Source organism: Salmo salar, chromosome ssa01 (assembly GCF_905237065.1).
Source record: "Salmo salar chromosome ssa01, Ssal_v3.1, whole genome shotgun sequence".
Taxonomy (NCBI): Eukaryota; Metazoa; Chordata; class Actinopteri; order Salmoniformes; family Salmonidae; genus Salmo; species Salmo salar.
Genome location: NC_059442.1, coordinates 148,547,754 through 148,619,842, shown reverse-complemented (window position 1 = coordinate 148,619,842; position 72,089 = coordinate 148,547,754). Strand labels below are relative to the sequence as shown.

Here is a 72,089-nt window from a genome sequence, read left to right as displayed (position 1 = left end):
TTCAGTGGCTACAGCCCTACAATCGATAAAAACATAGCTAAATAGCAGTGAATAGAAAATGTGTCCCATCTATCTTTCTGTGCTAATTAGGCTAATTGACGGAAACTGTATAGTTTATCCTCCCATCACCAGAGTAACTCATCAACACCAAAAATAACATTATAATGTAACCCAACTCAGGTGTAGGCCTACCTTTTAAGCAAACTATGCTATCAGACTAGTACCCTTCTATGTTACAGTTCAGACTTAGTGAGAGGTGTGTGTCTGTGTTAGCCTAACACAGACACACATAGCCTATGTGTGGTGTGTGGGTGCTGTGTGAGCACTTTAAATTATTAGACTTAAATTAATGTAATTATGTATTCTGTACTGACTAATTCGCATATTAAAGTATTCTGTGTTCCTGAGAAGCCTCTCTATAACATGGAATACAAAGTATAACACCAGAAACAAAGTTTAATTTTGTCCCCTAACCCCCTACTCAAGGTGTGCTAATGGGCGCTATTCTTCCTCATCTAGCAGACATTGGGGCTAGGTACGCATGTGAATCTCTATAGCTGTGGGTTAGAAGAAGGAATGTACTAATTAACTGCAACAGTGCATTCATAATTGTCTATTTCCTGTAGCTAAATTAGCACCACACCCTGTTTCTCTTCCGCTCTAGGCTCTAGTGTAGCTATGATTAGAGTTTTGTTATAGTTAGACTTCAGACTAGTGTAACCAAAAAAATTGGTTTCACAGCATTACACTTCTACATTAATGTGGATGCTACCATGATTACTGTAACACAGGGTGAGACCCAGATGCAGATTGTTCGAGCCTCTGATATTTATTAAAATACAAGGGGCAGGCTAAAGGCAGGTCGAGGACAGGCAGAAGTTCATTAACCAGGTCAGAATCCGAAAGGTACAGGGCGACAGGCAGACTCGAAGTCAGGGCAGGCTAAATGGTCAGGCAGGCTAAATGGTCAGGCAGGCTAAATGGTCAGGCAGGCTAAATGGTCAGGCAGGCGGGCTCAGTGTCAGGGCAGGCAGAAAATGTCAGAACCGGGAGGGCTAGAAAACAGAGACTAGAAAAAAACAGGATCACTGAAAGAAACACGCTGGTAAGCTTGACAAGGTGAACTGGCAACAGACAAACAGAGAACAAAGGTATAAATGCACTGGGGATAATGAGGAAGATGGGCGACACCTGGAGGGGGTGGAGATAAGCACAAAGACAGGTGAAACAGAACAGGGTGTGCCAGATTACGTGATTACATGATTACGCATTACACGTCTACATTAATGTGGGTGCTACCATGATTACAGATAACACTGAGTGAATCGTGACTAATGACAACTGAGAAGGTTACAGAGGCACAGTCATACCCCCTCCCAAAAAATGCTAACCTCTCCTGTTAAAGTAATGGTGAGAAGTTAGCATGTCTTGGGGGTATGATTTTGTGTGTCTGTAACTTTCTCACTCATCATTATTGACGATTGATTCAGCATTATCCGTAATCATGGTACCATTCACATTAAAGCCAAAGTGTTTAGAAACATATTCTATTCTTATTTACAATAAAAGTGACTCCAAAATGACACAATACATTATTTATCATTCATTTCTATTGGGCACAAAATAAACTGAAACACAACCAAAACAAACAGCAAATGCATCCAAGTTTGTAGTCACAAGCTTGATGTAGTGATTGCATGCTAGGAATATTGGAGCAAATACTACTTATAACTAATTTAATAGACATATAAGTGAATTTGTCCCAATACTTTCGGTCCCCTAAAATGGGGGGACTATGTACAAAAAGTGCGGTAGTTTCTAAATGAATGAAAATACCCTCAAATTAAAGCTGACAGTCTGCACTTAACATCATAGTCATTGTATATTTTCAAATCCAAAGTGGTGGAGTACAGAGCCAAAACAACAAAAAATGTGTCACTGTCCCAATACTTTTGGAGCTCACTCTATATACTGTACCTCTTAACATTAAATACATACAACTATTGAGTAGGCCATGTCTAGAGGAAATATTTAAACTTTTCACCCAACTGGAGTTCATCCTCTTATACGTCTGACCTTGACACTATCATTTCTTTCAATCAAAAATATGAAAATATAATAGGCTAAGATGACTGTGGGCAATCTCCTTGAATATATTCAAGGACCTTCACAGTAAAGGTGAAGTTAGGATCTCTGTCTGTGTTCAGCATACATGTAATAATGTTTTTTTTAACAGTTTTTTTTAGCATATTTTTTCTTTGCTTATCATTCTTCCCAGTGAAATTTTAACTGAGAGGTCGTACTGGTCCTGTTAATGCCTTGGCGGGGAATGATGTAATTTTGCCGTGTAACCTCAAACCCAGCATCAGTGCTGTGGGCACAAAGGTGGAGTGGCTCAGACTGGACAAGTCCCTCACTACTGTCCGTATTTATGAAAACCAGAGCGACAGAGAAGAGGAGCAGAATGACTTCTACAGAGGAAGAACAGCACTGTTCAAAGAACTTCAGAAAGGCAACACTTAATTAAAACTGACCGAAGGGAAACTCTCTGACGCAGGGCACTATAAATGCGTTGTAATTTAAATGCACAGCATGAATGTATTTTCCTTTGTCATATTGACATTCCTGCTTAATGGTTTCTTTGTGCTGGAAATCCATTACACCTGCATAAATATTACATTGTTTGTCTGGCTCATTACTACATTTTAACTAATGCTGGCTGTCCCCAAAACTGTGCTGTCCCCAAAACATAAAGTTAATCTTTATCACTAAGATCATCTTAAATCCATTCTTGGGAAATGGATGAACCATGATCTTAATGCCAAAGATGACCTGTATGTTTTTTGGGGGAAACTATTAAGTAGTTTAGGTGAAACAAATTCCTGTTGATGTTAAAGGCCTAGTGCAGTCAAAATTATGTTTTTCCTGTGCTTTATTACATTTACATTTTACATTTAAGTCATTTAGCAGATGCTCTTATCCAGAGCGACTTACAAATTGGTGCATTCACCTTATGATATCCAGTGGAACAACCACTTTACAATAGTGCATCTAAATCTTTTAAGGGGGGGGTTAGAAGGATTACTTTATCCTATCCTAGGTATTCCTTAAAGAGGTGGGGTTTCAGGTGTCTCCGGAAGGTGGTGATTGACTCCGCTGTCCTGGTGTCGTGAGGGAGCTTGTTCCACCATTGGGGTGCCAGAGCAGCGAACAGTTTTGACTGGGCTGAGCGGGAACTGTATATCTTTATATAGAACTTTATATCATCAGTGGTGTAAAGTACTGAAGTAAAAAATATTTTTAAGTACTACTTAAGTAGTTTTTATGGGTATCTGTACTTTACTATTTATACTGCTCAAAAAAATAAAGGGAACACTTAAACAACACATCCTAGATCTGAATGAAAGAAATAATCTTATTAAATACTTTTTTCTTTACATAGTTGAATGTGCTGACAACAAAATCACACAAAAATAATCAATGGAAATCCAATTTATCAACCCATGGAGGTCTGGATTTGGAGTCACACTCAAAATTAAAGTGGAAAACCACACTACAGGCTGATCCAACTTTGATGTAATGTCCTTAAAACAAGTCAAAATGAGGCTCAGTAGTGTGTGTGGCCTCCATGTGCCTGTATGACCTCCCTACAACGCCTGGGCATGCTCCTGATGAGGTGGCGGATGGTCTCCTGAGGGATCTCCTCCCAGACCTGGACTAAAGCATCCGTCAACTCCTGGACAGTCTGTGGTACAACGTGGCGTTGGTGGATGGAGCGAGACATGATGTCCCAGATGTGCTCAATTGGATTCAGGTCTGGGGAACGGGCGGGCCAGTCCATAGCATCAATGCCTTCCTCTTGCAGGAACTGCTGACACACTCCAGCCACATGAGGTCTAGCATTGTCTTGCATTAGGAGGAACCCAGGGCCAACCGCACCAGCATATGGTCTCACAAGGGGTCTGAGGATCTCATCTCGGTACCTAATGGCAGTCAGGCTACCTCTGGCGAGCACATGGAGGGCTGTGCGGCCCCCCAAAGGAATGCCACCCCACACCATGACTGACCCACCGCCAAACCGGTCATGCTGGAGGATGTTGCAGGCAGCAGAACGTTCTCCACGGCGTCTCCAGACTCTGTCACGTCTGTCACGTGTTCAGTGTGAACCTGCTTTCATCTGTGAAGAGCACAGGGCGCCAGTGGCGAATTTGCCAATCTTGGTGTTCTCTGGCAAATGCCAAACGTCCTGCACGGTGTTGGCCTGTAAGCACAACCCCCACCTGTGGACTTCGGGCCCTCATACCACCCTCATGGAGTCTGTTTCTGACCGTTTGAGCAGACACATGCACATTTGTGGCCTGCTGGAGGTCATTTTGTAGGGCTCTGGCAGTGCTTCTCCTGCTCCTCCTTGCACAAAGGCGGAGGTAGCGGTCCTGCTGCTGGGTTATTTCCCTCCTACGGCCTCCTCCACGTCTCCTGATGTACTGGCCTGTCTCCTGGTAGCGCCTCCATGCTCTGGACACTACGCTGACAGACACAGCAAACCTTCTTGCCACAGCTCGCATTGATGTGCCATCCTGGATGAGCTGCACTACCTGAGCCACTTGTGTGGGTTGTAGACTCCGTCTCATGCTACCACTAGAGTGAAAGCACCGGCAGCATTCAAAAGTGACCAAAACATCAGCCAGGAAGCATAGGAACTGAGAAGTGGTCTGTGGTCCCCACCTGCAGAACCACTCCTTTATTGGGGGTGTCTTGCTAATTGCCTATAATTTCCACCTGTTGTCTATTCCATTTGCACAACAGCATGTGACATTTATTGTCAATCAGTGTTGCTTCCTAAGTGGACAGTTTGATTTCACAGAAGTGTGATTGACTTGGAGTTATATTGTGTTGTTTAAGTGTTCCCTTTATTTTTTGGAGCAGTGTATATTTTTTACTACTTTTACTTCACTACATTCCTTAAAAAAATATGATACTTTTTACTCCATACATTTTCCTTGACACCCAAAAGAACTCATTACATTTTGAATACTTAGCAGGACATGAAAATAGTCAAATTCACGCACTTATCAACTGAACATCCCTGTTCATCCCGACTGCCTCTGATCTGGCGGACTCACTAAACACACATTCTTCGTTTGTAAATTATGTCTGAATGTTGGAGTGTGCCCGTGGCTTTCCGTAAATTTCAAAAAACAAGAAAATGGTGCCATCTGGCTTGCTTAATATAAGGAATATGAAATGATTTATACTTTTACTTTTAATACTTAAGTATATTTTAAACCAAATGCATTTAGACTTTTACTCAAGTAGAATTTTACTGGGTGACTTTTACTTTTACTTAAATAATTTTCTATTATGGTATCTTTACTTTTACTCAAGTATGACAGTTGGGTACTTTTTCCACCACTGTATATCATATTGTAGAACAGTTGAGGAAATTGTGAAAAAGTTTGATCAGGGCTTTTTGCTGATAGTTGCTGGTTCAAAATACAGTCTAAAAAAGGACCTTCTAACAAGCAGGTTTGCGTGGGTGGGAGTTTTGGCTTTCCATGGTAACATCACTATGTAGTAAAAGCTAGTTTTCAGTTTCCCCTCCCATCTCAGACTACTCCCAGACAGTCTTAGCAAAATTCTTCCTTGAGAAGAGTAAGGTACTTAATTGTTACCCAGAAATGATTTGATATTGATTAAAAAATTGTTGCATTGGGCCTTTAATTAATAATTTGCAGTTTAAGATGTACAGTTGAAGTCGGAAGTTTACATACACTTAGGTTGGAGTCATTAAAACTAATTTTTCAACCACTCCACACATTTCTTTTTAACAAATTATAGTTTTGGCAAGTCGGTTAGGACATCTACTTTGTGCATGACCCAAGTAATTTTTCCAACAACTGTTTACAGAGAGATTATTTCACATATAATTCACTGTATCACAATTCCAGTGGGTCAGAAGTTTACATACACTAAGTTGACTGTGCCTTTAAACAGCTTGGAAAATTCAAGAAAATTATGTAATGGCTTTAGAAGCTTCTGATAGGCTAATTGACATAATTTGTGTCAATTGGAGGTGTACCTGTGGATGTATTTCAAGGCCTACCTTCAAACTCAGTGCCTCTTTGCTTGACATCATGGGAAAATCAAAAGAAATCAGCCAAGACCTCATAAAATATATTGTAGACCTCCACAAGTCTGGTTCATTTTTGGGAGCAATTTCCAAATGCCTGAAGGTACCATGTTCATCTGTACAAACAATAGTACGCAAGTATAAACACCATGGGACCAAGCAGCCGTCATACCGCTCAGGAAGGAGACGCGTTCTGTGTCCTAGAGATGAACGTACTTTGCTGCAAAAAGTGCAAATCAATCCCAGAACAACAGCAAAAGACCTCGTGAAGATGCTGGAGGAAACAGGTACAAAAGTATCTATATCCACAGTAAAACGAGTCCTATATCGTCATAACCTGAAAGGCCGCGCAGCAAGGAAGAAGCCACTGCTCCAAAACCGCCTTAAACAAGCCAGACTACGGTTTGCAACTGCACATGGGGACAAAGATCGTACTTTTTGGAGAAATGTCCTCTGGTCTGATGAAAAAAAATAGAACTGTTTGGCCATAATGACCATCGTTATGTTTGGAGGGAAAAGGGTGAGGCTTGCAAACCGAAGAACACCATCCCAACCGTGAAGCACGGGGGTGGCAGCATCATGCTGTGGGTGTGCTTTGCTGCAGGAGGGACTGGTGCACTTCACAAAATAGATGGCATCATGAGGGAGGAAAATTATGTGGATATATTGAAGCAACATCTCAAAACATCAGTCAGGAAGTTAAAGCTTAGTCGCAAATGGGTCTTCCAAATGGACAATGACCCCAAGCATACTTCCAAAGTTGTGGCAAAATTGCTTAAGGACAACAAAGTCAAGGTATTGGAGTGGCAATCACAAAACCCTGACCTCAAACCTATAGAAAATTTGTGGGCAGAACTGAAAAAGCACATGTGAGCAAGGAGGCCTACAAACCTGACTCAGTTACACCATCTCTGTCAGGAGGAATGGGCCAAAATCCACCCAACTTATTGTGGGAAGCTTGTGGAAGGCTACCGGAAATGTTTGACCCAAGTTAAACAATTTAAAGGCAATGCTACCAAATACTGTCATGATTATATTTAGGAGAAGTAGAGGAGTCAGGCGCAGGACACAGGGATCAATGTAAACAAACGTGTTTACTTAAATAATCAATAAGTCCTCTCCGAGGACAATACATATCGCGGAGAAAACACCTCCGTTCACACACAACAGGAAACAATTACCGACAAGACAAACAGGAAATGCAAAGGTTTAAATAATAAACATAATTAGGGAAAATCAAAACAGGTGTACACAATAAAGACAAAACCAAACGAACAGTGAAACATCGATCGGTGGCAACTAGTAAGCCGGTGACGTCGACCGCCGAACGCCGCCCGAACAAGGAGAGGGGTCGACTTCGGCGGAAGTCGTGACAAATACTAATTGAGTGTATGTAAACTTCTGACCCACTGGGAATGTGATGAAAGAAATAAAAGCTTAAATAAATAATTCTCTCTACTATTATTCTGACATTTCACATTCTTAAAATAAAGTGGTGATCCTAACTGACCTAAGACAGGGAACTTTTACTAGAATGAAATGTCAGGAATTGAGAAAAAACGGAGTTTAAATGTATTTGGCTAAGGTGTATGTAAACTTCCAACTTCAACTGTATCTAAATGTCGTCATTTTCGCGATGTTAAAAATGAATTGAATACATTGCAAATGGACAAGGCTGTTTCTCGACCTGAGAACCTTCTAGAGCCACATAACTCACCGTGCACTACCGACTTAAGCTCTAGAACAGGTTTATAAACTTTCAGAGCCTGGGTCTGATGGTTCTTTGATTGTGCGAATGCCGGTAACTATTGCAGGCCCTGCTGTCTGTAAGCCCCACACTGTGTCACTCCATCTTGGCTGTGTGTGTGTGTGAGTACAGAAAATCACAGAAATCACAAAGAGCTCCAAAACCCGCCTCAACGGATTCGCATTAACACGCCTAAACTGGATCTATAACTTAAAAAAAAACATTTCCTTTAGCATCATGAAATGGATGTTGTACGATTTCTTGTAAACTACGATAGATAAATGGCTGGTTCTATTTTTCCTTACACCGTAGATTTATGTACTTTGACGTGAATAGGTCAAATTAGTACTGTATTACAGTTTTCTACCTTTAATCCCACAAAATGTGCATTAATTCAAAGAGCGTTGTGGCCTCGACGCCATCTTGTTTCTGGGCTAAAAGTACATTTGGCCATCCCTGAGCTCACAGAGTTTCGTCTTTGAAGTGTGTTCCATTTATGAGAAACGGCCATGTCCATTTGGTTATGAAATGTCCATTTGCCATATACAGTCAGTCATCATCTGGTGTAATTTTCCGGTACAGCAGAAAAATGTAAAAAATATAAATTATATTATATCTTGGAAACCGAGTGTTCCATGTCCGTTGGTCTTGTGAGTACCTGTGCTCTGTTGAATCGGCTTGCGTTTTAGTGTGCTCTTGTTGTTACGGGTCTCGTCCCATGTATTGTTATTATGGGTCTCGTCCCTTGTATTTATTAGAGGTTACACCTCGCTCTTTGTTTGGGTTACAGCCCTGTGTTATATATATTACGTGTTTGTTTGGGCTTCGTCCCCGTCATGTTCATGACATACACTATTTTGTGTAGAGAAATAAAAGCCCCTATTTCATATTCCTGCGCCTGTCTCCTTTCATTATACAACGTGACAGAGTAATCAACCCATCTAATGGAGACAGCAGGAAAGACCAAGCTGGCGACCATCGTAGGGACAGTCCAGCATCAAGAGGACTGTCTCTCCAGACTCGGCAGCGCCACGGACAGCGTACTGGCAACCATCCTGCGTTTGGAGGGGAATGTGCAGTCCCTCTAGTCTCCAGCACCGGTTCCGGCACTAGCTCCCACCCCACCACTACCTGCCTCCTTCCCATCTGAGCCAGTCTGCAGAAAATACCCCTGTCCCTCCCGGACCGCTTTGATGATGCGCCAGCGAGATGCAAGGGATTCCTTCTGCAATGCGACCTGTACCTCGCTCGCTATGCCAAGGATGTCTCCGGGAGAGACAGGGTTTCCACCGTCATCTCGGCACTGACCGGACGGGCCCTGGCCTGGGGTGCCGCGGTCTGGTAAACAGGTGACCCGAAGTCGAGTCCTACGAGCGCTTCAACCTCCTCTTCCGCTCGGTGTTTGATCATCCTGTGGAGTGCTGAGAGGGGGGTGAGGGCCTACTCCAACTGTGCCAGGGATCTAGGACCGCCTCGGAGTTCGTCCTGGAGTTCCGGACCATCGCGGCCTCCACCCTATGGAATGAGCCGGCTTTGGTTTTCCGCAGCGGACTGCGGGAGGAGGTACAGATGGAGTTAGCCTGCCGTCATGTCAACATGTCACGTGACCAGCTCATCAGCATGTCGATCCGTTTGGACAATCTCCTGCGGTCCCGACCAAGACCTGTGCGGAATCCGGAGCCCATGGCTACACCTGCGCCGTGGCCAGAACCGATGGAGGTGGGCTCTGCATGTTTGCCCGAGAAGGAGGAATCTGGGCCTCTGCTCCTATTGTGGAGAAAAGGGTAATTTCTCACCGACCTGCCCTCTATCCACTAATAGGCGAGGAGGTGACAATCCAGGGAATTCTCCTGCTCCAACCCAGGGAGGATGCAAGATCTCCTCTCCTTTTCTGTCAACTCAACCAGTGTGTTTTCCCATTAAATTCCTTGAATATCATCGCCCCTCACTCCCGTTAGCTCTGATTGATACCGGCTACCCATTCCGGGTTCGAGCCTTGGATAATCGTCCAATAGGGACAGGGCTCGTACATCACATCACTGTTCCCGTTTCTCTGCTGACCCATGACACTCATTTAGAACAGATCACCTTTTTGATTATAGACACCCCCATGCAGTTGATTGAGATCTCCCCTGGTTGAGTTGGCACAACCCTGTTATTTCCTGGTCCGAGAGGAGACTGCTGGGTTGGTTGCAGGAGTGTCAGGGGAGGTGTCTCGTGGTGTCTGTAAACACCACTACGGTGGAAAGTCCGGACCACACCCCTCAAGTGCATTTACCGGAGGAATACCAGGATCTTAGAGTTTTCTCTAAGATCCAGGCTACACGCATGCCTCTTCATCACCCCTGGGACTGTGCCATTGACCTGCTGTCTGACGCATCCCTCCCGAGAGGACATGTCTACCCCCTCTCCTATGCGGAGACCGAGGCCATGGAGATCTATGTACAGGAGAGCCTCCAGCAGGGTTTTATCTGCCCCTCTACATCACCAGCCTCCCCAAGCTTATTTTTTGTTAAGAAGAAAGATGGGGGACTGCTCCACTGCATTGATCATCGAACACTGAATAATGCCCACCGTTAAGTTCAGCTATCCTTTTCCCTGAATCCCAACACTCGTCAAACAAATGCACAGGGCACAGTACTTCACGAAACTGGACTTGAGGAGCGCCTACAATCTGGTGCGCATTCGTGCAGGCGATGAATGGAAAACGGCCTTTTCCACGACCTTTGGCCTGTCTAATACTCCTTCAGTCTTCCAGGCCTTTATTAACGAAGAGTTTCGGGACATGCTGGAATGGGGCATTGTGGTTTATATAGACAACATTTTTGTCTATTCTACTGACCACGCACAGCATGTCTTGTTTGTCAGGTCTGTGCTGGGAAGACTGTTAGAGCATCATCTATATATTAAACAAGAACATTTTTTGTTTTTCCAGCGGTCCTTGTCCTTTTCGGGCTACCTCATATCCACGGAGGGAGTGGAGATGGAGGAGCAACGCGTCAGCGGAGTCAGGTTGGTCCCGTGTGGCTCAGTTGGTAGAGCATGGTGTTTGCAACGCCAGGGTTGTGGGCTCGATTCCCACAGGGGACCAGTACGAATTAGTTTTTTTGAAAAAATGTATGAAATGTATGCATTCACTACTGTAAGTCGCTCTGGATAAGAGTGTCTACTAAATGACTAAATGACTAAAATGTCAGGTCATGGCCCATCCCCAACTCCGTGAAAGCAGTCCAGCGATTCCTGGGGTTCGCCAACTATTTCTGAAGGTTCATCCGGGGCTTCAGGACAGTGGTCGCGCCTCTTACCTCCCTGCTGAGAGGGCGTTTCTGCCCCCAACGGCTTCGTTGGACAGTGGAGGCCGAGAGGGCGTTCGAGACACTCAAGGCATGCTTCACAACTGCTCCGGTGCTGGTACATCCTGACCCCTCACTCCCCTTCATCGTCAAGGTGGATGCCTACAAAGTAGGAGTCGGGGCAGTGCTGTCCCAGCGCACCGGAACCCCTGCAAAGCTGCGGCCCTGTGCCTTCTACTCCCTGCCCAGAGGAACTACGATGCAGTGGAACGGGAACCTTTGGTGGTCAAGAAGGCCACCACCTGGAGTACATCAGGGCAGCGAAGAGGCTAAACCCGAGACAGGCCAGGTGGGCTCTATTCTTCGCCAGGTTCCAATTCACGCTTTCCTATAGGCCAGGCTCGAAGAACGTGAAGGTGGACACCCTGTCTCGCCTCTATGACGCAGAAGAGAGGCAGGGAGAGGAGACCATCATGCCTCCGTCCAGTATCATCGCGCCAGTGGTGTGGGACATGGACGCCGATATATGGCAGGTCCTGCGTACGGAACCCGCACCTGCACATTGCCCAGAGATCCGCACCTACGTGCCCACGGGTGTGCGGGGCCGCCTCCTTACCTGTGTCGTGTCTTCCTGGGACAGGTCGTACCATCGCCTGCCTGACTGAGAAGTACTGGTAGCCCCCCTTGGCTAGGGACGTTCAGGTTTACCTCTCTTCCTGCTCCATCTGTGCCCAGTCTAAGACACCCAGACACCTCCCTTATGGAAAGCTCCTTGTCCTGCCGGTTCCACAATGACCCTGGTCTCACCTCTCGGTGGACTTTGTCACTGACCTGCCCCCCTCCCAGGGGAATACCACCGTTCTCATCGTTGTGGACCGGTTTTTCAAAGCTTGTCACCTCCAATCTCTGCCTGGGCTCCTGTCGGCCATGCAAACTGCGAAGGCTCTTTTTACACACGTCTTCCGGCACTACGGGATCCCGGAGGACATTGTGTCAGACTGTGGCCCTAAGTTCCCCCTCAGTATGGAAGGCGTTCACAGAACGCCTGGGGGTCACTGTCAGTCTCATCTCCGGGTACCGTCCTCAAGCAAATGGGCAGGTGGAGAGGGTCCATCAGGAACTGGGCAGGTTCCTGAGGTGTTACTGTCAGGACCGGCCGGGGAGTGGGAGGATTTTCTACTTTAGGCTGAGTACACGCAGAATACCCTTCGCCACTCCTCCACTAACCTCACTCCTTTCCAGTGTGTGTTGGGGTATCAGCTGACCCTGGCACCTTGGCATCCAAGCCAGACTGAGGTGGGCGAGTGGTTTTGGCGCGCTGAGGATATCTGGAATGCTGCGCACACTCGTCTCCAGCGGGCCGTGCGTCGGCACAAGGAACAAGCCGACCGCCACCGCAGTGAGGTGCAGGTTTTCTCTCCAGGCGACTGGGTCTGGCTCTCCACCCTGAACCTGCCTCACCGCCTTCCCTGCCGGAAGCTGAGCCCGCGGTTTGTGGGGCCGTTTAAAGTCCTGAGGAGAGTTAATGAGGTAACATACCGTTTGCAACTCCCTGCTGATTACCGCATTAACCCAACTTTTCATGTGTCTCTCCTCAGGCCAGTGGTGCCTGGTCCCCTCGCTGAGGCTGGACCTAGTGAAGCTCCGCCTCCTCCTCTGGATATTGAGGGAGGTCCGGCGTACTCGGTACGTGAAGTCCTGGATTCGAGGCGTCAGGCGGGCGTCTCCAGTACCTCATCGACTGGGAGTGGTACAGCCCAGAAGTGTGGTGCTGGGTTCCTGCGGTGGACATCCTGGACGCTTCGCTGACCAGGGATTTTCACCGTCGGCGCCCTGACCAACCCGCACCGCATCCCTGTGGTCATCCCCAAGGCCAGTGAAAATGCAGCGAGTTGGGGTGTGGGGGTACTGTCACAGCCTTCTAGGCGTCACTGAACTGGATCATTACCACCAACCCCGGACTGTCTTGTCTTATTACGCACACCTGGTTCCCATTCCCCCTGATTAGTATGTGTATATACAGTGGCTTGCGAAAGTATTCACCCCCTTGGCATTTTTCCCATTTTGTTGCCTTACAACCTGGAATTTAATTCGATTTTTAGGGGGTTTGATTTGATTTACACAACATGCCTACCACTTTGAAGATGCAAAATATTTTTTTATTGTGAATCAAACAAGAAATAAGACAAAAAGACAGAAAACTTGAGCATGCATAACTATTCACCCCCCCAAAGTCAATACTTTGTAGAGCCACCTTTTGCAGCAATCACAGCTGCAAGTCTCTTGGGGTATGTCTCTATAAGCTTGGCACATCTAGCCACTGGGATTTTTGCCCATTCTTCAAGTCTAAACTGCTCCAGCTCCTTCAAGTTGGATGGGTTCCGCTGGTGTACAGCAATCTTTAAGTCATACCACAGATTCTCAAATGGATTGAGGTCTGGGCTTTGACTAGGCCATTCCAAGACATTTAAATGTTTCCCCTTAAATCACTCGAGTGTTGATTTAGCAGTATGCTTAGGGTCATTGTTCTGCTGGAAGGTGAACCTCCATCCCAGTTTCAAATCTCTGGAAGACTGAAACAGGTTTCCCTCAAGAATTTCCCTGTATTTAGCGCCATCCATCATTCCTTCAATTCTGACCAGTTTCCCAGTCCCTGCCGATGAAAAACATCCCCACAGCATGATGCTGCCACCACCATGCTTCACTGTGGGGATGGTATTCTCGGGGTGATGAAAGGTGTTGGGTTTGCGCCAGACTTGGTGTTTTACTTGATGCCCAAAAAGATACATTTTAGTCTCATCTGACCAGAGTACATTCTTCCATATGTTTGGGGAGTCTCCCACATGCCTTTTGGCGAACATCAAACGTGTTTGCTTATTTTTTTCTTTAAGCAATGTTTTTTTTTCTGACCACTCTTCTGTACAGTCCAGCTCTGTGGAGTGTACGGCTTAAAGTGATCCTATGGACAGATACTCCAATCTCCGCGGTGGAGCTTTGCAGCTCCTTCAGGGTTATCTTTGGTCTCTTTGTTGCCTCTCTGATTAATGCCCCATTACATTACATTACATTTAAGTCATTTAGCAGACGCTCTTATCCAGAGCGACTTACAAATTGGTGCATTCACCTTATGATATCCAGTGGAACAACCACTTTACAATAGTGCATCTAAATCTTTTAAGGGGGGGGGGGGGGGTTAGAAGGATTACTTTATCCTATCCTAGGTATTCCTTAAAGAGGCCCCCCTTGCCTGGCCGTGAGTTTTGGTGGGCGGCCCTCTCTTGGCAGGTTTGTTGTGGTGCCATATTCTTTCCATGTTTTAATAATGGATTTAATGGTGCTCCGTGGGATGTTCAAAGTTTCAGATATTTTTTTATAACCTAACCCTGATCTGTACTTCTCCACAACTTTGTCCCTGACCTGTTTGGAGAGCTCCTTTGTCTTCATGGTGACGCTTGCTTGGTGGTGCCCCTTGCTTAGTGGTGTTGTAGACTCTGGGGCCTTTCAGGACAGGTGTATATATACTGAGATCATGTGACAGACCATGTGACACTTAGATTGCACACAGTTGGACTTTATTTAACTAATTATGTGACTTTTGAAGGTAATTGGCTGCACCAGATCTTATTTAGGGGCTTCATAGCAAAGGGGGTGAATACGCACCACTTTTCCATTTGTAATTTTTTAAACAAGTTATTTTTTTCATTTCACTTCACCAATGTTGACTATTTTGTGTACGTCCATTACATGAAATCCAAATAAATATAAATTTAAATTACAGGTTGTAATGCAACAAAACAGGAAAATGCCAAGGGGGATGAATACTTTTGCAAGGCACTGTATGTGCCCTCTGTTCCCCATTGTCCTTGTTGATTATTGTTCCATGTCTGTTGGTCTTGTGAGTACCTGTGCTCTGTTACCGTGTTAGTGTGCACTTGTTATTACAGGCCTCGTCCCTTGTATTGTTATTATGGATCTCGTCCCGTGTATTTATTAGAGGTTATACCTTGCTCTTTGTTTGGGTTACAGCCCTGTGTTATATATATTAAGTGTTTGTTTTGGGCTTCGTCCCCGTCATGTTCATGATGTACGCTATTTTGGGTAGAGAAATAAAAAACCCTATTTCGTATTCCTGCGCCTGTCTCCTATCATTATACAACGTGACAATTGTGTTTCTCACTGAAATGAATTAAGCCACCTTTATTTGCAGTGTCTCAAACAACAACTTGGTAATTTGTTGGTGTGTGTGTGCGCGGGCCTGTATAAGTGTGCTTGTATGTGCAGTGTTTCTCCAATCATATTCAGTTAACAGGTGTGTGTGTGTGTGTTGGTGCTTGTATTTCTTTCAAATCTCACTATTACAAAGCAGTAACTAAGTGATTACAGTCCTGTATACTTGTTTGTATACAGTGCATTCAGAAAGTATTCAGACCCCTTGACTTTTTCCACATTTTGTTATGTTACAGCCTTATTCTAAAATGGACAAAATTGTTTTTTCCCCCTCATCAATCTACACACAATACCCCATAATGACTAAGCAAAAATAGGTTTAGAGAATTTTTTGTAAATTTATGAAAACTGAAATATCACATTTACATAAGTATTCAGAACCTTTACTCAGTACTTTGTTGAAGTACCTTTGGCAGCGATGTTGCTACAAACTTGGCACACCTGCATTTGGGGAGTTTCTCCCATTCTTCTCTGCAGATCCTCTCAAGCTCTGTCTGGTTCGATGGGGAGCGTCGCTGCACAGCTATTTTGGTATTTTATTAGGATCCCCATTAGCTATTGCAAAAACAGCAGCTACTCTTCCTGGGGTCCACACAAAACATGAAACATAATACAGAATGACATAATACAGAACATCAATAGACAAGAACAGCTCAAGGACAGAGCTACATACATTTTTTTTAAAGGCACACGTAGCCTACATATCAATGCATACACATAAACTATCTAGGTCAAATAGGGGAGAGGTGTTATGCCGTGAGGTGTTGCTTTATCTGTTTTTTGAAACCAGGTTTGCTGTTTATTTGAGCAATATGAGATGGAAGGAAGTTGTCACGTGTACTCCCTCTCCGGCCTCTAGGTCACCAGGCTGCTCGTTATGGCGCACACCTGTCACCATTGTTATGCTCACCTAGACTCTATCACTTCCCTGATTAGCTTCCCTATATATGTCACTCCCTTTGGTTCCTTCCCCAGACGTCATTGTTTCTGTTTCTGTTTCATGTCTGTGTGCTGTTAGTGTTTCTTGTTTTGTATTATGTTCTGTTTATTTTATTAAAACACTCAATCCCTGAACTTGCTTCCCAACTCTCAGCGTTACAGAATGACTCCTCACCTAAGGGAAGCATCAGGGAGTGTTTTTTTTGTTGTTGGTGGGAATGATGTCGGGCCCGGGAGCCGCTATAGGCTCTCATGCCTGAGACAGATCGCCAGGCTCCCCTGCCTCCGCTGGTTCGTCAAGCTCTCATGGAGGAAAAAATGACTGCGTTATTGTCTTTTGAGCTTCTAGTCATGAAATCTATGCAGCCTACTCAATACATTTGTAGAGCTACTGTTTACAGGCCTCCTGGGCCGTATACAGCGTTCCTCATTGAGTCCCCTGAATTCCTATTGGACCTCATAGTCATGGCAGAAAATATTCCGAAATTTTGGTGCATTCAATATTCAAACAGAAAAGTTCACAGACACACACCTGTAAGCAGTGCGTAACTGGCTGCAGTGAAGTCAGGCGCAGGAGAGCAGAAATGGGTAACAGCCGGAGCACTTTAATAATGAAAAAAACAAACTGCACCCAAAATAGCAAAATACGGGTTGAAATAACCCGTCGCAAAACCAGTCTGAAATGCACAATACACTTACAACAAACAATTCCACACACAGACATGGGGGGAACAGAGGGTTATATACACGTCAAGTAATGAGGGAATGTAAACCAGGTGTGTGGGAAAACAAGACAAAACAAATGGAAAATGAAAGGTGGATCGGCGATGGCTAGAAGACCGGTGACGTCGACCGCTGAACGCCGCCCGAACAAGGAGAGGAACCGACTTCGGCGGAAGTCGTGACAACACCAAAAGGCTTTAGGAGCCATCATTGATCCAGTGGGTATTGTCCAACATGTCTCGGGACCTACGCATTGCCACAATCATACCCTGGATCTAATTTTGTCCCGTAGAATAAATATTGTGGATCGAAATGTTTTTTGGAGGGACTATCGGACCATCATCTTATTACATTTGCAATCGAAAAACAAATAATGTGCTCAGACCCCAACCAAGGATATTCAAAAGCCGCGCTATAAATTCTCAGACAACCCAAAGATTCCTAGATGCCCTTCCAGACTCCCTCCACCTACCCAAGGACGTTGGAGTACAAAAATCAGTTAACCACCTAACCAAGGATCTAAACTTAACCTTGTGTAATAACCTAGATGCAGTCTCACCTCTAAAAACAAAAAAACAACTGTCACAAGAAATTAGATATTTTAAACTCTTAACAAAACATAGATGCTATCTCTAGGTCCCAAGAAAGAAAGATCTGCTGTTTGATCTGACAATTAATCTTCAATACAACTGTGAAGGAACTCTGTGTTACTCTGGACCCTGATCTCTCTTTTTACAAGCACATAAAAAATATTTAATGGGTAGCTATTTTCCATTTTCGTAATCACAAAGTCTTTGTCCAGAAATTATGCAGAAAAGCTCCTCTATGCTTTACCCACTTCTAGATTAGACTACAGCAATGCTCTACTCTCTGGCTACCAGGATAAAGCACTAAATAAACTTCAGTTAATGCTAAATACGGCTGCTAGAATTTTGACTAGAACCCAAACTTTTGATCATATTACTCATATTCCAGTGCTAGCCTCTCTACACTGGCTTCCTGTTAAGGCTAGGACTGATTTGAAGATTTTACTGCTAACCTAAAAAGCATCACATGGACTTGCTCCTACCTATCTCTCCGATTTGGTCCTGCCGTACATACCTACACGTACGCTATGGTTGCAAGACGCAAGCCTCCTTATTGTTCCTAGAATTTCAAAGCAAACAGCTGGAGGCAGGGCTTTCTCCTATAGAGCTACATCTTTATGGAATGGTCTGCCTATCCATCCATCCTATCCAGATGCAGACTAGGTCTCGACCTTTAAGTCTTTACTGAAGACTCATCTCTTCAGTAGGTCCTATGTTTGAGTGTAGTCTGGCCCAGGGGTGTGAAGGTTAAAGGCAAGGCACTGGAGTGATAACCCGCCCTTGATGTCTCTGTCTGGCTGGCTCCCCTCTCTCCACTGAGATTCTTTGCATCTAGTGCTCTCCCATGCCCTCCCTAGGAGCGGTGTTTCCCGTCGTGACAGGTTTTTTTCGCTACACTCAATTTGAGTGGGTTTAGTCACTGACGTGATCCTCCTGTCCGATTTTGCACCGCCTTGGGCTCGTGTGGTGGGGGAGATCTTCCTGCGCTATACTCAACCTTGTCTTGGGGTAGTAGGTTAGTTGATATCCCTTCGTTGGTGTGGGAGCTTAGCTTTGGCCAAGTGAGTGAGGTTATATCCTGCCTAGTTGGCCCTGTCCGGGAGTATCGTCGTCAGACAGGGCCATAGTTGTCTGTGACATGTGGTTGTCCCACCTAGCTATCTTAAGATGAATACACTAACTGTACATTGCTCTGGATAAGAGCATCTGCTAAATGACTAAAATGTAAATGTAAAATGGGTGTGTGAATACTTATGTAAATTAGATATTTATTTAATTAATTTGCAATAAATTTGCAAAGATGTCTATAAACATGCTTTCACTTTGTTATTATGGGGTATTTTGTGTAGATGGTGAATTTTAAAAATGTTTTATTCCTTTTGAATTCACGCTGTAGGACAACAAAATGTGGAATAAGTCAAGGGGTATGAATATTTTTTGAAGGTACTGTAGGCCTAACCATACATAATAAACATCATTGCGTTACAGTTCAGTCAAAAAGCTTGTCTGAGGCAGCAGCATCACGTGGTGGCTCCCCCATTTCAATCTCGTTCTCGTCTTCACTAAGTAGCACGTAAAACAGGGAACCATGACTTGAAGGGAATTGTGTAGCAATCGGCTTTTCAATCTACATTTTGAGAAAACATGTACAATTATTTCATATTTAATAAATAACTATCTCTACTTTGCTCAAATGTATTTGTGTCTGCCTATTCGACACACGATGGCGGCATTTAGCAACTGCCCTGTGCCATTATGAAATTAGGGGAGAGAAGTAGCGAGGAAGGGATAAGAAGGAAAGGGGGAGTAAATTAGAAACTAAACGAGGCGGGGGTGTAAATTAAGGCTTTATTTATATTGTCCTGAAATAAAGTGATTAATGTCAGCGCAGTGCCATGTTTGGTTGCCCCCACTCGGGCCACCAGATCAACCCACCCCCTCTTCCATGCCCTACCTCCACATAGTGTCCCGAGTATCGAACGATCTTCCCAAATTTAACCCCTCCTTGGCGTAGGACGGAGTCACTGCCAAAGTTTTTTTTTACGGAGAAAGGGAACTGTTGAGGAAAGCGAATCTCGGCTGTCCCTCAAGAGATGGTACTTATGACCGAACAACCGGACAGAGACCTAACTCCGTTATCTACACCAGAACAAGTTGTACAGTCTGTCAAACCGGTCAGAAAAGATCCGAGGGGGATCCAATCGACGTAAGTTTGTATGTTTTCAGTTCAGCACAGCACAAGGCCGGGGGCCTAGTAAACTGGCAAGTTAGCCAACTTTGCTAGCGATCTAACCACTTTTGTTGTTGATGCATAGCTAGCTAACGTTAGTTAATTAAGTCTTTGCTTTCCCAACCTCTGTCGATAAACTTTGCGTTTCATTTGGAAGCAATCTCACACGAAGTTATGATAGGTTGTGTATTCTTATGCAGTTATTTCTATAACGCTAACGTTAGCAAGCGAACAGTGTTTTCAACTTTAAAGACATGGAATTGGAGAACTAAAGTTGACCTCGTACCAATGGATTTTCCTCCATTGTTTGTCTACCTAGTTACGTTTTGAAAATGCACAATCAAGGTTATTTGTCGTCATTCTGATGGGATATCGTTAACATTTGACGCGTGGCACTGTTTGGTTTTAAAAAACGTATAACACTCAGCCAGTTAAGTATGTCCAATAAGTTCATTTCGCCAATGCAACAAAAATTGTTTACTCCAAATAGAAAACGTTTTGCAATGAAAACTAGAGTTTCTATTGGACAAATTCAGGTAGTTCCCACGCTGTTTTGTACTGTTTTCTCTGGGGTGTATTCATAGGGGTGTATTCATAACTGTTAAGAACTAAACTGAAGCGAACAGCGCAAACGAAACGGGGAGGGACCTACCTGAATTTGTCCAACAGAAACCCTTGTTTGTGTTTTCCATTTGGAATAAACGGTTTTCTGTTGCAAAACACAATTGCATTTTATCGATGGCAATTTGAATGCACAGAGATACCGTCATGAGATCCTGAGGCCCATTGTCACAATCCGCTGCCATCACCTCATGTTTCAGCATGATAATGCACGGCCCCATGTCGCAAGGATCTGTACACAATTCCTGGAAGCTGAAAATGTCCCAGTTCTTCTATGGCCTGCATACTCATCAGACATGTCACCCATTGTGCATGTTTGGGATGCTCTGGATCGTCGTATACGACAGCGTGTTCCAGTTCCCGCCAATATCCAGCAACTTCGCACAGCCATTGAAGAGGAGTGGGGCTACAGGCCACAATCAACAGCCTGATCAACTCTATGCAAAGGAGATGTGTTGTGCTGCATGAGGCAAATGGTGCTCACACCAGATACTGACTGGTTTTCTGATCTATGTCCCTACCATTTTTTTATGTATCTGTGACCAACAGATGCATATCTGTATTCCCAGTCATGTGAAATCCATAGATTAGGGCCTGATGAATTTATTTTGATTGACTGATTTCCTTATGAACTGTAAATCAGTACAATCTTTGTAATTGTTGCATTTTATATTTTTGTTCAGTGTAGCTTGCTAGCTAAGGTTGACAGCAGTGATAATGGTTGATTGCATTTTAATGTATGGTTTTCAAAGGTTAATAAAGATTGTATGACTTCAGTAACTAAAGTTGACTGCGATTTCCAAAAAATAAAGGCTACTTTGGTAAATGTGCAATATCAATGCTTAGCTAGATTTGATTCTCTTTTTGAAAGAGTTTGAATGGGGATTTTGTTAAATGATTTCCCAATGATAGGTAGCTAGTTGAATCAATGTCCATGTTCATAAAGAAGGAAAACCTCTTCTACTGACTGTTGTCCCACATCAAAAGGTGCCAGATCTTTGTATTACTTCTGCCCTGCTGTTTTCAACCCCATCATTTGAGGCTAAAGGTTTTAATAATATATCTCTACAGGTCTGAATGGAGAAACAACCTGAGTTTAGCTAGCTACAACATATCATGATTGACTGTCACACTACTGTGTCCAGGTCGGAGGCAGTGAATGGAGGAGAGGACAGGCCCAGGAGGAGTGCCAGTGGGAGGTCTGCTGGGGACACTCAGGTGTCAATGGACACTGAGTCAGACCTCTCAGAGAGCAGGAAGAAACCGCCCCTCATGAAGTGAGACTTACAGATACCATAAATCATGTATTATGTGTAATGATGTGAATATGTGGTAAAATGGTCAACTGTCTGCTATAGCACACAGAGTGCACATGTTTTGTTTTAGCCCAGCACGGACATATTTGATTAAACTAATCTCCAAGCCCCTAGTTTAGTGTCCGTAGATCAAGTGACTTTGTGCTGGTCTAGAACAAAATGTGCACCCCCTGTGGATCCCCTAGGGATGGAGAAACAATGCTTTAGCCATTGTTGTCATACCAATTTGTTGTGATACCATACATGTGAGGTTTTGGAACTTGGATATATACACTTATGTTTAAAAGTTTGGGGTCACTTAGAAATGTCCTTGTTTTTGAAAGAAAAGCTATTTTTTTTTGTCCATTAAAATAACATCAAATTGATCAGAAATGTAGACATTGTTAACGTTATAAATGACTATTGTTGCTGGAAACGGCAGATTTTAAATGGGAAATCTACGTAGGTGTACAGAAGCCCATTATCAGCAACCATCACTCCTGTGTTCCAATGGCACGTTGTGTTAGCTAATCCAAGTTTATCATTTTAAAAGATCATTTTAATTGATCATTAGACAATGGGCCTCTGTAGATATTCCATTAAAAATCAGCCGTTTCCAGCTACAATAGTAATTTACAACATTGACCATGTCTATGCTTTATTTCTGATCAATTTTATGTTATTTTAATTGACAAATGTGCTTTTCTTTCAAAAACAAGGACATTTCTAAGTGACCCCAAACTTTTGAACGGTAGTGTAGCTTACCAACTCTCTAATGCTTGACCACATTCGATGGCGCTAGAACACAGTTTTATGTTATTGATTAATACATCAGACTGCACTGTCTGGGGCTTTTATGTGATCCACACCTGGGTCGAGTTCATTAGGCGCAAATCAGGAGTGACTGTTTTGAAACGGGAGGTTCTTCTTTTGCTTGACCAATAAGAAGAGCCAATTTTGTTTTCCATTTCAAAACATTTTGGCCTGTTTTGTGACCTACGAAGCTTGGCCGAGTATTGTGTTGACGAACCTTGATGTTGCTGTATAAACAACACACTTTACATAACCATGCTGCAAGGGATGTGGCTGGCTGTCCTAATGGGAGTTACTCGTCTTTTTGACTGCTGTAGATCTAGGGGAAACAATATTTAGTTCAATGGGAGTCAAAGTGGATGTGTCATTGACAGTAAGAACTTAGCCAAGTCGACTTGTTTTGGACTATTCTATTGATGTTGTCTGTCTACATTATTGTTATTTTGTACCAATCACTTGCAATATGGGTTGCTACTGTGCTTGTTAATCTTGTCCCCCTTTTCAGATTTAAGGCTGTGGAGCTGCCTTCCCCGATGCAAACTCCAAGTGACGGTGAAACTAAGTTTGAAGGAAGAAAGAAATCCCAGTCCAGCCAGGTGTGTTTATAGTGTATATCGGGCCACCCACACAATCACATTTTCCATTGGTCTCCATAATGTTTTTTTAGAATTAGCATAACGGCTGAGCAGCTGACTTGCAAAACTAGAGTTTTGTGAGTAAGGTCTCTTGACCAAGTTAAAGGTGCAATATGCAGAACTCACTCTGCCATTTCCTGGTTGAAAACATTCTAATAGTGCACCTAATTTCAGTTTGTGACAAAACGAGCAGTCATTGGGTAGAGAATCATTGTACCATCTAAACCGCTGTGAAATATATTTTCCATAACCAAAAATATTGTATTTTCAGCTGTGAAGCTGGCGTACAAAACTGAAAATAAAAGATCCAAAAAACGAAACTTAAAATAATGAGAAGTATAGAAATAGTGCACATAGAACATGTATACCACTTCTTAGCCTTGCTTTCAATAAGAATGACAGATCTCTAACTTAAATTTCTATGTGAATTTGGTCGAGTTGCCCAAAAAGTTACATTGTAGCTTTAAGTCTACACAACCCTAATGATCTTTAAATGGATGCTCGTATTTGACCTTACCTAGTTGCACATGCACCTCAATATCAATACGTTTGGTCATTTGGAAAGGGAGGTAAAGAAGTAATACATTTCAAAAGGTCACATTTATCAACATTTGGATGTATTGTCTTCTCTTGCAGATATCCAAGACAAATGCCCAGTACCATAAAATATTCAAAGAAATCAGCAAGGATGAGTTACTGAAACAAAGTAAGTGGCGTAGTCTTCAATTTAATTGAAAGTTAAAAAGCCATAGGGTGACTTTCTCCAATTTCCTCTTGTTTATAAAAATACAAAAGATTTGCATTCTTCTTTCACTTGAAAATAAGCCACACAGTCTTGTCATTTGTGTAGAATAGATTTTGCCTGACATCCTCTGCTATGTCTCTTCTCAGGTTACACCTGTGCACTGCAGAAAGACATGCTGTATCAGGGCAAAATGTTCGTGTCTGATAACTGGATATGTTTCCACTCCAAAGTCTTCGGCAGAGATACTAAGGTACAGTATAACAATGGAATACTATACAGTCGTTACTCCTCCAGTCTCGATTGAATTACATTGTTGTTCCTGATAACTGCAAGCCCCAGTTTAGTGCACACACTATCATTACAATTCTGAGTCGTTACATTTATCAGGAGTTGACTTTACTACTAATGAACTGAAGGTTGTAGGCCAGGAGGTGTGTTTCACTGACTCAATGTCAACAGATTTGCTATAAATGTTTTTAATAATACTTTTTGACTTTTTCTCCTTGCTGGTATTTTGCCTGGTCTCTAGGAAAAGAGGTTCAAACAAGACATTCACTGAAATATAGTTGAAGTGAAATAATGTTTGCTTTCCCTTTCCCAGATTGCTATTCCTGTACTCTCTGTGACTCTTATCAAGAAGACAAAAACTGCCATTTTGGTTCCAAATGCACTCGTTATCACGTCCACAAACAAGCGGGTATGACCAGTTTTATTTGTAGATATTCAATTGTCAAGTTTGGTCTTAATTAATAACACTTATTTTTTATTACTGTCACTATAATTCATTATTTAAAATATGTTTTCCAGCACGTATTTGCATCATTCCTATCCCGAGATACAACCTATAAACTTCTGAAATCCGTCTGCGTTCATCTGGATGTAAGTTCTTGTTCCTTGTCCTCTTTTCTTTAATGCATTGTTGTGACATTTTAAATAGTCTTATTTTGTGTTGTATTACAGATAACATTAGCACTGAGGTTAAACATGTTCTTTCTGTTGTCATAATACTGTATTAGACTGCAACAGGGACTTTTCCATAGGGCTTTGACGATACCAGTATCAAAGTTCATTTTTGCCATAGAAAACAATAAACACGAAGCAGAGCAAACTCTTTGGTCCTTTAAAAACGTCCTTTATGTAAAATAGTGGGCTACAGCTTGGGAAATAAATACATGTGACTGGATGATGTTTGTTTACAACATTAGGGCGGTTTTCCTAAAGAAGTTGAATACGCTTTTTGTTTCCTTGCCACGGTACTAATGAGTATTGCGATACTGGTATCGTCCCGGCCTTACTTTTCAAGTCTAACTCATTGAACACCATTGTAGGGGGACAATACAGGGAGCAGCCTCATTACTTCCTCTGCTGAGAACAGCTTCATAGCCGATTGTCCATCCTCACTTCCTCTGGTCAGTACTAAGACAGTTGCCTTTCTCCTTTCTCCCAACTCTTCTTCTTATATGACCATACAGCAAAGTGTGTGTGTGTGTGTGTGTGTGTGTGTGTGTGTGTGTGTGTGTGTGTGTGTGTGTGTGTGTGTGTGTGTGTGTTAATGGTTCTACTGTACCCTCTGTGTCTGGACAAAGTTTCATTTATGTTCAATAATGTTTTTATTTCAATGGAGTCATCTGTATGGACAAAATGAACGTAAATATTCTGTGTGTAGGATTTCTCTGGAGACTTCTCAGACCTGGATGGGGTTGTGTGCCAGAGGAGGCAAGACATGCTGGAGACCAGCAGCTCAGGCTCCCAGACCCCAGACTATGAGAAAATGACAGGTGGGTTCTCCCTTTATGATGGCAGGGGAGTCCAACCCTCCCCCTTGTGAAAAACAAGACAATCATCATACACAATAGACAGACAGATGCAACATCATAGAGACAAATAAACCTTGAGAGATGGTGATTAAAAGCTTTATACCCTTCCATGAGTGGAGAGAAAGGAATTGCCCCTGAGTATGGAGTCTTATCTATACAGCTTAGAAAAGAGCAGTACTCTCACAGCTTCTAATAACCTAATAGATGAGTTATTACTGAGTCATGAGTTGGACTGGGAGGTGCAATCAGAGGCTTTCAGTTAGTTCAGCTCCTCTGCCCAGACACAGCAGTCGCCAAACTTGTACTGAACAGGCTCACTTTTTCTTGTAGTCTGTAGGCTTGAGTTCAACTGTATTTGAACAGACATTATTTACTTTTTACATGTTGATACAGTCATGATTTTATGGTTTGTTTAAGAAAATCAGTAACGTCTATTTAAAAAAGTAATTGGGATTAATTGGCTATAGACTGATTTGTCTTAGTACATACATCAATGAGAGCTGTATATCCTTTCACCTGTTCACTGCATATGCTTATTGGAAGGCTGAGTGTAACACGGATGGTTTGGTGAGCCACGCGCACATGAAGAGTAATCTTGCCTGAGACCTGAAGACTCATCTTAGCTCCCCGAGGGAATGCTTTTGCTCAGTGGGCTAACATGGTTTAGTTCGTCCTCGATACCAATTAACAAGACCACATCTGATAATGTTGGTAGTTAAGCATGTTGAATTGAAAAGAAAATTAGTTCAAATATTTAACGACCTGTGGTGTTCAGAGAGCAATCTGTGTTTGTTTCTGCAGAGTTCCCCAGCATCCCAGACACGTTCCTGAGCGCGGTGAAGAACGGAGAGGTGGCGGTGCACGCAGACATCCACCTCGAGACCCCCAACCAAAAACACGGAGCCGCTCACCAGAACGGTGAGGCCCCCTTATGCATCAGCGTGGTGCAATGGAAACGGCTAGACTCTGTTAAATACTTCTGCATTCTCTCTCCCTGGTATCCTAAGGGTTGGCTTCTATCATTTTCCAGAGGGAATGGAATCTGAAAAGTAGAACAGATTGTAATATAAACATTAATAGAAGGATAAGATCTTAAAGATGTAGTTCTGCAAGTGTTAATTCATATTTGTTTAGCTTCGTCTTTTTGGATTTAAGTCCGGCCCTCTGTTGCTGACCTGTGCACTAATCCTGTTTTATCTCTAGGGCCGACCAAGCCTGCCCAGGGTGTTGTACACAAAGTGAAATCTCTACAGCCAGTGTCGTTGAACACCCTTCTACTCGTCTATTTGTTCCTGTGAGTATCCTCTCATTATGAGTCATAAGGGGGTGTCGAGGCCATCTGACAAGTTTTGTAGCTAATCTAATAATTGCACTTGTCGCCAGGCATGTTAAAACAAGTTAAGTGAACTGGGTGTTTTGTCCTGCCTTGGGTGTTAACTTGGTTGTGGAATTGGGACTGTTTGTGTCGTGTAGGAGATGATTCAACAATGGGAGTTGAATTGGAAATACTTGTTTCTTATTGAAAGCCAATGGGTTCCTGTAGATTCCAGCCCTCATCGGGGTGCGTGACGTGTTTGTGTTGTCTTTGCAGAGTTAGTGTCCTTGTCTTGTCTTCGTGTTACATGGCCTTCAAGATTGTGGCTCTTGAGAAGCGGCTGAACTCGTTGAGTTCCGTGGGGGAGTATGCACACAACGAGTAAGAGCTGCCACTAAACACTCACAACGGCTTTGTCTGAGATAACAGGGCATCAATGGGAATTAGTTAACAGATTAACAATTGCAATGCAATGAGAATCCAGTCCTAGTATCCGTGGTATACAGTAGAAAGTGTTATAATGCATGATAAACCTGGAATTTGACATCACAAACTGTTGGAAAACCCGAAGAATGACTGGGTCAATCAAGAAACTGTAATTCTTTATCATGTTATGAATGTGTATTGTGTAATATGCATGTTTTGATGTAATTTTTCCAAACATTTCCTGACTTTCCCATAGAAAATTGTAAACCCACTTGTGTTAAAAATCCATCCAATTTAAATGTTAATTGCTTTAGGTGTTCAATTTAAAGGCTATTTTACAATACGTACATGTATTCTAATGACGGGATACAGTAAAATTGACCTTTTGCATTTGTGGTCTTTCATGTGCATCTTGCTATAGGAATGAGCTGGAACTGAATTCACACGACGGCTAATTCAGAGCATATTTTGTTTCAGAAACGTTGTGCATCACAGATCGCAGGTCGACTTCAATGCCGAAATCTATGGGGAGCTGTCTACAAACCTGTTCAAGCTAGAAAAGGTTTGTCACTTTGCCAACGAAGACAGTGTCAACATCTGCTCACTGTTTACTACTCCCAAAAGTTGTTTCATCCCCTTCATTAAAGTTCACTTTTTGGGAGTAGTTTATAGTTACTAGTCTAGCTTGTCCGAGTTTGCCCAGCTCTTGTGTCATGCTTGAGTGTGTGTGTTTGATACTCTTTCATTGTCACCTCGCCACTCTCCATGGAAATGCTCAAACATGCCACGCAAGTCCGCTCCATGGAACTGCTCAAACATGCCACGCAGTCAGCTCTGTCACTGAGCTAACAACTACTCATTAAGTGGGACAATAGCTCTGCTTTCCCAATAACATATTTTGTATGAACCATTCCCCACTTGGTTACATAATGTGAGCTTGTTGGCCAATGTGGGAGTGCTCATCAGCCTCTCATGCATGCTATTGTTTTGAGGTGTGTTTTTATTAATTCAGTGCATGTTTTAACCTGTCAATAATCCTACCAAACCAGATTCAAAGAAATCTCCGGAAGCTGCTTGAAGAGACCTGACTTAAGGACCCGTTGGTCGCCTCGCTGGACGGAAGTGGCGCCTTCATAAAACGCTGGTGAAAACACTGCAGATCTGATCGGCAATCTGTTAACAAATAACAGACTGCCACTTTGGAAAAGAGACCATTTCTTAATTGTGCAATAGCAGTATCTTCCTTCTCTTTCTACTCAGGACAAAACCCATTATTTTGTGTCTGATAGCATGCCAGAGTAATCAAGACATTTCAGCAACTGTAGCTAGTTTGGGCTGAATCCTAACTTGAAACTCACACGCTTAATAACGCAGAATTTCGCTTTCAGGGGCAATCTGCAGTTGCTACATTCATTTTTGGACTGAATTAATGATATTCTTCAAGAATCAATGGGTACATAACTTATAAGTGCTTCATGAGCTTAGTTCAACTGTCGTACCCCACCAGAACCCAAAATATAAGTTTGTTTTACTCCAATATTTGAAAACAAAGTTAATGTAACTTTGTTTTCAAACACTATATATAGCCTAAACATGGTTAAAACTATGACTGACATCATTGGTGGTCAGTCTTTGCATCCATAGCTTTGTCTGTTAATTTGAGTGGTTACATTTCCCCAGCCCCATGTGTTTTTTACCGAAGCCGGGGCCGGAAAATGCTTTGTTTCAACTGCTGATTGCCGCATTAAATCATGCCTCGATGTCAATGGGAGAGTTCTGTGGAAATTTGAGTTAAGTGTTCAGGTTTTAAGGTATAGGATGCAACCCTTAGCAAAGATAAGCCATAAGCTTTAGCCTATGTAGTACTGTACCTGAGAAGCTTTTCAATATTATTAATGGGATGTTTTCAGGTATGAGTAGGTCCCAAGGACCCACCTATTTCAATGTTTTTCTATTAACATTTCAAAAATGGTCAGTCTTGTAATGCCTACTGTTCATGTGCCCCTTTTGTTACAGGTATGAATTGCCAATAAAATATTTATAGTTCTTGCTTCATTGTTTTGTCTCAAACTGTCGTCCAACATTTTAGGCTGCTTTCAACCACTCAGTAAATAGGCTCCATTTTCTAAATTTTCATTAAGCACTGAATGATTCACACAATGTATAACTGAAGTGAATGCCATCTAAAAGATGTCACAAGTCTATGGCTTCTACTGCATCATGGATGTATATAGTAAAAGGGACATGAATGACTCCCTCACCTTGTCAGACAGTGCGGTCCAACACTGGTCCCCTACTTTGAGTAAGATTTGCATTCAGGTAAAGCAGAGCATGAATTTGAGTGCCCCATTCAACCTCATACCACAGAACAGACTGCTCTTTCAGTGCGTTTTGCCAGTGTCACGTGAATTAATGATTTGCATTCGCTTTGAGTGTTCACAATACATAAAGATTACACTGTTCATACATTTGTCGTGCTTTTCACGTGTGAACAAAATGCATTTTATTCTAATGAATGAGGGGGGTAGTTGTGGCAGCTACTAGTCTACTATTATAGAGCCTCAATTGATGTCTTGTCAATCATTATAAACTCACCTATAGGGAGGTATGTTGTAAACATTATGATAACATTAAATTATGCACAACTAACCTATATAATTTGTCCAAATGCCTATATTTTCATTATTTTAAATGTAGTCATATGAAACCATTAGCAATGGAATATCGTCAGGAAGGCACCCTCTTTACATTTGTCCTGTCTGTCAACCCATGTTAAGGCTGAACATGACGTAACACCCACACTGCAAAGTGCAATGGCGAAATTGAACAATAACAGTCATCGCTTCTCGGTACCATATGTATTATGTCGTTAACATTAAAGAAAACAGAATCATTCTTCTGCAGAGTCACATCATGCAACATCTGTAAATGTAACGCGCGCGGGGCTGCGACTAGGAGTATTCTACTGTCTCTGCAAGCGATGACAGTTTAAAACGCAGGTAAGTTTCATGTAATTGCAATACCGTCCATTTTCAATGCCAAACCATTTTCGCAGCAAACTGGTTTGTGCACCTGCTTTTAAAGGGGCGTGGCGGCTGGCATGCAGGGTACACCACCTCCAGCTAAAGATGCTGATAGCTTAGCAACTACAATAGGGGAAAGCAGATGAGAGCAACAACAATGGATTTACCATTTGTAAGCATCATTCGCAATGTCTGACGATGCACGGAGCATTTCTGTGTGATGACCCGACCATTAACTGTTCTGACACGACTGTAGCGCGATACACGGTGCTGTGACTGCTCACTTGAAATGTAAACAAAGGGATACGGGCCTTTTGCTATTTCTCTCAATGCCTGGCTAGCTGCATTGAAGTTGTCGTTGATAGTGTCAATAACAGTTTTTATTTATGCACGGTGCATGTATTAGTACAAGCAGACTGTAGGACCATGTGGTGGATCGTGTCAGCTAAACCACAATGTTTCAAACTATAGAAAAAGATGTACTGAACAAAAATATAAACGCAACATGTAAAGTGTTGGTCCCATGTTTCATGAGCTGAAATAAAAAATTCCCGAAATTTTCGTTAAGCACAAAAATATTATTTCTCTCAAATGTTGTGCATACATTTGTTTACATCCCTGTTCAGTGAGCGTTTATCCTTTGCCAAAATAATCCATCCACCTGACAGTGGCATATCAAGAAGCTGATTAAACAGCACAATCATTACACAGGTGCACCTTGTGCTGGGGACAATACAAGGCCACTCTAAAATATGCAGTTTTGTCACACAACACAATGCCCCAGATGTCTCAAGTTTTGAGGAAATGTGCAATTGGCATGCTGACTAGGAATGTCCACCAGAGTTGTTGCCAGATAATTTATGTTCATTTCTCTACCGTAAGGGGCCTCCAACGTTGTTTTAGAGAATTTGACAGTACGTCCATCCGTCCTCACAACCGCAGACCATGTGTAACCACGCCAGCCCAGGACCTCCACATCTGGCTTCTTCATCTGCAGGATTATCTGAGACCAGCCATGAAATTGAGGAGTATTTCTGTCTGTAATAAAGCCCTGTTGTGGGGAAAATCTAATTATGTTTGGCTGGGCCTGGCTCCTCAGTTTCAAATCCATTACCTTTACAAAAATATAAAAATAAAACAAATAGAAATAACCATGGTCTTCAAGCGCCCCTGCCCAGTCGTGTGAAATCCATAGATTAGGGCCAAATACATTTATTTGAATTGACTGATTTCCTTATATGAACTGTAACTCAGTAAAATCTTTGAAATTGTTGAATGTAGCATTCATATTTTTGTTCAGTATAATTATTTTCTCTTCTAATACAATTACAAGCTTTTTTGAATGCAAAATTATCAGGCTAGATGCCATACCATGCCAATTGTTTATTATGGGCATTGGGCTATAATGCCACCACCTAAACAAGAAATACATACTGGCAAATACATCAGATCTCCAAATTGTCTATTTCTCTGACCTGACTGACGTAGTATTGTATTAGTGTCATATCCAGAAAAAGCAGTGGCCTACAGTCTGCAGTACCTTTCTCTCAGTCTTTATTAAATAGTATTATAGTTTGGTTTCCAAAAGATATTCAGATGGAGACCTGCGCTCACTGATAATCTAGCTTTACCATGTCATCAACACATCAGAAAAATATGCCTTGTCATGCCAATACCTTCATAGTAAACTTTTCAAGTTCATTTGGACTCTGACGTTGTTGTTGCCAGGTCTTAGGCGTACTGAGGGAATCATGGCCACGCAAGAACCATCCCCTCCATCGTCCATGGAGAGCAACAAACCCGGCTTCCCCAAGCAGATCCTGGCCAACAAGCTGGAAGATAAACACCTGTGTAACTGCTGTCAGAAGCTGCTGCGGAGGCCCTTCCAAGCCCAGTGTGGACACCGCTTCTGTTCCTACTGCTTCAATAGGACTGTCAGGTGGGAGTTCAAAGAGTGTATCTCAACTGTATACAATTATCTGTATTTTCACCTTTACCTGTAATGTGTAAGTGCTGGTCTGGTAAAACCTAAGGAAGAAACTTTAGACTATTGAAATGCACCCCAGGTTATGATGCCTGATGAATATATTACACGTGACAATATGACACACTGTAATGTTATTTTGTACTGTTTGTTGACATAATATTCCCATTACAGAGATGGACCTCAGAAATGCAATGCTTGTATCAAAGAGGACATTTTTGAAGAGCCCACGTCGATTCTAAAACAAGGCTGTGTAAGTTTCTACAATATGCGTCTTTCATTACAGTGCCACTTTATCCTCTCAAAGAAAAAGTAAGATCAAAATGTACCCTTCAAATAATATGGGTCCTTGTTATTTGGAGCGTGTGCGCTTATCACACACACACACACACACACACACACACACACACACACACACACACACACACACACACACACACACACACACACACACACACACACACACACACACACACACACACACACACACCTCTCAATCATAAATGAAGCATTCGGAAACAGTACAGATTGACTGTAAAGGAAAAAGGCTCGGCAAAATGTTTGTTTGCTCTCACTTCTGCAGGCTTTTCCTGACAACGCAGCTCGACGAGAGGTCGAAAACCTCTCTGTTGTCTGCATCAACGAAGGCTGTACCTGGAAAGGCAATATTAAAGAATATGAGGTTAGTTGAGTGTGGTTTTAGACTGATTATAAACCTTTTCATCATTCAAACGATCCATTTAGACGGACGTTTTTGTTGAAAAAAGAAGTTGTGCCACAGATGGTTATAAGCAATGTACCACAATACTATATTTGCTTTGCTGTGTTCTTGCTTCACGATCAGTTTGACCGAAGATCCTTGTTTAGGCTGTTCTGAACGTATACTAAAGCCAAATGAATCCTAACTCTATTTTCTGTCTCTTACAGTTGAGCCACGAGGGGAAGTGTGAGTACATGATCATCCCCTGCCCCTCCTGTAAAGAGCAGATCCGCTTCAACGAACAGGAACGCCACAACGAGCGAGAGTGCCCTGAGAGAACTCTCAACTGCAAGTACTGCAAGGAACCATTCCATTTCAAAAACATCAAGGTGAGAAATAATGCATGCTCTGAGAGAGAACGTCCATCCATCTATTTATTTGTGAAATCTCTCAAATGGCTGGCAATTGTGCAAGGAACATTAGGGTCAATATTTGTAAGAAGCTATACAAAAACACGTCCTTTTATTTAGGCCCACGACGAGATCTGCCCCAAGTACCCCATGATCTGTGAAGGCTGTGCCAAGAAGAAAATACCCAGGGAGAAGGTGAGTTCTTAAAGTTTCAACACACACAATATAGCCAATTATAGCCAAACGTGACTGAATGCGTTTGGAAAATGCATAACTAAAAAGGAAGCTCAATATTGAGAAAAAATAATCCACTCTCTTTTAAGAAGGTTGATGTTTGAAATAGCTGTAGAACTTGTCAAGTCATTGTGTATTGTTTCGTCTTTGGCTCTTTCCCTAGTATGTCGACCACATTAAGTTCTGCAGCAAATTCAGAACTCCATGCAGATTCCATGTTGTAGGGTGTGATATGTCAGTAAGTAGCTTTTTTATCTCTTCAGAGCTATGGTTTTAATGAATCCTAATTAAACAAACGAGGTTGTTACTGTGTAATTACTATTTTACCATGTTATTTCTTAAATAATACCTGGTAATAATGCAGTGCTAGTGTTAGAACTGCTCTCCTCTCCCCCTCTCTCTGTACAGGTGGAGAAGGAGAGGATCCATGACCACGAGAGGGCCTGCGCCTACGAGCACCTCAACTTGCTGCTGCACTACATTATGGGCATGAAGGTGAGGATGAGCATGGATGTAGTGGAGCGTAAATGCCCATTACACACACTAAAGCAGTGGTATTCAAAGTCGGGGTCGCAGGAGAACTGCAGTGGGGTCGGCCCAAAAATTATTATAAGAGTACAAGGTATTATATGGGACTATATAAAAAAGTTGTTGAGGAAGATAATGAAGTACAATTGTATTTAGTAGATGTATTTATTGGTTTCCTTTTGTTCTGTTAAGAGATGAAAACGTAATGAATTGAAGGTTATGTGTTGATGTAAAAATCACGATTTTATGGTTGTGTAATTAGATTTGGGGTGGGGTTGCGAGAAATTCATGCAAAAAATAAAATGGGGTCCCCAGAAATTCTGGTGGAAAAAATGGGGTCCCTGCTGAAAAAGTTTGAATACCAATGCACTAAAAGATGGTTGTTTGCATTAGCATTTACTTAGCGTTTACATTAGCATTAGCAGACTTGCCTCTGTGTTTGCTTTACCCACCTTATTTTCTTCCTCTCCATCCATGAAGGTGAGCATGGAGGGCCTGCAGCCGCAAGGCCTGGAGCTGGCTGGACACAAGCTCCTGGAGCTCCACCATTCCCTCAGGGAGCTGGAGGCACGTCTCTCCCAGCTCAGCACTACCTCCACCGGGCCTCCCGTGCAGGGGGCCACCAACTCTTCTTCTTCCCCGGGCCTCCCCGGGCCTCCCGCCCTAGCTCTTCCTCTGCCTCCACCTCCCGCCCTGGCCCCCACCCTGACTGTGTCCACCTCCTTCACCCCCCTGCCCAGCTCGGTGGGGGCGGCCCTGGAGCTGCAGCTCCACAGTGAGAAGACCAAGGTGGCGGAGCTGGGACGCAGGTGCACCGACCTGGAGGTGAAGGCGGGGATGTTTGAGAATGTGGTTTGCGTGTTGAACCGAGAGGTGGAGCGCTTTGCCACAACCATGGAGGCCAGTAACAGACAGCACCGCCTAGACCAGGATAAGATCGAGGCCCTGAGCAACAAGGTAGGAAGGCCCTGATGCAGAAATTAAATTCAGTCATTTAATTTATACAGCCCTTTTCCAACATTTTAATTCAATGGCATGACTTACTGGGGTATAAAGCTGGAAGTTCTGAGGTTATTGAATTCATAGAAGCTAACACATATTGGTGTGTGTGTCTCAGGTGCGGCAGCTGGAGAGGACGGTGGGGCTGAAGGACCTGACGGTAGCAGAGATGGAAGGCAGGCTGAGGGAGATATCGGCCACCACATTCGACGGTGTCTTCATCTGGAGGATCTCTGACTTTACCAAGAAGAGACAGGATGCCATCGCTGGCCGAGCCCCTGCCATGTTCTCACCAGGTAAACCAGAACTATTGCAGTCCAAGTAAAGACAGACCAAAGGGGCTTCGAGACCGAGTCAAGACCGAAACCAGAACAACCATATCGAGACTATATTATACCGTAGTAGTGCCATAATGACAGTGCCATAATGACAGTGCAAAATGTAGGCTATTGTGTTTCCATAATAATATTTAAATCACAGTTTTTCAGCCTTCTACACCAGTAAATATGGCTAAAGAATATGTCTGTTTTTCCCCAACAGCCTTCTACACCAGTAAATACGGCTATAAGATGTGTCTGCGGATCTACCTGAATGGGGACGGGACAGGGCGTGGCAGCCACCTGTCTCTGTTCTTTGTGGTGATGAGGGGACTGAGTGATGCTCTGCTCAAATGGCCCTTCAACCAGAAGGTAAGGACCAGGGGACTCATTTAAAAAATGCATAGAAAATGCGTTAGAACGTCATACATTTTACATGCTGTATATTGAAATCCACACAAATCCTGTAATTTATACAGTAACAGTCAAACGTTTGGACACACATACTCATTCAAGGGTTTTTCTTTATTTTTATTATTTTCTACATTGTAGAATAATAGTGATGACATCAAAACTATGAAATAACACATATGGAATTATGTAGTAACCAAAAAAGTGTTAAACAAATCAAAATATATTTTATATTTGAGATTCTTCAAAGTAGCCACCCTTTGCCTCGATGACAGCTTTGTACACGCTTGGCATTCTCTCAACAAGCTTCACCTGGAATGCTTTTCCAACAGTCTGGAACAAGTTCCCACATATACTGAGCACTTGTTGGTTGCTTTTCCTTTACTCTGCGGTCCAACTCATCCCAAACCATCTCAATTGGGTTGAGGTTGGGTGTTTGTGGAGGCCAGGTCATCTGATGCAGCGCTCCATCACTTTCCTTCTTGGTCAAATACCCCTTACACAGCCTGGAGGTGTGTTTTGTGTCATTGTCCTGTTGAAAAACAAATGATAGTCCCACTAAGCGCAAACCAGACGGGATGTGTCACGGGTGTCGTATGGATTGGACCAAAACGCAGCGGGAATATGTATACTCATCTTCTTTTTATTTTGAAGAAGGAGAAACAACTAAATACGTATACAAAAAAGAACAAAACAAAACAGTCCTGTCAGGTGCAACAAACACTAAACAAGGAACAACTACCCACAAATCCCATAGAAAAACACCCCTCTTAAATAGAACCTTCAATTAGAAGCAACGAGGAGCAGCTGCTTCCAATTGAAGGTCCACCCAATAAACATCACATAGAAATAGACATACTAGAACTAACATAGAAATAGACTAACAAAGAACATAGCCCAACAAACCCCGAAACACTCTAAACAAACACCCCTCTTAAATATGAACATACCCCGAAACACTCTAAACAAACACCCCCTGCCACGTCCTGACCAAACTACAATAACAAATAACCCCTTATACTGGTCAGGACGTGACAGTACTCCCCCCAAATGTGCAGACCCCGGATGCACCTCACACAAAAAATAAACACAAAAAAAATAAACCCCAAAACAAAAACAAAAATAATCCTAACTGAAGGGAGGGTGGCCACCGTCACCGACGGTTCTTGTGCTACACCCCCCCCTCCCCAACCTCCTACTACGGAGGTGGCTCAGGCTCTGGCCTTACTCCCCAACCTAACCTGTCCACCCCCGCTAAATGCTTATCAAATTTGACCCATCCCGAAGTCTCTGGGCTATGGCGCATCGCTGAAGACCTCGGGCTGATGCGCGTCGCTGGAGACCTCGGGCTGATGCGCGTCGCTGGAGACCTTGGACTGGAGGGCGACTCTGGGAGCTCCGGACTGGAGGGCGACTCTGGGAGCTCCGGACTATGGGCCGTCTCTGTCGGTTCCGGACTGTGGGCCGTCTCTGTCGGTTCCGGACTGTGGGCCGTCTCTGCTGGCTCCGGACTGTGGGCCGTCTCTGCTGGCTCCGGACTGTGGGCCGTCTCTGCTGGCTCCGGACTGTGGGCCGTCTCTGCAGGTTCCGAACTGTGGGCCATCTCTAGACGGGGTACTGTCGCCGGAAGCTCTGGACGGGGCACTGTCGCCGGACACTCTGGACGGGGCACTGTTGCCGGACACTCTGGACGGGGCACTGTCGCCGGACACTCTGGACGGGGCACTGTTGCCGGACACTCTGAACGGGGAACTGTTGCCGGAAGCTCTGGACGGGGACTGCGCACTGAAGGCCTGATGCGTGGGGCTGGCTTAGGAAGCGCCAGACTAGGGACACGCACCACAGGGCTAGTGCGAGGAGCAGGAGCAGGACGAGCTGGACTGGGCTGACGCACTGGAGGCCTGGTGCGTGGGGCTGGTACTAGAGGTACCAGACTGGAGACACGCACCCCAAGGCTAGTGCGAGGAGCGGGAACAGGACGTACTAGACTGGGCTGACGCACTGGAGGCCTGGTGCGTGGTCCTGGCTTTGGAGGCGCCAGACTAGAGACACGCACCTCAGGGCTAGTGCGAAGAGCAGGAACTGGATACACCGGGCCATGAGTAGGCACTGGAGGTCTGGAGCGCACCTCCTGCACAACCCGTCCTGGCTGGATGGTAATAGTAGCCCTGCACGAGCGGAGTGCTGGCACAGGGCGAACTGGGCTGTGCAGAGGCCTGATCGCTGCCGTGTGTAGAGCAGGCGTAGGGTAGCCTGGGCCTAGGAGGCGCACTGGTGGCCAGATGTGCTGCGCAGGCATCCTCCTCCCAGGCTGGATGCCCACTCTAGCACGGCACTTGCGAGGGGCTGGGATCGCTTGCACCGGACTGAGCGTGCGCATGGGCGAGATCGTGCGCACTTCCGCATACACCGGCGCTCTCCACTCCACACGCTCCCCATAATAAGCACGGGGAGTTGGCTTAGGGCTCACCCTTGGCCCAGCCAAACTACCCGTGTGCCCCCCCCCAAAACATTTCTTGGGGGTGCCTCTCAGGCTTCCTTGTTAGCCGTGTACCCACATAACGTTCCCGGTCCTCTCCAGCCTTCCTGGCTGCCTCCGCTCTCCTGGCTGCCTCCACCTGTTCCCATGGAAGGCGATCTCTTCCAGCCTGGATCTCCTCCCATGTGTAGGATCCCTTTCCGTCCAATATCTCCTCCCATGTCTACGATTCTAAGCTCCTCTGCTGCTCCTGCCTCCGCTGCTTGGTCCGTTTGTGGTGGGTAGTTCTGTCACGGTTGTCGTAAGGATTGGACCAAAATGCAGCGGGAATATGTATACTCATCTTCTTTTTATTTGAAGAAGGAGAAACAACTAAATACGTATACAAAAAAAACGAAACAGTCCTGTCAGGTGCAACAAACACTAAACAAGGAACAACTACCCATATATCCCATAGAAAAACACCCCTCTTAAATAGGACCTTCAATTAGAAGCAACGAGGAGCAGCTGCTTCCAATTGAAGGTTCACCCAATAAACATCACATAGAGAGTTCTAGTATGTCTATAACATAGAAATAGACTAACAAAGAACATAGCCCAACAAACCCTGAAACACTCTAAACAAACACCCCTCTTAAATATGAACATAGCTCAACAAACCCCGAAACACTCTAAACAAACAGGAGGTGGGACACGCACCACAGTGCTTTGCTGGTGACACTGTCTGTGATTTATTTAGAATTCAAGGCACACTTAAACAGCATGGCTACCACAGCATTCTGCAGCGATACGCCATCCTGCCACGTCCTGACCAAACTACAATAACAAATAACCCCTTATACTGGTCAGGACGTGACAGGATGGCGTATCGCTGCAGAATGCTGTGGTAGCCATGCTGTTTAAGTGTGCCTTGAATTCTAAATAAATCACAGACAGTGTCACCAGCAAAGCACCCCCACACCATCACACCTCCTCCTCCATGCTTCACGGTGGGAACCACACATACGGAGATCATCCATTCACCTACTCTGTGTCTCCCAAAGACACAGTGGTTGGAACCAAAAATCTCAAATTTGGACTCATCAGACCAAGGACAGATTTCCACCGGTCTAATGTCCATTGCTTGAGTTTCTTGGCCCAAGCAAGTCTCTTCTTCTTATTGGTGTCCTTTAGTAGTGGTTTCTTTGCAGCAATTCGACCATGAAGGCCTGATTCACTCAGTGGCCTCTGAACAGTTGATGTTGAGATGTGTCTGTTACTTGAACTCTGTGAAGCATTTATTTGGGCTTAAATTTTTGAGGCTGGTAACTCTAATGAACTTATCCTCTTTAGCAGAGGTAACTCTGAGTCTTCCTTTCCTGTGGCGATCCTCATGAGATCCAGTTTCATCATAGCGCTTGATGGTTTTTGCAACTGCACTTGAAGAAACTTTCACATTTCTTGACATTTTTTCATGTCTTAAACATCCTGTGGCGTTCTGCATTAGCATCGAACAGTCCCCGTGATATGCAACTTTTCAGGGAAGTTAGAAACCAATATACACAGGCAGTTAGAAAAGCCAAGGCTAGCTTTTTCAAGCAGAAATTTGCTTCCTGCAACACAAACTCAAAAAAGTTCTGGATCACTGTAAAGTCCATGGAGAATAAAAACACCTCCTCCCAGCTGCCCACTGCACTGAGGATAGGAAACTCTGTCACCTCCGATAAATCCACTATAATTGAGAATTTCAATAAGCATTTTTCTACAGCTGGCCATGCTTTCCACCTGGCGGTCAACAGCACTGCACCCCCCACAGCTACTCGCCCAAGCCTTCCCCATTTCTCCTTCTCCCAAATCCAGTCAGCTGATGTTCTGAAAGAGTTGCAAAATCTGGACCCCTACAAATCAGCCGGGCTAGACAATCTGGACCCTTTCTTTGTAAAATTATCTGCCGAAATTGTTGCAACCCCTATTACTAGCCTGTTCAACCTCTCTTTCGTGTCGTCTGAGATTCCAAAAGATTGGAAAGCAGCTGCTGTCATCCCCCTCTTCAAAGGAGGGGACACTCTTGACCCAAACTGCTACAGACTTATATTTATCCTACGCTGCCTTTCTAGGGTCTTCGAAAGCCAAGTCAACAAACAGATTACCGACCATTTCGAATCCCATCGCACCTTCTCCGCTATGCAATCTGGTTTCAGAGCTGGTCATGGGTGCACCTCAGCCACGCTCAAGGTCCTAAACGATATCGTAACCGCCATCCATAAGAAACAATACTGCGCTGCCGTATTCATTGACCTGGCCAAGGCTTTCGACTCTGTCAATCACCACATCATCATCGGCAGACTCAATAGCCTTGGTTTCTCAAATGATTGCCTCGCCTGGTTCACCAACTACTTCTCTGATAGAGTTCAATGTGTCAAATCGGATGGTCTGTTGTCCGGGCCTCTGGTAGTCTCTATGGGGGTGCCACAGCGTTCAATTCTTGGGCCAACTCTTTTCTCTGTATACATCAATGATGTCGCTCTTGCTGCTGGTGAGTCTCTGATCCACCTCTACGCAGACAACACCATTCTGTATACTTCTGGCCCTTCTTTGGACACTGTGTTAACAACCCTCCAGACGAGCTTCAATGCCATACAACTCTCCTTCCGTGGCCTCCAACTGCTCTTAAATACAAGTAAAACTAAATGCATGCTCTTCAACCGATCGCTGCCCACGCCTGCCCGCCCGTCCAGCATCACTACTCTGGACGATTCTGACTTAGAATATGTGGACAACCATAAATACCTAGGTGTCTGGTTAGACTGTAAGCTCTCCTTCCAGACTCACATCAAACATCTCCAATCCAAAGTTAAATCTAGAATTGGCTTCCTATTTCGCAACAAAGCATCCTTCACTCATGCTGCCAAACATACCCTCGTAAAACTGACCATCCTACCGATCCTCGACTTCGGCGATGTCATTTTACAAAATAGCCTCCAATACCCTACTCAATAAACTGGATGCGGTCTATCACAGTGCCATCCGTTTTGTCACCAAAGCCCCATATACTACCCACTACTGCGACCTGTACGCTCTCGTTGGTTGGCCCTCGCTTCATACTCGTCGCCAAACCCACTGGCTCCATGTCATCCACAAGACCCTGCTAGGTAAAGTCCCCCCTTATCTCCGCTCACTGGTCACCATAGCAGCACCCACCTGTAGCATGCGCTCCAGCAGGTATATCTCTCTGGTCACCCCCAAAGCCAATTCCTCCTTTGGCCGTCTCTCCTTCCAGTTCTCTGCTGCCAATGACTGGAACGAACTACAAAAATCTCTTAAACTGGGAACACTTATCTCCCTCACTAGCTTTAAGCACAAGCTGTCAGAGTAGCTCACAGATCACTGCACCTGTACATAGCCCATCTATAATTTAGCCCAAACAACTACCGCTTCCCCTATTGTATTTATTTATTTATTTATTCTTCTACTTTGCACTTTCTTCCACTACAAATCTACCACTCCAGTGTTTTACTTGCTATATTGTATTTACTTTGCCACCATGGCCTTTTTTTCCTTTACCTCCGTTATCTCACCTCATTTGCTCACATTGTATATAGACTTATTTTTCTACTGTATTATTGACTGTATGTTTTGTTTTACTCCATGTGTATCTCTCTGTTGTTGTATATGTCGAACTGCTTTGCTTTATCTTGGCCAGGTCGCAATTGTAAATGAGAACTTGTTCTCAACTTGCCTACCTGGTTAAATAAAGGTGAAATAAATAAAAAATGATGGACTGTCGTTTCTCTTTGCTTATATGAGCTGTTCTTGCCTTAATATGGACTTGGTATTTTACCAAATAGGGCTATCTTCTGTATACCACCCTTACCTTGTCACAACCCAACTGATTGTCTCAAACGCATTAAGAAGGAAGGAAATTCCACAAATTAACTTTTAACAAGGCACACCTGTTAATTGAAATGCGCTGGTTACGCTGGTTCAGAGAATACCAAGAGTGTGCAAGCTGTCATCATGGCAAAGGGTGGCTACTTTGAAGAATCACAAATATATAATATATTTTTATTTGTTTAACACTTTTTTGCTTACTACATGATTCCATATGTGTTATTTCATAGTTTTTATGTCTTCAATATTATTCTACAATGAAGAAAATAGCAAAAATAAAGAGAAACCCTTGAATGAATAGGTGTGTCCAAACTTTGACTGGTACTGTATATCTTCAAATTGATGTGAAAATGTGCAATACAATTTTGATTTTGCATGACACGTGTGATGTATAAATCAGACATGCTTTTGTGGGATTCTCTCTCTCGTTGTCCTGGCAGGAAACTCCAAAACATGTCTGTAATGGAGATTATAAATATCTAATTCTATGATTTATTACGTTTTCTATATCAGACATTGGGGTGTCTTGTTCTTACTCTTTTTATCTGTAAATAATCATTAATCAACAAGAGGTGAAAAGAGGGCAACCCAGTCAAGTGTTTTCTCATCTTATGTCAGACAGGGTTGTTGAGGTAAAGTCAGAATGGCAGCTGGCAGGTTTGTGAAGTCATCTGGTTTGCGCTCATGAGGTCTATCCCTCACACTCTCTGTATCTCTCTCTCAATTCAATTAAATTTGCTTTATTGGCATGACGTAACAATGTACATATTGCCAAAACCTACTTTGGAGATCTACAATATTAACATAATAAAATAATATAATCAATATTGACAACAGTAACACCAATTATCAAGGGTCAAAATAACTATACATTCAACAATAACAATACAATCGGCATAGAGGACAGGTTGGTTGGTCTGTCAGACAGTGTCCCTCATCTTATGGCAGGCACCAATGTACGTAGTGCGCTGCCAACCCACAGCTCTCTGTGTCCACCCCCAACAGGACGGGTAGCCTATTCTCATCAGAGAGGTCTTTGAAACCTTGAATAAGGGTTTCAATTCTGTGGAAATGACACTCTAAGTGTTTTATATTTTAGACATTTTGTCAGAAAATGCATCTCTGTCTCCGGTTCTGCAGTGGTGCAGTGGTTGCACAGCCTTTCCTCTACAGGGAGCCAGGTTTTCCTGTGTCTACCCTTCTCAATAGCAAGGCTGTGCTCACTGAGCCTGTACTTTGTCAAGGCTTTGATCAGTAACAATTAGTCAAATAGTTAGCCACAGTGTACTGTCCATTTGGGACCAGATAGCACTGCGTTTTGCTTTGTGCTTGTGTTTCCCAATAGGTAATATAGTTTTGTTTTGATTGTGTTGTAATTTGGTTTATTCTGATTGATTGGATGTTCTGGTCCTGAGGCTTCAGTGTGTTAGTAGAACAGGTTTGTGAACTCAGCCCCAGGACTAGCTGGATGAGGGGACTATTTTCTTTGCTCAGCTCTTGGCATTGCAGGGCTTGGTAATGATATGAGAGGGGGTCACTGTATTTTAGATGTTTCCAAAACTTAATTGCTCTTTTAAAAAAAATATTAGTGGATATTGGCCTAATTCTGCCCTGCATGCATTGTTTGTAGTTTTCCTCTGGACACATAGGAGGATCTTACAGAACTCTGCATGCGGGGTTTCAATTGGGTGTTTGTCCTATTGGGTGAAATCTTGTTTTACAAGTGGACTCCACACCTCGCTGCCATAAAGTGCAATTGGTTCAATGACACATTCAATTAGTTTTAGCCAAATCTTTATAGGTATTTCAATTTGAATTCGTTTTTTAATGGCGTAGAATGCCCTGCGTGCTTTCTCTATCAGTTCATTCACTGCCTCATTAAGGTGTCCAGTTGATCCTATTTTTCAACCTACGTAATTGTAGCGTGTGCAGTACTCTATATATTTTGTACCAATTGAGAGCTCACCCTCTGCATGCTGGGAATTGTATGAGTGAGTGCGAGTGTTGTGTAGAGTTAGATATCCTGGTTTTTCTTTTACGTGTCCTTTTCTTGGTGGTATCTTTTTTTCTTCCTATGCATGATTAAGGTTATCATTATTTTTATTTAGTTGTTGTGGTAGAATTAAGTATATTATTTTTCGTGTCGAAATTACCCTGGCTTTGGCGGGGATGGCGACCCACATGGGGACGCCGTCCCTGTCACTTCGGCACGGCTTCAGGTGTGTTACTGAAACTACTGTCACTGTGAAGGAGTTTCTGGTCGCCGTAGGAGAGAAGGTAGGATATGAGAATGCTGCTTATGCGTCACGGATGAATAAAGCGGTGGTGGTTTTTCTTAACCTCTTATGGCTAGGGGGCAGTATTTTCACGGCTGGATAAAAAACGTACCCGATTTAATCTGGTTACTAATCCTACCCAGTAACTAGAATATGCATATACTTATTATATATGGATAGAAAACACTCTAAAGTTTCTAAAACTGTTTGAATGGTGTCTGTGAGTATAACAGAACTCAAATGGCAGGTCAAAACCTGAGAGATTCCTTTACAGGAAGTGGCCTGTCTGACCATTTCTGGAACTTCTTTGCCATCTCTATCTTTTACTAAGGATCTCTGCTCTAACGTGACACTTCCTACGTCGTCCATAGGCGCTCAGAGCCCGGGAAAAACCTGAATGTCATCATCCCAGCCCCAGGCTGAAACACATTATCGCCTTTCTCAAGTGGCCGATCAAGGGACTCTGGGCTTAGGCGCGTGACCTGACCGCCCCCGTCTTTGTGATTTTTTCCTCTGTTTGCCGAAAAGGAGATTCCCGGTCGGAATATTATCGCTTTTCTACGAGAAAAATGGCATAAAAATTGATTTTAAACAGCGGTTGACATGCTTCGAAGTACGGTAATGGAATATTTAGAATTTATTTGTCACGAATTGCGCCATGCGCACGACCCTTCTTTACCATTTCGGATAGTGTCTGGAACGCACGAACAAAACGCCGCTATTCGGATATAACGATGGATTATTTTGGACCAAACCAACATTTGTTATTGAAGTAGCAGTCCTGGGAGTGCATTCTGACGAAGACAACAAAGGTAATGAAACTTTTGTAATAGTAAATCGGAGTTTGATCAGGGCTAAACTTGGTCGGTGTCTAAATGGCTAGCCGTGATGGCTGGGCTATCTACTGAGAATATTGCAAAATGTGCTTTCACCGAAAAGCTATTTTAAAATCGGACATATCGAGTGCATAGAGGAGTTCTGTATCTATAATTCTTAAAATAATTGTTATGTTTTTTGTGAACGTTTATCTTGAGTAATTTAGTAAATTCACCGGATGATTGCGGGGGGGGTATGCTAGTTCTGAACGTCACATGCTAATGTAAAAAGCTGGTTTTTGATATAAATATGAACTTGATTGAACAAAACATGCATGCATTGTATAACATAATGTCCTAGGGTTGTCATCTGATGAAGATCATCAAAGGTTAGTGCTGCATTTAGCTGTGGTTTTGTTTTTTGTGACATTATATGCTAGCTTGAAAAATGGGTGTCTGATTATTTCTGGCTTGGTACTCTGCTGACATAATCTAATGTTTTGCTTTCGCTGTAAAGCCTTTTTGAAATCGGACAGTGTGGTTAGATAAAGGAGAGTCTTATCTTTAAAATGCTGTGAAATAGTCATATGTTTGAAAAATTGAAGTTTTTGTATTTTTGAGGAATTTGTAATTCGCGCCACGCCTATCATTGGATATTGGAGCAGGTGTTCCGCTAGCGGAACGTCTAGATGTAAGAGGTTAAAGAAGAGCGTCTTGTTGATCGTATGGTTGAGCATGGCGTACTTCTTAAAGGAATGTTTATTCAAGTTACGCCGCTTTTTTTCTCCGTCAACAAGGGTAACGATTTCGAATGTACCGCCGTTTAATCCCAATGAGCTATTGGAGCATGAGCTATTGCAGTTTGGGAAGTTTGCAAGTTCAATTAAGATTGTATTACTCCTGTGGGTTTCTCTGATCACCATAATGTGACTGTTGATATTCACTTGTCCTGTCCACGAAGGTCATCACCTCACTGGTATTTTATTGTTACATGATGTCATGTTTTGTGAAAGGTTTTTGTTGTTTTGGGAAAAATGGAGGGTTATAAAAGGGAATCTTGAGTCCTTGAAACAATGGTGGGAGGTTGGGAAGGCCCAAATACGATTGTTTTGTCAACAGTATACTGCTCTCTCGAATTGAAGTTAAAGAGACTATTAGGGCCCTTGAACAGGACATCAAATCTATTGAATTGAAGCTGCTCACTCAGAATGACCATGGACTAGTCATGAACTAACAGGACAAGAGACATGAACTGAGGTCGTTTCTACATGAAAGAGTGAAGGGTGCCTTGATTAGGTCTCGTTTTGCTACCCTCAAGGATAAGGATGCCCCTGGCGGTTTTTATTTTTTTAAAACCTAGGACAGTCGACATTGCAACGTAAACAGATGGTCTGCCTTCGTCTCCCTGATGGGAAGGTGACAAAAGATGAGAGTGAAATGCGCCAACATGCCGTAGATTTCTACTCTGCCCTCTATAAGGCGGAGGATTGTGATTCTCTGAGTACTGATCAGTTGTTACAAGGTCTTCCTCAATTGGGCACTGAGCAGAGAGTTGCTATGGACTCTGACATTACTCTGAAGGAGCTGTCCACAGCCGTTATGCAGCTCTCATCAGGCCAAGCCCCTGGCATCGATGGTTTACCATCTGAGTTCTATAAGCACTTTTGGAGGTCTATTGGGGAGGATTTTTATGAAGTGGTGTGTGAATCTTTTCATGAGGGTTCTCTTCCTGTATCTTGTCAATGTGCTGTGCTTTCATTGTTGGCAAAAAAGGGGGATTTGGCTCTCATAAATAAATTGGCGACCTGTTGCGTTGCTGTGTGTGGAATATAAAATGGTATCTAAATGTCTCTCAAACAGGTTGAAAGAGTATCTGGGGCTGTTGGTCCACAAGGACCAGTCTTACTGTGTACCTGACGTCTCTATAGTTGATAACTCGTTTCTAATAAGAGATGTTTTAGACGTTAGTAAACTGTCTGATGTGAATGTGGGTTTACTTTCTTTGGATCAGGAGAAGGCTTTTGACCATGTGGACCACCAGTACTTGTTCAAAACAATGAAAGCCTTTGGGTTTGGTGATGTGTTTTTGTCTTGGATGAGTTTGCTGTATGCTGGGGCTTCATGTATGGTGAAGGTGGGGGGTGGTTTGAGTTGCCCCATCCCTGTCCAAAGGGGTATCAGGCAGGGATGCCCAATTTCAGGACAGTTATATTGTCTCGCAATTGAACCAATTCTTTGTTTTTTAAGAGCGAGGCTTACTGGTTTCTCTGTGTCAGGAGTAATGAAGGGTCCCATGATAGCACTGTCTGCGTATGCAGATGATGTGACAGTTTTATTACAGGGGATGAGGATGTTAAGGTTCTCTCAAACGATTTAAAGGTGTATGAGGGGGCCTCCTCAGCTAGAGTCAATTGGGAAAAGAGTGAATCGCTGTGGGCAGGTAATCTTCAGACTGGGTCAGCTCCATGGTTACCAGGGGGGCTTCAGTGGGGAAGAGATGGGATGAAGACTTTGGGGTTTTTTCTAGGCTCCGATGTATTTCAGAAAAAGAACTGGGAGGGTGTAGTGGAGAAAGTGTGTGCCAGACTGTCAGGGTGGAAATGGGTGCTACTCCAGCTGTCTTATAGGGGAAGGGTACTGGTAGCTAATAATCTTGCTGCCTCTACCCTGTGGCACAGACTAATGATTTTACAGCCACTGATAAAAGAGCTTCAGAGGACCCTTATCAATTTATTTTGGTCTGGACAACATTGGATTAAAGCTGCAGCCCTGTACCTGCCACTGCATGAGGGTGGGCAAGGGCTGGTGGACATTTCTTCCAGGATCATGGCTTTCCGGCTTCAAGCAGCCCAGAGACTGTTGTACAGAGACGGTTCTAACTGGGTCGACACAGCCTATACATTGATGAGGAGAGCGGGCTGTTTGGGCTTAGACAAGCACCTTTTCCTCTTAAAGCTGGAGCGGGGTGATTTGTCTGGCCTGACTCCATTTTATGAGTCTGTTATGCAGGCTTGGAGAGATTTTGTCAAGTCCCGTAAGGCCGGCATGCCACCAGGGATGTGGCTTTTTGAAGAGCCTCTTTTTTACAACACTGCCACCCAGTCCCGTACTATGGGTTCAGCCAGCCTACGTTCATGCCTGTTAGGTGTGGGGTGTACTAAGCTGGGTCTGGTGCGGAGCAGGAGCAGATCGTTGGAGGAGCTGGGAGAAAGAGCGGGGATCCGATCATCTCACCTACTGAGGAAGGTCGTTGCTGAGGTCTATAATTCTTTGCCAGTACTTCATCGACAATATGTGACTGACACTTCCAATGCTGATCGGTGGAAGGAGGGTCTGGATTATGTGTTCCCTGCACTGATTGTTAGTGCTGCGGCGGGGGATTTCGAGGAGGACGTGGGGATGCTGCTTTCTTTCGATACCCCGGAGCTGGGGGAGTTCAAGGTGGTGGGAAAGAAGACCATGTATAAAATCTGTGTAAAAGTGTCTTTTGCCTCTTCCCTGGAAGGGGTAAAATCGACGAGGTGGGCGGGTGTGTTTGGTCCAGGTGCCTCCCCAAAAGGCTGTTGGTGGTCTTTATACAAACTGCCTATTGATAAGAGGACAGCTGACCTCCAATGGAGGATAATACATGGAGCCATAGCCACCGATATGCATCTGGTACACCTGGATCCTACTGTTGAGGAAGGGTGTCCATTTTGTGCTGAGTCTGAAACTCTGGCACGTTTTGTTTTTACAATGTCCCAGGTTGGTCGGGATGATTGACCTGATCACTAATTGGTTCTCAGCTCTGGGATAAGTTTTCTCTTCCAACTGTTTATATTTGGGCTAAAGTACAGGTTTACTCAAAGGGGTGTAGTTACTTTGCTTAATTTTGTGTCAGGGGCAGCCAAATTAGCAATATGGAAGACCCGAAAGAACAGTATTCGGGGACAGGGGTCTGTGGATGTGGTGGGAATGCTGGAGGGGATGTTGGCAGCGAGACAGTTGAGTTTGCCTATTACAAACTGGTTAACAATATTGAATGTTTGAGTATATGGGGTATTCAGAGGCTGTTATGTGTAGTTACTGTGGAGGAGAATTTAGTGTTGTTTTTAATTGATGTGTAACTATGGTTTTATATGAGTGTATATAGTGTTGTGGGCTCCCAGACCCAATAAAGATGATTTAAAACTCAAACTCTTTCTCTCTCACCAGGTGACTCTGATGCTGCTGGACCAGAGTAACAGGGAGCACATCATCGATGCCTTCCGGCCCGACATCACTTCCTCCTCCTTCCAGAGGCCTGTAAGTGAGATGAACATCGCCAGCGGCTGCCCGCTCTTCTGCCCGCTCTCCAAGCTCGACGCCAAGAACTCCTACATTCGCGACGACACCATTTTCATTAAGGCCATCGTGGATCTCACAGGCCTCTAGGATGCACCCTTTGAAGTGGAAGTGCAAGACAACTGAGCAGCAATGTGGCCATTCAGGCTTAATTTTGGCTGCTTTTGAGCGCCATTTCGGCTCCATTTTGGTTCCGTTCGGGCCTATTTCAGTCCCCTTCATTAGTAGGGAGACTGACATGCTTGCTACCGTGTGCTGCATATGGCTCCAGTTTGCCCAGCTCAGGAGGCCCTTGCACTGTTGTAGCTCTACCATCTCTTAATGCCACAATACTGGTTCCTCATGGTGCTTGAACCCCAGTTGGTGTGGTGTGTAGCTTTATTATTTGTATCCATGGAAACAACTCCAGAATATAGTCTCAATATTTAGTAGGACAGAACCTGTGGTATTTAAATGGGGATATGTGGCAATTGAATTGATTTGGAGGGCATATTTTTCTCTTGTTTTTCATAAGATTTCATTAGGTCTCAGAGAGAGTGAATTGTAGCCATTAGAGAATAGTAAAAAGAGGGATATGAACCTTTTCCTTGTCAGTGTAGAAAACTGCCCCACTGCTTATCGCAGAAGTAGAGCTTATCGTGGCTTGGTGCAGCAGGGTATTGACTTTTTCTCTTGTTTCCGATCTCAACCCGTAATTTTGATTGTGGATATCGTGAGCTTCTCAATGCCATTGTTGAGTATATTTGCATAGACAAACGTGGAGTTATGTTATGAATAAGAATATAGGCATTTGTTTGCCTTTTTGCGCAAATTGCATGCCGGCTATCTTTTATTGGCCTTGGTGTTGAAGTGCTCTCTCTTTTCATTGAGCTGCTGGAGGGATCCTTCCTTGTTCGTTATTACACTTGTTAGTGAGTTAAACCATCTGTGATGGTGGACATTGCCTGCATGTCTTGGATCCAGGCATATACTTTTACATATACTTGTTGGTGTTGCGTTTCTTGTTCCTCTTTAGGGGTTGAGGCTGTTGGGATTGGTGGTTCGGTACATCTGTGGAAGATACAGTGGAGTTATCAGGGTGTTATAAGGCAGCTTGCCAATCAAAGCCTGAGGCATACGACAAGTGTATTTCTATCACTGGTAAATACATCAAGCTGGAAGAGCTTTCCCCTCCAGGATATGCTCATTACAGTAGCTCATATATCAACACATAGTACTGTGCCCCACCACAGATGTTAATACAGGTTCCATGAACTGAAGGAATGGTGTGTTCCTTGTTTTCTGTTCATATTACAGTGTGGTACATTTGTATGTAGTTTTGCTGCTATGTCAGATATGTTGGTGATGTAAAACAAATGTGTTGCGATCGATGCGAAATTTAGCACAGACAGTTGAAGGTGTTAAAGTGGAAGTATAAAGAGAGATGTAGCCAAGAAGTGAAAACAAGTGAATGTGATGGTATACTTTGCCATTGGACCATAGTGGTTGATCATTGTTAATTGATGTTTGATGTAACTCTAGATAAATCCCATGAACCTGTGGGTGACAGTGAAACCTCTTAGCCTAGGTGGTGTTATTATGATTCATGAAGCCCCTCAAATGATGCTGACCAAAATGCTAAATCTGAGGAAATCCTTTAGATCTGAAATATATCTGTAGGTTGTATGCTTGTCCATCAGGGGGTGCTGTTTTACTAGGTACGCCTGTGTGCGTCCCCAATAGTCTTCCCCCTCTGGACTTGTATCAGGGTTTTCACCTGCCTGTTTTGAAACCAGTCTTGACCTGTTTTGAAACCTCTCTGTGCATGGGAGGGTTCAATTCATGTTCAGTATCGCAGTTCGTGGTTGGCTTACCTCGTAGACCAATGGCGAATGCATTTATTTGCATTTGTTTGGAGGAGTATAAATAAAGATGCTAGAGTTATTATTATGTCATATCTCGCACAGTTTCTGTTCAACACAAGCAGATGCCTATATATATATATATATATATGTATATATATATAATATATATATGTATATATATATATATATATATATATATATATTCATAAGAATTTATAAATATAATATCATAATGTTGAGCAATTCAATATATTGATGTTACTATACGCATATTGTTATTAATAAATATAGTATAGTTGAATATATTATTAATGATATAAATAATACCTACTTTTTGTTTGTCGAGATGGTTTAAGACAGGTCTGGAAAACCCCTTAAAGTAACCCAAATACATCAAAAGCTGTGCCACATAATACCAACCATGGCACCCCATTCTCCTGGGTTAACTGAGGGTTAAAAACCAGAATATGAAGTGGTTGTGTTTACATTCCCCAAAATGACCCTTTAAAGGTTCCCACAGTAATTCTGTGTCATATAACTGTGCTTCTCAACTTTTTCTGTACCACTGGGACCGGAAAACGATGGTCCCTCTTGTACCAAGAACCGTCAAGTTGCTATGGTCCTTCCTCCTCAAAGGACTCCTTAGGCCTATATCAAAACAGCACTTGAGATCTGGCTACATTATTGTCAGCTAACCATCTGATGGACTGGTCAGCAGCATCCCTGGGACTGGTGCCGGTCCACGGACCAGAGGTTGAGGACCACAGATTTTTTTTATTCTGAGAAAGGGTGCTTTGGTTGTTATTATAGGTAGTATTTGCGCTCTGAACATCATATTTGTGCAGTCAGTGAATATGGTGTTTGGTCCGTTGATGGTTATAGACAGGTGTTGGTTCTGCAGGAGTTGATTCTGACTATGTTCATTATAGGGAGAATCCCTCCTGCAGAGGTAGCTTTTTAGCATCAAACTGGAGAAGTTGTTCAGCCAGTTTACTGCCCTCAACGAAAAGGAATTCATATATAATCTTTCCTTTCCATAAATACTTATTCTTGTGTTGTGCCAGAATGTTATATTACCTCCAAATTATTGCAAAAGCTGTGTTATACGTTGTACTTGTATTCTATGCTAAAAAATGGTGCCAAATATGCTTAGAGAAAAAATGATATTATGTACATATGAAGGTTTATGGTTTTTATTTTTGTTTCCATCCAATGTAATGCATGGGTCACTTTTGGAACCACCTAGACTGATGGACAACTTTCAGCAAAATATCTCCTTATAATCCAATAATATACCTTTCTTTAGGTCTCTGAATGTAAAGCTTTAATGCAGTTGTCCTTTACTTTTTCTGAGAGAGAAACTGTTCTGTTTTAACAGTTGTTGATGCAGTTGAATTTAATGAACTTTAATTGTGCACTTTGTATTATTTAAATGTCAAACAGGGTACTACTTTGTTCTGTGATTTGTATACTGTGAAGTCAGAGCTATATACATTCTGATGTGTTCATCATTTATGTTCTCTATACGCTATAAAGGCTGTTACAGGACATGTAGTATGCAATAAATTTGTCATTGGATTCCTGGGTTTTTTGTCTCATACCAAGTCTCTGTTTGTGTCCCAAATGGCACCCTATTCCCTATATTGTGCATTACTTTTGACCAGGGCCCATGGAATATGGTGGACATTTGGGACACTGCCTCTGACTTCCATCTGTTTCCTGCTGGCTAGAGGGAGGGAGTCATTGGTTATGCTGTTCCTGTATTCACCCAGAAGAGGGTACTGCTCACCATTGTTTTACACTGGTTACCATCAGTACAGTTACCATGTATAATCTTCAAACAGGGATTATTCCATTCCTTTTAATGAGATTTGGCCATCTGCCAGAGATAAAGATCTAATACAGATTCTGATTTCTGAGAATCTCGGATTTACTCTCTGAGTCAAATACCCCCTTGACCGTATTCTGCGCCTTTTAAGGAGGGACGTGTCATAGGCCTAGCAACTGAACCATGGACAGATTTATGTAACAGGCTCTTCACCGAGAAGAATAAAATGGACACGAATCATTGGAATATAGCAAATGGAAATAATAAATTATTCTATGTGGAGTAGATTTTATAGTGTGATTTGGCTCCTTGAATAGTTTCTGTGTCTTTCAAAGGCATGATTGAGCCCTAGACTGATACCCACAATCCTTCTGTCAAGGATTCCATACTTTTATGTTTTGTGTGTACAAGAAGTAGTCAAGGACCCATGTTTCATCAATCTACTGGCAAGTCTGCTTGGCAAACTTGTACTTTTGTCATGCTACAATACAAAAAATTCAGCTTGTACTTTTGTCACGCTACAATACAAAAAATTCAACTGCACAATTGCAGTCAAACAAATTATTTCCCTGACAGTGTTGGGACAATGAACAAAAACCCAATGACCCAAATTTCACCAATGCACCTTGTGCTTAACGTCACAATACAATATCCACCTCCTCCACACAAATTCCAGTGAAACAAATTCCTTCCCAGACACTCTTAGAGCGTCGGGACTAACTGGAAGTTTCACTCTAACATATCCCAGAGAGGGGTACTCTAGTATAGTAGTGGTTGGGTGAGTCATGATTCATGATGGGACAGTGGAACTGAATTGGCAGTGCCAAGGCTTTCCTACAGAAAGTGGTGGGAAGGGAAGAGGACTGGCCCACACAGCCGTTGAGGCTCCTGTAGCTAGGGTTGCCAACCCTGCCCATTGGGCTTGGACTGGAAGCTCCTGGAGGATGGAGAAATCAGCCTTTGAATCCCAGGGAGCAGTAAAGTTATTACAGTTATTACATGTCTAATTGAAATGAATGACTTAGTGTTAAAACTGCCAAAGGATTTTTACAATCTCCCAGAATTTGTTCCGACTTGGCAACCGACTTGGCTGCAGTTGTCACTAGCGGGATATGCTAGAAAGTATGGCTGTCTATTAAGCACAAATGTGGTGTTCATGGTCTTGTTGATTAATTCTAACAATGTTCAATAGTGCCACTTCTGTACATTATAGCATGATCTGTCTGTATGGCCAGAACTGAAACCCCTGGATAGGAGGAGAGTCCTCTGACATGGTGTTGATTGGTAGGATAACACAGACCTAATACAGTGTTGCCAGTCTGCCCTCCAAAAAGAGATTAGAGGTTGCTGATGATAATTGATTAACTCTGGAAGAGATGTGGATGGACAGGACAATTAACTCTGACCTGGCATCTGTCTGTAGTGGGCTTACAGCACCAACTAGTTAGTGAAATGTCAGTTAGAAATACAGAATGTGGCTCTATGCTAATAAGCAGATCTAGTTTCCCTACTCTGCTCAGAGGGAATTCTACTAGCATATACACCCTTGGTGGGCAGAGGCCATATGCCATTATGCCATGATATCATTCAGGTTTATGTCTGTGTGTGAGTGTCAAGAAACGGAGTCAAACATGTGGTTTCCAAATTTTTGATTTGTTTGACTCCGTTCCATTTATTCCATTCCAGTCATTACAATGAGCCCATCCTCCTATTGCTCATCCCACCAGCCTCCTCTGATATGTGTGTATGTGTGTGTGCTTGCACACGTTTTTTTATGTGCTTGTGTGTGAGCGTGTGGGTGTGATTGTGTGTGTGTGAGAGCCATTATGACGTGATTTCATTTGGGTCCTTGCTTACACTCACAATGTGGTGTTTTCAGTAACAGGCTACCAGTGAGTCACTTCCTCTGTGCAGCCTGGAACCTCTTCATCACATGCTAGTGGAACATTATACAGGTCCAGTATGGCTGGGGAATGGAGCTTTCATTTCCATAGACATGTAACTGGAGATGATTATCCTTGTGCATTGTGGTGGCTATTGTTTGTGAAATTGTTCCATTCCATTACTTATTGTCCATATTCAGATTTACACATATTCATCTTTTAACATCCTGCCAAAACAATATACTGAAACTTACCGTAAGTCACCAACCCTGTCTTCCTGCCATAGGAAATTAACCTGGGTTAAATCAAGGCCCGTTCAGATATCTTGAGACCTAATGTTGCAATGCTGCAGTTGCCAGCCAATAGCTTTTACTGTTTGTTTCTGGGCAAACATGAAAGGAGTTAGTCTGACCATCTGTCATGTACACTTTTATATGACAGCGTTTTATTAGAGACCATGAGAAGAAGCTGGGGTGCTTCATCATACTTGGAGAGGCTGGAATCAGAAGGATACATCTTCGTGCTGTTTGGATAGAGGATTGGAATGGTGGAAACTTTTCAGCTAGTTGTGCCTGTTATAAAGATCATGGGAAAAGTGTGTGTGTGTGTGTGTGTGTGTGTGTGTGTGTGTGTGTGTGTGTGTGTGTGTGTGTGTGTGTGTGTGTGTGTGTGTGTGTGTGTGTGTGTGTGTGTGTGTGTGTGTTTGGAAAGGCAGATGAATAAGTGTGGAATTGATGTGTCTGGTTTAAATCTTTGATCTGAACCATGCATTGTAAAGTTCAAATAAGTTCATAATGCCTGCAGTAACTCTTCAAGACTATCTTCCTCTTCAAAAGTGACATTTCAAAACAGACACGAAGACAGGAAGGTGAGGGAGAGGGAGAAAGAGAGGGAGAGAGAGCGAGAAAACAGCGAAAGAGAGTTCACCCACATAGAGTACACATAATAAGAGACTGTATTGAAGAGGCAACAACTACACCGCTAATGAGGTAATGACACTAACATGTAATCACACTGAAGACAGTTGCTTAAAATTGTCTAAGAAAATAAGGCTCCACACAAACTGTTCAGTCTCAAATCCCCTTATTAAGCAACACCCTCAGTTGCCATGTCCCCCGCTAGCTTTATTAGGGCAATAACCAGCCCCAGGCATGCCCATTAACAGGGGGCGGCTCCCTCTGACAAGCACTCTTATTGGCGCTCAGAAAAGATGTGATGTCACAGACGGCCCTCAATATTCTGGGTCACAGGTCCGCCATGAAAATGGGGTCCAGTACGTACAACTGAGTTTTCAGTTTAAAATAGGTATTTGTTTCAGGAGTTCCCCAGGAGTTGAGAGACTTTGGTTTTGGGGTTAGGAAAGCTACCTAGTTGTTTTTAGAGGACCAGTTTTTTAAGAGAGGGAGACAAATGGGAAATTGTGGAAAATACATTGCCTATCAAAATACTGCACATCTAGAGGCTACTACCTTTGATCCGGCAAGTTTGAATGGTTGTGTTCACTGTGGACCAAATGGAAGAAAAAATACTGAAACAGGAAGGGACTACCGGATTTTTCCAATTAGAAACACACATTTTTTATTTCTGTTGCAAAACGTTTTAAAATGTTCCATTGCATGCCCTAAGGACCACAACCATGGTGACGGCTTGTTGGGTTTCCCTCTCTGTTCACTCAAGAGAAAACAACTTGATCCACAGCTTTCAGGAGCCAAGTCTTTGAATGACACGTTGCATAGGGAAAACTCTTTCAAAGCCACATTTTTCATGAAATCTATATGGAAACGGTTAGCGGATAAATCAAAACGAGGGATATCTGTAAAGTTTGCCATATGTCATCATAGTGAGGCAGTAGAGAAAAGGAAAAACGGAGCGTATGCAAGTCCCCAGTTAGATAATGATCCCATAAGACCGCCATACCTACAGTACCAGTCAAAATTTTGGACACACCTACCTTTTCTTTATTTATACTATTTTCTACATTGTAGAATAATAGTGAAGACATCAAAACTATGAAATAACACATATGGAATCATGTAGTAACCCAAAAAATATATACACTGCTCAATAAAATAAAGGGAACACTTAAACCACACAATGTAACTCCAAGTCAATCACACTTCTGTGAAATCAAACTGTCCACTTAGGAAGCAACACTGATTGACAATATATTTCACATGCTGTTGTGCAAATGGAATAGACAACAGGTGGAAATTATAGGCAATTAGCTAGACACCCCCAATAAAGGAGTGGTTCGGCAGGTGGTGACCACAGACCACTTCTCAGTTCTTATGCTTCCTGGCTGATGTTTTGGTCACTTTTGAATGCTGGCGGTGCTTTCACTCTAGTGGTAGCATGAGACGGAGTCTACAACCCACACAAGTGGCTCAGGTAGTGCAGCTCATCCAGGATGGCACATCAATGCGAGCTGTGGCAAGAAGGTTTGCTGTGTCTGTCAGCGTAGTGTCCAGAGCATGGAGGCGCTACCAGGAGACAGGCCAGTACATCAGGAGACGTGGAGGAGGCTGTAGGAGGGCAACAACCCAGCAGCAGGACCGCTACCTCCGCCTTTGTGCAAGGAGGAGCAGGAGGAGCACTGCCAGAGCCCTGCAAAATGACCTCCAGCAGGCCACAAATGTGCATGTGTCTGCTCAAACGGTCAGAAACAGACTCCATGAGGGTGGTATGAGGGCCCGACGTCCACAGGTGGGGGTTGTGCTTACAGCCCAACACCGTGCAGGACGTTTGGCATTTGCCAGAGAACACCAAGATTGGCAAATTCGCCACTGGCGCCCTGTGCTCTTCACAGATTAAAGCAGGTTCACACTGAGCACATGTGACAGACGTGACAGAGTCTGGAGAACGTTCTGCTGCCTGTAACATCCTCCAGCATGACCGGTTTGGCGGTGGGTCAGTCATGGTGTGGGGTGGCATTTCTTTGGGGGGCCGCACAGCCCTCCATGTGCTCGCCAGAGGTAGCCTGACTGCCATTAGGTACCGAGATGAGATCCTCAGACCCCTTGTGAGACCATATGCTGGTGCGGTTGGCCCTGGGTTCCTCCTAATGCAAGACAATGCTAGACCTCATGTGGCTGGAGTGTGTCAGCAGTTCCTGCAAGAGGAAGGCATTGATGCTATGGACTGGCCCGCCCGTTCCCCAGACCTGAATCCAATTGAGCACATCTGGGACATCATGTCTCGCTCCATCCACCAACGCCACGTTGCACCACAGACTGTCCAGGAGTTGGCGGATGCTTTAGTCCAGGTCTGGGAGGAGATCCCTCAGGAGACCATCCGCCACCTCATCAGGAGCATGCCCAGGTGTTGTAGGGAGGTCATACAGGCATGTGGAGGCCACACACACTACTGAGCCTCATTTTGACTTGTTTTAAGGACATTACATCAAAGTTGGATCAGCCTGTAGTGTGGTTTTTCACTTTAATTTTGAGTGTGACTCCAAATCCAGACCTCCATGGGTTGATAAATTGGATTTCCATTGATTATTTTTGTGTGATTTTGTTGTCAGCACATTCAACTATGTAAAGAAAAAAGTATTTAATAAGATTATTTCTTTCATTCAGATCTAGGATATGTTGTTTAAGTGTTCCCTTTATTTTTTTGAGCAGTATATTTTATGTTTTAGATTCTTCAAAGTAGCCACCCTTTGCCTTGATGACAGCTTTGCACACTCTAAAATGTATTTTGATTTGTTTAACACTTTTTTAGTTACTACATAATTCCATATGTTTATTTCATTTTGATGTCTTCACTATTATTCTACAATGTAGAAAATAGTAAAAATAAAGGAAAACCCTAGAATGAGTAGGTGTGTCCAAACTTTTGACTGGTATTGTATATGGTTCCACAATGCAGGGGCTGGGTGGGAAACCCCAGTTTTCACCCTGCATACTAGGCCTACTGGCCGTCCTCAAATGAGTGAGTGGACCACTGGGGTAATAGGCCATGACACACTCCCACATCTCCCCTGAAATAAACACACGGCTACCCACAGGAGCCACTTTTACAAGCCCCCGTCCCAAACTGAGGGTTAATCACTCATTTCAGAGAATCCTGGACCGACACGTCACAGGCGATAAAGCATGAGTGCCCCACTGGGATAATAGGGTACTTCAGGTTCAGACACCATATGTAGTATACTGAGGTGAGGAGGGCTATAAACGGTACATTGCTGATCTATTTCCCAGCATTTCTAAATTGGTTTCACTGTATATTAATCATACATGGCTATGTTCCATGTCAGTGTAGGTGATTATTTGAGAAATAGTCATTGTTTCTGCCTGAATTTTCAATAAAAGTTTTTTTCTCTCTGATTCATAGCTATGGCTTTTGTTATTGCCTGAATTTCCCCACTCAGCAGGGACTTATCCAATTATTATAGTGCTTCAAGGGTCACAGTATACAGCTCATTGATACAATGACCCTAAATTGCTTACTCCAGAAGGGCCCGTGCTCTGATGCTCATTTGAAAATGTGAGCACAAGATGAGGTGGTATGACCTTCACAGAGATTGTGTTGCAGTGCGGTTTTGCCAAACAACAATGGAAAAATAGCAGTCACTTAGTTGGCATCAATACTTGAGTACAGTCCATCCATAGAATCAATATCATGCCATTTCTGGAATTAAAAGCTAAAATTCTGGAGAGTACTGAAGCTGTCTCCCTCTGGGCACAGACGTCAATTCTGAATTGGTCCCACGTCATTTCAGACGTGGAAACAACGTTGATTCAACCAGTGTGCCCAGTGGGCTTTGTATGACCACTGACTCATGAATCTTTTATGAGAAGATAAGGAATGACTCTTATAGACTGAGGGATATAATGACTAAGTTACACTGTGGCTGATTTGATAGAGATTGCCCACTTAAGAGAGTTTTCCGATGCTGATTCAAAGTATTTCACTCTCGAGGTACTCAAACCTATAAATACAACACACTGAGTGGAAATCTGCATTGTTGAGGATCTATGTCTATCCAACTGTCGTAGGCTTGAGCTATTAGCTTCCCCCAGTGTGCTTTTACACAGTTGGGTGTGATAGGTGAATAACATAGCAGAGAAACAGGGCTTCAGCAGATGGAACATTTATGAAATACTGACATAATAGTATTCCACTTGTCTCTGTTTTCCCCTGTTGCCGAGGAAAGGCTGTGGAAATTGGTTATGGGGGTGAAAGTGATGGTGGGGAGAGTTTGTTTTCCCCTGTTGCTGAGTAAAGTCTGTGTAAATTGGTTATGGGGGTGAAAGTGATGGTGGGGGGGATGCGAGGGTTGTCTTACAAACACCAGTGGTTTGGCCCTGGTGGTGACAAGGCTGGGGCTGACAGCCAACAGTCATTCCGGGGATCCTTTTGAATTACAGCTTGTGGGTAGAAAGCCCTCAGTGTCTGTGTATTAATTTTTGACTTCCACATAATTCTGTTTTCCTATGAGAGCTTCTCAATCCAGATATACTGATATGGTCCTCCAATAAAGATCAGGCTCCAGTAATGAAGAAGTGTCCAGTGGAAAAGAGGGAGAAGGGTGTGGTTTATATACTGTAACTGCAAACCTGTAAAAGGGACTTGATCAAGCTATGTTGAAGGCTATAGGAGGGCTTGTTGCTCTATGTCAGGGTTGTCAAACTCATTTTGCCCCCGGAGGGCTGCACTCGGTCTTCAACGAGGTCCGGAGGGCTGCACTCGATCTTCAACGAGGTCCGGAGGGCCGCACTCGATCTTCAGCGAGGTCCAGAGGGACGCAATTGGTCTTCAACGAGGTCTGGAGGGATGCACTGAAAATATGTTATATTTCCTTGAGACAATATGTTATATTAAGCCTTGAGACAATTGAGACATGGATTGTGTATGTGTGTCATTCAGAGGCTGAATGGGAAAGACAAAAGATTGAAGTGCCTTTGAACTGGGTATGGTAGTTTGTATCAAGAACTACAATGCTGCTGGATTTTTCACACTCAGTTTCCAGAGTGTATCAAGAATGGTCCACCACCCAAAGGATATCCAGCCAACTTGACACAACTGTGAGAAGCATTGGAGTCAACATTGGCTAGCAACCCTGTGGAACGCTTTCAACACCTTGTATAGGACATGCCCCTACAAATTTAATCTGTTCTAATGGGGGGTGTTGGGGGTGCAACTCAATATTAGGAATGTGTTCCTAATGTTTGGTATACTCAGTGCATATCTCCCTACAATCACTTTTTTTGTCTTGAGACCCCAATCAAAATGCACATTCTCTGGCCATGAAGTCTTCAGTATTTCTGCATCATTGGAAAACAACATCTTGGAATCAGTTACAGTCCAATCAGAGTCTGACTCAAAACTTTAAATTTGACCAGACTAATCACAGCATTACCTATTGCCCATGCGGCTCCTTTTGCTCCATGCATGAAGAGTAATGGCGCTTCAGTCTTATTCTGTAGATGGCTATAAAAACCAGGAGAGAGAGCTGGATATTCCTTAGTCATGACTGGATGGAAAGATCTATACGATCTGAGCCAATATTATCTAGGGTCTCCCCACACACACTGCCAGATGAAGGTGAGACAAGAGTGATGTCATGAGCAGTGGTAGGTCTACTACAGTACTAGAGTATCATTTAAAGTTGAATTATTTTAAATCCAGTCCTCTATTTTGATTAGAAAACCGTGTGTGTGTGTGTGTGTGTGTGTGTATATGTTTGCGTACATTTGTCTGTGTGTGTGTGTGTGTGTGTGTGTGTGTTTGTATGCTTGCATGTGTGTGCTGTAAGCGTGTTTGTGCCTCCTGACCTAAATGACCAACCAAATTAAATTGTTAGGCCTATCCATGCTTTGTTCACATGGACACCAGGTTTTCACAGGTTATTAGACACCTGGATCTGTCCTCCGGTTTATGTAAGATGGCAGTAATGACAACACTTAACATTCAAATTTACCACTGTGGCTTTGACTTGTCAACAGTATAATTCAAACAACGTGGTCCAGAGGTGCTCAACTATAGAGACAGCTGTATGTCATGTTTGAGGTTCCCAAATCGTATTTCTGATGGACAAAGGCGTCAGATGGCAGTGAAGTAAGGGGACTGTCACGGTTTTGTGGGGGATTTGGACTGGAGGCTGTGAAAACTACATACCAAGTGCAACAGGACTCAGGAGACACTGTATGTGTGTGATCTGGACTCCTAGCAAAAGTTTTGACGAGAGAGAGAGAGTAGTATGCCTGCATAGTATTCAGTTCTGTTCACTTTTCCTCACCTCTTACTCACTGTCTTTCTGTGTGTGTACTGTGTGTGTGTTGAGCTGAATATCAGGAGTGAGTCAAAGAACTACACTTCCCAGAGTGCACCAGCAGCAGCAAACCGGCTGCTTGTCACCTGATCAATCATTTTCACTTATTTGGAGCACCTGTGAAGGCATGGAGGGCGTCAGTCATTCAGAAGAACAAACTTCAGAGGGAAAACTCCAAGTTCACTCACAGGTTCAGTCCAAAGACGCCAATGGTAAAAGGCTTAAATGGTTAATTCATCTTAGTTATTTAGAATGTTATTTAAATGTTTAAACTAATTTAAGTTCCTTAAAATGTTTAATTAAGATCGTAACTTTTTGTTCTGTCTTTAAAGGTTTACAACCTAATTTAGTGGCTAATTTACTGGCTAATTTACTGGACAGACCAACCAACTGAAGGCAAACTAAAAATAAAAAAGATTTAGTTGGAAAATTGAGTTGTCCCTGTGTCCCTTGGATGGTGAACAAGAGGAGGACTTGACAGTTGTAAACCACGCGGAGCGGCCTGGCCCTGAGGATAAACGGCTTCAGATCCAGAAATAAGCTGTTGACGCAGAGGAAGTCAAGATGGCGGAAGATGTCCTGGGGAAGTCGGTCCAGCAGCTCAAAAAGGAGAGGACCACTGCAAAAAGCAGCTTCACCAGACAAGCCAACTTCATTTCAAGAGGAGCAAGTGGAGTTAAAGGAGGAATTCGCTAAGCTTTCAGATTGTTTCAGAAAGATGCTCGATGCCAACGATGACTACAGGATTGGACTGGAGGCTGACATGACTGAGGATGAGGAACCAGGTCTTAATGAACAGCAAGAGGCTGACATTGATAGATCTGTAAATGAAGGTGAAACAAAGTTGGCGGAAATAAGAGACATTGTTCAAACAAACCTGTGGTCGAGGTATGGAAGGAGTGAACTTCTTGTGGCAATCCTGGAAGCAGAAAAAGCCAATGATAAAGCGGCTTATGTACCAGTGGAAAGTGCCAATTTAGAGGGCTATGAAGTGCACCTCGCTCTCTTGGACAAGAGGATAAAAGAGGCCATCTCAGCAATGTCATCATGGGAGCGATGGATCCCTGTAGAATTAAAAGACGAATTAGATGGAAGAGTCAAGGACGTAAGAGCATTCTACTACAGGCTTGAGTCAAGGAGACCTGAATTTGCCACTGCACGGACGACCAATGAGCGAGGCACAGGAGTGAAACTACTACCCCAACCGGCAACATCCACACCAATAGTGAGAATCAAGCCAATCTCTCTACCTATCTTCAATGGAAGCATGAGAGAATATCACAGATGGAGGAAAGACTGGGAAAGCCTGCAAAAGCAGGGAGAGCCATCCGGATCAACTGAAGTTAAGAAAATTCAACTCCTGGAGAGTGTGGATGACAAAATCTCGAAAGACCTCAGACTTTCAACCTACACCACAGTTGATGACATGTTCAGAGTCCTGGAGAACAGGTATGGCAACAAGTCAACCATCATAGTGGAAATCCTGGAAGAGCTGGAGAAGATGCCACATGTGAAAGGGAACCAACCAAGGTCATTGATCTCATACAGTCAGTGGAGAAGGCTCTAGCAGATCTCACAGAGTTAGGAAACTCTGGAGCCATAAATAACCCACTGGTAATTAGATCCATTGAAAGCAAGTTGCCTGACTTCATTAAAAGAGACTGGGTTATGTTCATGGTTGAACCCAGAAACGATGTCACATCAGACAACCACTTTGTCATGCTCTTGAAGTTCCTGAAAAGTCAAGAAGGAATACTGGAGAGACTCGAACAGCTCAGAACTGAGGAGAAGGTGGAAAAATCAGATCGTTTGGACAAGAAGTATGACAGAAAGATTGCCTCAACAAAAACCACAAGGAAAGAGAAGAGCTTGATGAGGTATGTGGTGTAAGTGGGCACAACAACAAGATCTTCTTCTGTAGAAAGTTCAAAAGACTTAAGCTACCTGAAAAGAAAACTGTATTAAGAAAGCTGGGAGCATGCAGAAAATGTCTCGGATGCCATGATGAAGATGGATACTGCAGAGACACTTTCCTATGCAGAAACAAAGACTGTAAAAGGGCCCCAGACCACCATTTTTTCCTCTGCCCAAAAGGAGAAGTCAAAAGAGGGGAAGAGAGAAAGAGTGGAAGAGACGGCAAAGGTGAAAGCAAGCTAACGGAGGAACAAGAGAAGATCTTGTCTGAACTTTCCCAGGAAATGGCAGATCGATGCAGAAAGGCTTTCACCAACAAAACCGCATTGACACTCGATGCTTCAGGCCAGTCTGAGCTACTGCAGAGAAATGGGCTCACTGAACTTCCTGTCATCATGATGTTGATGCAAGTCACGGCGAACGCAGGGCAGAAGATTGGGACTTTAATTGACCTTGCTTCAGACAAACTACATTACCCATAAGGCTGCTGAAAGACTGAGGTTAAGACATGAGAAGATAACTTTAGTTGTTCATGGGGTTGGTGGTATGACCATGAAAGTGAACACACTAAGGTATCTCCTCAAAGTCAGAGTCAAGACACCTAAAGGGACAGAGAGAGCTCATGAAATGGTCTGCTACGGCTTGGATGAAATCGCCAGAGTGCATCAAGTAATTGAACCTGAGAAGTTGAAAAAATTCTTCCCAGAAGTCAAACTTACAGAATTGGAAAGGCCAGAAGAGGTCGACTTCTCATTAGCCACCGAGAGGGAAGACTCGCTCCCCAGAGGGTAAAAATCATGGGAGACCTCGTCTTGTGGGAGGGTCCATTGGGGAAAACAGTGGGTGGAGCACATCCCAACTTATTTGAAGAAGTGGAGGTTGCGCTATATGAGTCCAAAACACACTTTGCTCGCTCCATGAGGACAGCAGCTGTCAAATATCAAGAAATCACAAGTCCAACAACTGACACAGCCCAGCTACAGCAGGAGGATGTGACTCTGACCAAATTTACAGCTGCCAGTAACCGGGAGTTTCTTGAGTGGTGGCACTGGGACAGCGTCGGTGTCACGTATTTCGTTGTGTTGAGGAAAGGAGGACCAAAATGCAGCGGGATTGTGGACACATGTTAATTCCTGATAAAAACAGGTAAGGTATCCACTTGAAGAAAAACAAAACAATAAACAATACTCACAACGACAACAGTGTGGCAGGCTCAAACAAACGCAGTGCACACAACAATCTCCCACAAAAGACACATACAAACACACCCTAATATATGGGACTCTCAATCAAAGGCAAATGGACAACACCTGCCTTCAATTGAGAGTCCCAACCCCAATTGACCACACATAGATATACAACAGCTAGATCAATCATAGACATACATAACAAGGAACAGGGCCCAAAAACCCCGGAATACACAAATCAAATCCCCTACAACAAACACACCACCCCGAATACCATAAAACGAATACCCTCTGCCACGTCCTGACCAAACTACAATACCAATTAACCCTTATACTGGCCAGGACGTGACAATCGGAGCTGCATGTGAGCCAAGATGTGGAGGATGCCGATGTGGAAACTGTCCACCGGGAGGAAAAGAAATGACCCTGGCAGAGGAGAGGGAACTGGAGATCATTAAAGGAGGCCTCACCTACAAGAAGGGGGATGCTCACACACCGGCTCCACATTGGGATGCAAAGTATCCTTGGACGGTAGATCCAGCCTCTCTCCCGAATAACAAAAGTGCAGTCCAGGCTTGTTTCTTAAGGATGGAAAAACAACTAAGCAGAGAGCCAGACTGGAAAGTCGCATATGCTACCCAAATCCATGAAATGGTCGAGCGAGGCGCAGCCATAAAACTCACCAACAAAATCATGGACGAGTGGAATGGACCAGTGTGGTACGTAAGCCACCTGGTGGCACCAAACCCTCATTCGGTAACAACACCGGTTCGTATTGTATGGAATAGTAGCCAGAAATACAAAGGCGTGAGTATGAATGATCTTCTTCTGAAGGGACCAGACGTTCTCAACCCTATAAGAGCTGTCTTGCTGAGGTTCAGAGAGGGGACGTATGCATCTCTAGGAGACATCAAAAAGATGTACAACTCTGTATGGCTGGAGGAGCGTGAGATGCATCTTCACAGGTTCCTCTGGAGGGACAGCCCAGTTGAAGAGATAAGTGAATATGCAATAACCAGAGTCAACATTGGGGACAGACCTGCTGGTTGCATTGCTCAGTTGGCTATGAGGGAAACAGCACGCCTGCCCAACTTTCTTCACTTGGAGGATGAGCGCAGAGTCATTGAAGAGGACAGTTATGTGGATGACCTCTTAACCTCCCAAAATGACCTGGTTAAACTTGACAAAATCACAGCAAATGTAGAAGAGATCTTGAAATGGGTCCGGTCAGGGCAAAGTGGGAGGCAAGGAATGGAGGTGGAGGGTCTATCAAAGGCACAAAGTAAAACCTTAATTCTTCCAAATCAAATGAGGGACGAAGACAACAAAGCCTTGGGTATCGGCTACCGAATGGATGAAGACAAGCTCTACATGTTAACCTCAGTTAACTTTTCATAAAGGAAAAAGAAGATGAGTTGGGAAAAATCTTCTCAAGGAGGAGGTGAGAACTGAGACACCTAGCCCACTGACTAGGAGGGCCCTCTTAAGCCAAGTGGCTGGACTGTACGACCCAATTGGCTTAGTTACACCTGCCAAACAGAAGGGAGCAATTCTTGTTCGAAAAGCATTCCAAGAGGGAGGGGGTGGGAAACTAACCCAAGAAACCTGGGACCAACCTGTCTCAGAAAGCCTCAGGGAAGAAGCCATCCAGCTTTTTGAAGAATATGTGCAGCTTGGAGAGGTGAAATTCCACAGGAGCCTCACACCAGCTGACTGGGAAGGGAAACCGTGGGGCATCACATTCTCTGATGGAAGTGATAAAACCTATGGAGCTGTGATGTACTTAAGATGGGAGACAAGTCAAGGCACTAAAGTTCGATTTGTTGAATCAAAAGCCAAGCTGACACCCCTGGATCAGAAGGGAGACGCTGTAAAAGCTGAGATCTGTGGTGCTGTCTTCGCAGCCAGGATCAGGAAGTATGTGGAAAAGCATGCTCGAATGAAGATCGAGAGATGGTTCCATCTACTTGACAGTCAAACGGTCTTGGGAGCCATTCAAAGAGTCAGTTATGGGTACAAAACCTTCTTTGCAAACAGAGTGGGTGAAATCCAGAAGGCTGGACAAGTGCAAGACTGGTGGTGGATCCGTGGGGATCTAAACATAGCTGACATCATAACAAGAGGGGGTGCTCCTGAAGATTTGAAGGAGAATTCCACATGGCAAGAGGGACCAGAGTTCCTAAAGTGGCCAGTGGAGGAGTGGCCTATAAAATCAGCTGGAGAGGTTGCAGCTCATGCCAGGGAGAGTGTAAACAAGCTCCAGAGGAAGGCATTCTCAGGTGCATTGACAAGAGCTGAAGCGAGAAGTAGTCAGCAGAAAGAAGACCTACAAGGCACTCAGGAAAGTCCAAAGAGTGAAACTCAAGAGGGAATACCTGTGGTGAACCAAACTCTTCTTAGAAGGAAGCCCACTGGTTGGGTTAAAGATCTTGTGGAAGTAAGAAGATTCAGTAGCCTGTCCAAACTGGTGAGAGTCGTTGCCTGGGTTTGTCTAGCAGCCAAACAGTGACTGAAGAGGAAGGGCCGGGCCCCTAAACAGGCAAAGAGGGAGGTAAGATCACCCAAGCAAGCTGTGCCGACAGTCAAAGAACATGAAGATGCACTCAAATACCTTTTTCTCGCAGCTCAAGAAGGTACAGATTTTTCAGACACAACTCTAAGCAGACTGACAGTGTACAAAGATGTGAAGTCTGGGCTGCTAGTTTGTGGAGGCAGAATTCAGACATTCAACGAAGATAAGACAGCAGTGCCAGTTTTACCCTTTGAAGCATGGGTGTCTACACTGCTGGCACAAGAATCCCACAAAGCAAACCACGAGGGAGTGGCAGGAACCCTTCTCCGGATGAGGAAGAAAGCCTGGGTAATAAAAGGCCGTAGACTTGCCAAGAAAATGGTTGACAGCTGTGTGGTCTGCAGGAAAAACAAGGCAAAACAGTGTCAACAAATCATGGCTGACCTGCCTCTAGAACGAACAGGCCCAGCTGCACCTTTTGAATTCACCGCCATGGACCTGTTCGGCCCTTATGAAGTGAAAGATGAGGTCAAGAAGAGAACTAGACTCAAAGTATGGGGAATAGTCTTCTGCTGCATGGCTTCCCGAGCCATACACACTGAAGTGGTGAGTGACTTGTCATTCTACTACCCATTGAAGAACAAACAGAGGTGTGAAGGGCTTGTGACCTCTCTGGATTTGAAAAAAAACAGGAGCTCAAGTGGGAGGTGTTGAGCTGAATATCAGGAGTGAGTCAAAGAACTACACTTCCCAGAGTGCACCAGCAGCAGCAAACCGGCTGCTTGTCACCTGATCAATCATTTTCACTTATTTGGAGCACCTGTGAAGGCATGGAGGGCGTCAGTCATTCAGAAGAACAAACTTCAGAGGGAAAACTCCAAGTTCACTCACAGGTTCAGTCCAAAGACGCCAATGGTAAAAGGCTTAAATGGTTAATTCATCTTAGTTATTTAGAATGTTATTTAAATGTTTAAACTAATTTAAGTTCCTTAAAATGTTTAATTAAGATCGTAACTTTTTGTTCTGTCTTTAAAGGTTTACAACCTAATTTACTGGCTAATTTACTGGCTAATTTACTGGACAGACCAACCAACTGAAGGCAAACTAAAAATAAAAAAGATTGAGTTGGAAAATTGAGTTGTCCCTGTGTCCTTTGGATGGTGAACAAGAGGAGGACTTGACAGTGTGTATGTGTTTGTGTGACCTATATTCACTCAGAGGCCGATTCCAATCTGAGTTAAGAGTGTGTAAATGGAATGTAATTCCCTTTTTATGCACTTTTCTCTCTATGCGTATTCAGACCTGAACTTAATAGCATGCTATTCACCCGCTATTCATTTGTTTTGGAGATCAAAGAAATGAAGGTGTGGCAGAGGTGTGTCTACAGCTGTATTCTGACCTTGAATGAATTCCTTCATAATTCCGCCACCTTTACGAGCGATGAAACAATGAATAAGGTTGAGTAACCTGTTGGTTCCAAGTGGAACAACATCTACTTTATTTTTCCCGATAAAATAACACCATTCTCCATGCACTGTAAAATAACACCATTCTCCATGCACTGTAAAATAACACCATTCTCCATGCACTGTAAAATAACACCATTCTCCATGCACTGTAATTTACTAATTGAAACAAGCTATTGATAAGAGCTAAATAAATGAGTAAGCCATTTGGATAAGGGGATTGTAAATATAAATTACACTTGTTTTAGATATATTTTAGGCCTTATGATCGCTGGAAACAAATGTGAAAACAGTCATATGGCATCAAACTGAAGCATATCAACATATCACCTTTTCCATAGTGAAGTTTATGAAATGCTGGCCTTATAACTTGCAGGGATGACATTTGGAGACCCAAGCTATAGGCTTCTCTGGCAATGACAGTATAGCGCAAAACCTACCAAGTTGATTTATGATTTTTAGGTTTCAATTATATGGCTAGACTGTTCACTTTATTAAAAATTGTATTGTGTTAAATATTAGCCATGATCGGTAGCTACCGTCAGCTATACCCACATAAATGTATAATTGTCACTTTAGTGTTTGTTTCCTTACATTTTGCATCATTCCATTCCATTCTTAGTTTACCTTTTTTTCCCTCTGCATTTGTTTGGTTGTTCCTGAGGATCGCTAGGAATAGTGGATGCTAACGTATTAGAAGTTGTGCAGTAATTTGGGACAGTTCACAATGACTGGACCGTTGTCATCACAGTTCCATGATTAGTGAGAAATATTAAGGTCGATTTAACCTCTATGGGACCCCCTTCCCGTTCTCATCCCGGTAACGGGATTGCTTGACAAGATAGCAAAAATCTAATAATTTCAATTTCTCAAGCAATCAACTATTTTACACCATTTGAAAGATAAACATCTCCTTAATCCAACCACGCTGTCCGATTTCAAAAAGGCTTTACGGCGAAAGCATAAAGTTTGATTATGTTAGGACAGTACATAGACAAAAAATTACACACAGCCATTTTCAATGCAAGGACAGGCATCACCAAAAGCAGAAAACCAGCTAAAATTATGCACTAACCTTTGACAATCTTCATCAGATGACACTCCTAGGACATTATATTATACAATACATGCATTTTTTGTTCTATCAAGTTCTATCAAGTTCATATTTATATCCAAAAACAGCATTTTACAATGGCGCGTGATGCCATTGCCGGTGAATCAGTACTACAATTTACAAAAATACTTGTCATAAACGTTGATAAAATATTAAACTGTTATTCAAAGAATTATAGAATTAGAATTATAGATTAACATCTCCTGAATGCAACAGCATTGACAGATTTCAAAATAACTTTACTGGGAAAGCACACTTTGCAATAATCTGAGTACTGTGCTCCTAAAAATACACTACGCAATACAGATAGCCGCCATTTTGGAGTCATCTAAATGCATAAATAGCATTAGAAATATTTACTTACCTTTAATAATCTTCATCAGAAGGCGCTTCCAGAAATCCCAGGTCCACAACAAATGTTGTTTTGTTCGATGAAGTTCATAATTTATGTCCAAATAACTCCTTGTTGTTCGCGCGTTCAGTTCAGCTACTCCGAATGTAGGAAGTGCGCGGAAAATGTGACGACGAAAAGTTTAAAAAAATCTATTTACGTTCGTTCAAACATGTCAAACGTTGTATAGCATCAATCTTTAGGGCCTTTAGAACGTGAAGATTCAGTAATATTTCAACCGGACCATTCCTGTGTCTTGAAAAACGTTTTGGAACAGAGCTTCCTCTCTCGTGAACGCGTGCCAATGAAGTGATGTCATTCCCTGGGTTACCAACTTCCCAGCCTTATCATTCGGTCTCTGTTCATCATAGACGCCTCAAACAACATTCTAAAGACTGTTGACATCTAGTGGAAGCCTTAGGAAGTGAAAAATGAATCCTTAGTCACTGTGTGTTCGATTGGCAATGACTTGAAAAACCTACAGGCACCAGATTTTAATTTCCTGCTTGTATTTTTCTCAGGTTTTTGCCTGCCATATGAGTTCTGTTATACTTACAGACACCATTCAAACAGTTTTAGAATCTTCAGAGTGTTTTCTATCCAAATCTACTAATAATATGCATATTCTAGTTTCTGGGCCAGAGTAGTAACCTGTTCAAATTGGGTACATTTTTCATCCGGCCGTGAAAATACTGCCCCCTAGCCCAGCCAGGTTAAAGAACTACTGTTCAACCCCTATTGTACACTTTTCTCATCTTCCAA

General features: G+C 43.3%; 2 protein-coding genes across 3 annotated transcripts; both read left to right on the top strand.

Annotated features, from left to right (window-relative positions):
- Nucleotides 1–19,495: 19,495 nt before the first annotated feature.
- On the top strand, nt 19,496–29,593 carry gramd2b (GRAM domain containing 2B). Of its 2 annotated transcripts, XM_014137417.2 has the most exons (14): nt 19,508–19,852; nt 21,643–21,774; nt 23,111–23,201; nt 23,877–23,946; nt 24,132–24,235; nt 24,587–24,682; nt 24,793–24,864; nt 25,314–25,394; nt 25,652–25,763; nt 26,604–26,720; nt 27,006–27,096; nt 27,394–27,498; nt 28,021–28,105; nt 28,593–29,593. In XM_014137417.2, the coding sequence occupies exons 1-14, from the start codon at nt 19,740–19,742 to the stop codon at nt 28,629–28,631; spliced, it is 1,308 nt and encodes a 435-aa protein (XP_013992892.1). In that variant the 5' UTR covers nt 19,508–19,739; the 3' UTR covers nt 28,632–29,593. The 2 variants fall into 2 exon arrangements, with proteins under 2 accessions (XP_013992900.1, XP_013992892.1); XM_014137425.2 differs by lacking the exon at nt 27,394–27,498 and having other exon boundaries at nt 19,496–19,852.
- Nucleotides 29,594–30,311: 718 nt separating this feature from the next.
- LOC106567744 (TNF receptor-associated factor 2) lies at nt 30,312–53,334 on the top strand. Its single transcript, XM_014137409.2, has 12 exons — nt 30,312–30,542; nt 32,295–32,505; nt 32,725–32,803; nt 33,134–33,232; nt 33,478–33,639; nt 33,781–33,855; nt 34,058–34,132; nt 34,303–34,389; nt 34,903–35,379; nt 35,540–35,717; nt 35,962–36,110; nt 49,784–53,334. Exons 2-12 carry the CDS (start codon nt 32,318–32,320, stop codon nt 50,000–50,002), a joined length of 1,788 nt encoding a protein of 595 aa, XP_013992884.1. The 5' UTR covers nt 30,312–30,542; nt 32,295–32,317; the 3' UTR covers nt 50,003–53,334.
- Nucleotides 53,335–72,089: the final 18,755 nt, after the last annotated feature.

Bases quoted from the DNA above. Each gene is read 5' to 3' on its own strand.
- LOC106567744 (XM_014137409.2), top strand. From the start codon at position 32,318: ATGGCCACGCAAGAACCATCCCCTCCATCGTCCATGGAGAGCAACAAA. The intron at 32,804-33,133 runs GTAAGTTTCTAC...TCACTTCTGCAG, and splicing joins CGATTCTAAAACAAGGCTGT to GCTTTTCCTGACAACGCAGC. The intron at 35,718-35,961 runs GTAAACCAGAAC...TTTCCCCAACAG, and splicing joins CCCTGCCATGTTCTCACCAG to CCTTCTACACCAGTAAATAC.
- gramd2b (XM_014137417.2), top strand. From the start codon at position 19,740: ATGGTACTTATGACCGAACAACCGGACAGAGACCTAACTCCGTTATCT. The intron at 19,853-21,642 runs GTAAGTTTGTAT...TACTGTGTCCAG, and splicing joins CCGAGGGGGATCCAATCGAC to GTCGGAGGCAGTGAATGGAG. The intron at 21,775-23,110 runs GTGAGACTTACA...CCCCCTTTTCAG, and splicing joins AAGAAACCGCCCCTCATGAA to ATTTAAGGCTGTGGAGCTGC.